The following is a 60,948-nucleotide window of genomic DNA, read 5'->3' as shown; positions in this document are numbered from 1 at the left end:
ATGTGTATGTATGTATGTTCCACGATCACTTAAAAACGCAACCCTTGATTTCAACGAAATTTGATATACTGATCCCTTGCTACCTGGAAAAAATCTTGTAGGGGTTACAGCTCTCTAGGACGTACCATTCCTGAGATATTCCCAAAATATGACCTGCATTAGCAAATACAAGCCTGCAACTCTTCATATCCCAACTGCCATACACATGGTCACATGACCCTTATCAGCCAATAGAAGCTCACAGGCCCTCCACATACACACAGTTTTACTGTAGGTTTCCATAACATCCCAGACATTTTTCTTTACTGCTGTAGGTCAGCTTTAGGCCTCATGCACACGACCGTTGTTGTGTTCCGTTCCGCAAAATGGGGTTCCGTTGCTCCGTGATCCGTTTCCGTTTTTGTTTCCGTGTGTCTTCCTTTATTTTTTGAGGACCACCAGACATAAAGTAAAGTAAAAAAAAGTCTAAGTCAGGTTTGCCATGCAAATGATAGGAAAAAAACGGGCGCGGATGACAATCTTGTGTGCCTCCGCGTTTTTTTGCGGTCCCATTGACTTGAATGGGGCCGTAAACAGTGTTCCGCGAAAATAATAGGACAGGTTATATTTTTTTGACGGACTGGAACCACGGATCACGGACGCAGATGGCAAACAGTGCATTAGCCGAGTTTTCCACGGACCCCTTGAAAATCAATGGGTCCGCAGAAAATCACGAAAAATGACAATAAGTCTCACGACACATAGGGCACAACTACACTGCTACATGTGTCGCGCAACATTGATGTTGCACCTATGTCACGCGACAATTTTTATAATGATAGGGTATGGTCTTGCACTGCGATGTGACATGTTGCGACTGCGACGCGACAGTCGCCGAAAAATCCATCTTGGATGGATTTTATGCAGCTGTCATGTTGCAGTCGCAGCATGTCACATGTCACAGAGCGACACCATAGCCTATCATTATAAAAATTGTTGAGACAAAATGTTGCGCTACACATGTTGTCAGATAGCCCTAGCACTAAAGGGGCAGGCGCTGTGGAGGTCACTGTTAAAGAGGAGTTCACTGTGGATGTTACTGTTAAGAGGGCAGGCCACTGTGGAGGTCACTGTTAAAGGGGCGGACACTGTGGAGTTCACTGTTAAAGGGGCGGGGTGCTGTAGAGTAGACTGTTATGGGGGATACTGTCGATATATTTTAACGACACACACAAACATTAAATAAAATAGATGACATATACCCATGCAAAGCCGAGCCCTTATGCTAGTTGAAGTATAAAATTGCTATGATTATATTCGTTCCCCTCTTACACTGAGCACAGGATGAATTTTTTAAGCGACAAGTCTTTACTTATTATCTTACAGCAAAGTGAAAACTTCCATTTAGTTGATGTGGGTCTTTACACAAAATAACAAATTAACTTTAATACAAAAAAATACAATTTATTGGACAGGAAATCATTCTCAGAGGTCTCCGATTATCATAAATTCTGAATTCAGTCAGTGCGTCATTATATTATTTCGTGAAGGGGGAGAGTCCACATCGTCTCCGTACATAGGCTGCACATTTGGGAAAGGGTACTGGGATGAATAGTAGGGAGATGGAAGGACAAGCTCCTCTGGTTGGAAATATGCTGCTGTCTGTGGAATAAAACAACATTTATGATGTCAATTTTAGAAACAATAAATGAAAGTATATAGTTTATATTTGTCATATTTTTCTCATTTTTAAACTATAAGGCCTCATGCACACGACCGCTTTTCAGGTCCGCATCCAAGCCGCAGTTTTGGAGGCTCGGATGCGGACCCATTCACTTCAACGGGGCCGCAAAAGATGCAGACAGCATGCCATGTGCTGTCCGCATCCGTTGCTCCGTTCCGTGGCCCTACAAAAAAAATATAGCATTTACTATTTTTGTCCGTTTTGCGGACAAGAATAGGCATTTCTACAATGGGCCGCCTGTTCAGTTCCACAAATTGCGGAAGGCACACAGATGGCTTCTGTTTTTTGCAGATCCGTGGTTTGCGGACCACAAAAAACGGCACGGTCGTGTGTTTGAGGCCTAACTCTGAGGGTATGGTCAACTGAAAGATTTTATTTCACTGCTGAAACAGCTGTAGTTTTTCACCCGCAGACCTGCTTTTGGATTAACCCATTGAATGGAGTTAAACCATGGACACCGGCCATGGCGTCCTTCCGGACAGAGACGTATCTTACCTTAGCACAGTTGCAACTTTTAACTGCCAGCACAGTTGCCTCCCATGGAAAATAATGGGAGGCACACACCATGCAGCTGGAATGCATGCCAAAATTCTGGTGGCAAGATCCTCCATGTAAACATATCCTAAATGCATTTTAATTGCCACATACTGATGACAAGATTAGCACATAGGAATCAACTGGGTTTAACATCAATACCAAACTTGATTAAAGGGGTTTTCTGAGATTTTTTTCGTTGATGACTTATCATGTAGCCTAGATGTAGCTCAGCCCTATTGAAGTGAATGGGGCTGAGCTGCGATACCACAATGTACGGCTCTGTGCTTGGTGAGCAGAGAGAAGGTCACAGGGCTACTGCGAGCACTGCTGCCTTCTCAAACAGCTGATCTGCAGGGGTCCCCGGGTGTCGGAGTCTTACCAATCAGATACTGATGACCTAGTCAGGGGATAGGTCATCAGTTAAAAATTCTTGGAAAACCTCTTTAATATATCATGTATTAGTCATCGTTATGCAAGCTATTATATGTTTAACGTCACAGGCAAGCTATTCATTATTACATAGTTTGCAAGAACTCTACACTTATCTTCAATTTTCCCAGAATTTCTAAGCAATCAGTAGAAATGGTTAGGAAGCATCTGGATATTTTTGTATATAGATGATAGATTGATATCATATTTAAGATTGTGGAACAGCATGTATACATTATAGATCATTTTTATACAAGTGTCTTGCACGTTGTCTCGAAAACTTCCTATATCATTGCTTTTAATTTTGTTAGCCATTAAATGGTTTCATACCTGCAAGACTCTTATTTTGTTTTTCGGAATGAGAGCAATAAACCATTTTATACAATGAAAAATAATGGCAGATGTATGCACCTGTAAATAGGACTTACCAAAGGAGGATATTTATAGTACACAGAGTTATTAATGTCAATGGGGTAAGTGCTCTGTGTATCCGCATCCCTCGCATTCACAAGTCGAATGAACAGTTCTGCATTTTCTAACTAAAAAGAGAAAACCAAAGTAAAAAAGCAGTATATAGCTCTGTTGATGTAAATAGAAAATAGATTGAAGAGCTCATTATCATCATTTAAGGGGTTGTGACACTCCAGCAAATGGCATTTATCATGTAGACAAAGTTAATACAAGGCACTTACTAATGTATTGTGATTGTCCATATTGCCTCCTTTGCAGGATTAATTCATTTTTCCCATTACATTATACACTGCTCATATCCAGGGGTTATGGCCACTACTGCAGGGCAGATACCAGGTGGCCAGGATGGGAGCTGTTTCATATGTGTGCCTATGTGCATTCCCATGGTCCTGGCCACCAGAGAGGCCAGCGCTTCTTCCTAGAGTGTTCAAGCACGACCACCACTGCTGTAGGGTGGTCATAACCCCTGGAAACGAGCTGTGTATAATGTGATGGAAAAATGAATCCAGCCAGCAAAGGAGGCAATATGAACAATCACAATACATTGGTAAGTGCCTTCTATTAACTTAGTCTACATGATAAATACCATTTTCTGAAATGAGAGAGTTGCATTAATTCACTGTTTCTCACGATATTATCCATATAGTATATGCATTCCTGCTCTCTGGTTACATTTCAGATTATGACTTTACACATTGAAAGCGTATACATTATAATGGTATGTCATGTTGTATGTACCTGAGGCACTCCATTTAAAGCTCCTGTTGTCAGTGAAGGCTTAACAGGAAGGCTCCGAACAGGAACTTTCCACTGTCCGCTTATGACTCGGTTTTGATAGTCAAAAATGTCCACCTTCACCCATCCTCGAGGAATTAAGCGACTGACTTCATGTCCATACGGATCATATCCACCAGATGCTTGCAATTCAACTATTAGCGATATGTTTGGAGAAGGCCGTACCCTTAAATGAAATATTTAGCTCATCTTACTATTTATTCTGGATCTATGTAATGCACATTTGAAATATTTATGTGGCATAGTATACACTGACCAACAAAAGGTAACAATGTTTCAAACTTTTGACTTTTAGACTCAATATCTCACCAGCCTCGAACGTGAGACTACCATCCTTTTATAGACAATCATCTTGGTTATCTCATACATAAATTGGGCTTGCAACTATTTAGCATATGATTACTTATGCATATTCTTGTCTTGTAACTGCATTATTACTGTGTTGCTCCTAAAATTCAAAATTTTATTATTTTGTAAATCTACCTTTGGCTTTGAACACTACCTGAATCCTTCTGGGCATGCTCTCGATCAGATTCAAGCATGTGTCGACTGAAATCTGTTCCCAGGTCTTTTCTTCTCATTCCCAATGTTGGTGCATACTCTTCAACTCACTTGGGTACGAATAAAGCTTTTTCTTCAACTCTACCCACAAGTGTTTAATTTGGTTGAGGTCTAGGGACTGTGGAGGTCAATTCAGCACCGCTACTTTCTTGTCATTGAACCATTTCTTTGCCAATCCCAACATATATGCTTCGGGTCATAGTCTTGCTGGAACAATATGTCATCCTTTTCATACACATTGTACTCGAGTGTACGAAGTAAGTCGTCTTGTAGGATACTCACATATAGCTCAGCATTCAAAACACCATTGATCTGGTTCAGGTATCCAAAGCCTTTTGCTGTGAAACAACCCCATACCATCAGGCTTCCTCCACCAAACTTGACAGTTCCTTTAATTTCTCGATCCGTTAGCTCCCATTTCCCTTGTTTCTTCCAGACCCATTTACACCAGTTTATTGACTTTTGTTTCATCACTCCAAATCACCCATTTCCAATCTTCTACCGTCCTCTGTTCGTACTTTTTTGCAAAGCTGAGCCAATGCTTCTTATGACGATATTGAAGTCGAGGTTTCTTCGCCTTTTTTTGGGCCACCATTCCAGACTCGTGTGATGCACATCACACTGTGCTTGCATGGACATCTGTGATTTAACTATTAACTGCTATGTTAACTATTAACTGCTATGTTAACTGCTGTGTTTGTTGCGCCAGAACTGATAGACCTTGTGATGAGCCAACTTGTTGACTCTGATATTTTGTCTGGACGTCCACCTCTTAGCTTTGGAATGGATGGATGGACTTCATTTCATATTCTTCCAACTGTCATGGCACTCACATGATATAGTTTGGAAATTTTCTTGGCTGAGATACAGGATGATGCTGTTTCACTTTTCTTAGAAAATCTTTTTCATGGCTGCTCCTGGATTTGAACCAGTGATCTATCGCTTGGGAATCAACCTAAAAACACACTGAACTATAAGGGAACGTGCTCCACCACCAGGAGCAAAAAAGGACCAATGCAGTTACATGACAAGAATATGCATAACTGATCATATGCTAAATAGTTGCAAGTCCAATTTATGTATGAGATAGCCAAGATGATTGTCTATAAAATGATGGTAGTCTCACTTTCGAAGCTGTAGTGGGTGGTGAGATATGGAGTCTGAAAGTCAAATGTTCAAAACATTAAAACCCTTTTGCTTGTCGTCAGTGTAGTTCTTGAGTTAACTGAACTGAGAAATATCTGAAATTAAAGTAATTGTGTCATGGAACAAGAAAGAACATGTATAAGGTTCAGAGTAGGATACTTCCTAGTGGAATCCGTACACCAGTACACAGCAGCCATGTCAGCGGTGTTATGAGTGTACAGATTCCAAAGAGATATATATGCCTGAACTTCAAATGCGAATTTCACAAGAAAATTAAAATAAAAAAATAAATTAAAGTATATTACAAAATTCTTTATCACATTTAGAATTGGTTTTAATAAAGTTTATGTGAAAGTTTAGGCACACTTTATAACTTTAATATATTTGGTCCTTGTACGATCCAAAGAATCTATAGCCTTTCATAGGAGGTTTAACCCTCTGGTTGCCGGAGAGAAGTGTGTGTGTTGGGATACCTATCAGCCTTGAAACTGAGTAGTTGGTGGCAGAAAGTTGTGTATCTGGGGTGTGTGGACTGTGTTGGGGTTTAATTTATGCTTAATTTGCAGCCTGAGTGGAAGGTGAGTTCAAAATTTAGTGTGCAAAAACAGATCAATCCCTTGCAGTCCCCACTCATATAATGTGCTGGGGAAGTGGATACATGACAGGGTCTGTCAGATGACAGATTCTCTTCTAGGTAATTTTGCATGATATATGGCCCATTGTGTTTAAACTCACTTCTTGAAAGTGAAGGGGACAAAAATTGTTTAGTTCCTTTTTTATTCTGTACATTACAGAAAAAATTATATAAAAATAAATACCTTGGAACAGCTTGCTTTGTAGACAGAATTGCTAAATTCAGTTTTTTGCCATCATAGAACTTGGATAGGCCAGCATCACAATACACAGGTGGAAGGGTAGAAGGATTTCCCATCTCCTGCCCCCCGCTGCACAGACTGACAGCTAATCTGCATACTCGGTAAGATGGGTCAAGTCCAAGAAGATAGTCATAAAATATTACAAAGCCAGAACTGGAAGTCAAGGGAAAAAAAAAAAATCAGGCAAGGAACAAAGTAACAGAAATCCTAAAAACACACACAATTTTGAACTAAAACAGCATATGAATATTTGCACATTAGTTCCTTAAGTAAATATGTAATACACATTAAAGGGCACCTGTCAGCAGATTTGCACATATGAAACTGGCTGACCTGTTGCATGTGCGCTTGGCAGATGAAAGCATTTGTGTTGGTCCCATTTTCATATGTGCCCACATTGCTAAGAAAAATGATGTTTTGATACATGCAAATGAGCCCCTAGGATCAACGGGGGCATCTCCATTGCAAAGAGCTGAGCCCATAACTTCTAAAGGCTCGTTTGCATATATTACAACTTCATTTTTCTCAGCAATGTGGGCACATATGAACATGGGACCAACACAGATGCCTTCAGCTGCCAAGCGCACATGCAACAGGTCAGTCATTTTCATAGGTACAAATCTGCTGACAGATGCCCTTTAATACATTTATCAATGCAACTGCAGAAGGAGCTAAACTGAATTCCTCAGACATTGAGGAATTTGACACACTGCATTCAGGTTACATACTGGTGTATTACTTGGCACTGCACTGCCAGTGGTGTAGCTACCATAGAGGCAGACCACATAACTGCTATGGGACCCAGAGGGGAGAGCCCTGCAATGATCTACTTATCCCGTTCCCAACATACTGTTGATTCACTGCACTTTTCACCAGTCACCACCAGTGGTAGCATAGAGATTGCATAGAGATTCTACAGCTTTCTTTCATTTCAATAGTAACTTTATAAATTCCTATTCACTGAGCTCCCCCTAGTGGTGACTGCCAGCAGCCAGTTTTATAATGTATTGTGCATAGGGAAGCAGGAGATTTATCAATATACTTATCTCAGTTGTCTAGTGTACAGACAGTGTATACACTGAGAACTAGTCTGTTCACAATGAACGCTATATTTATGAAGCACCTGTTCCACTTTATTTGACATGGAAGTCGGATAAAGTCGGTGGGGCTGAGTGTGCCTTTTTTTTAAATTACATATTGCTTCATGTTAATAATAAAAATTCTAAAATATAAACATTCTCAATTCATCAGCAATCTGGGAAGTTGTGCTTGATGCTTCATGTTGACTGAGAGTATTTGACCATACTAAGTTTTGCAATGGGGCCCAATGAAATGTGGGTACGTCCATATAAACTGTCATTAGTAAACATGTCCCACTATGTTGAGACTCAATTCTCGAGTGAGGAAGGGACATTGCATATTAACTCATGCATGTCTACATACCACATGCCTTAGAGTGTTTGACGCACATGTCCTGGGAAACTAGTGGTGCAGAATGGCACATACAAAGTTTTGCTATGAGGGTCCTATGAGCTCTGTATACACCCTCTCAGCTAGTTAGATTTAGAATTATTTAACATAGAGATAGGTTTTAGAGACATGACAGGCGTCAGTGTGTCATTGTGTATCTTCGGCTGCATCAGGCACATTGGCAGCAATTTTATTGAGAGCTGCAGAATTTAAAGATACGGGCTGCCTTTAGGGAGTCTGTTACAGCCATGATGTTAGTTAATGTATAAAGCTATACACCTCAATTTAGTATGAATGAGAATCACCCCAATCTTTATCACATAAATCACAATCTTTCATTATATTAATCCTGGAACTCATAGTGTGCCACCTGATGCACCGGTGAGTATTACAGTTACTGATGTAAATTGTAATGGACTCTGTCCAACTGACCATGTCCCACACTTTGCTGCTGCCACTACTACTACCACGATACAGCCGCACATCTTCTGACTTGTCCATCATGTCCCATACAGTGCTGTTGCTACTATTATTAGGAACTAGGGATAATTTTTTTGATGGCTTTTGTAAAAAATGATTGCTTTTCACTTTCCAGAATGATATACTGTATATATTTTTTTAAATAACATCAAACCTGTTGCTACTCCCCAAAAACGGATTATCTTTGGACCGCTTGTTAAAAACAAGCCATTGCTTCTACTAATAGCACTGTGTGTATAAAATCTGGCATCGTTTTTTTATAATCTTTCCCTTTTCAACATGTCCAAGCCCACCGCCCTTCCCGTTTTCTGCTCCTCCCCTAATCTCCCAAGTTAGTGGAGCAGACAGTAGGAAGGGCTGTGGACACTTTATAGGAATAAATATGGGGGATTCAGCCCGCACAACCCTATGCAGGTGCAGATTGCTATGGCGAAATACAGATACAAACGCAAAAACACAAAATGCAATCGCACTCTGCAACCAGCACTCTGCCCTGCCTTTATGCTGGATGTTGAATAAGGCATTGGTGTACATTTTGGCCAAAGCGTAATAAGCCACTCACCACGTCAAGGTCGCCTTAATGAGTGGTCCCTAACACTAGTTCCTACCTTTTATGGGCCATGACAGCCCCACAAAGTCCAGGGAGCGCAGGTACAGCATGCACGCCAAGCACACTCTGCTTTTAACCCGTCCGGTGCCATTACAGCTTTCATCGGATCCAGGGATGCAAGTACCAACATGCATGCTGAGCCCACTATATACTTCTCCTGGAGCCTAATGGCCTGGTAGGTGCTATATAAGCAGACTCAGTTTTATACTGACTTTAAAACCAGCCTCCAGGGCATACTAACTGGTCAGGTGTGCATGACTGCATGGAGATCGCCACGCCTCCAATATATACTACAAAGAAAGAACATGGGGGATTCAGCCCGCACAACCCCTAGCAGGTGCAGATTGCTATGGCGAAATACAAATACAAACGTAAAAACACAAAATGCAATCGCACACTGCAACAAGCACTCTGCCCTGCCTTTATGCTGGATGTTGAATAAGGCATTGGTGTACATTTTGGCCAAGCAGTCATGCACACCTAACCAGTCAGTATAAAACTGAGTCTGCTTACATAGCACCTACCAGTAGCCATTAGGCTCCAAGAGAAGTATATAGTGTGCTCAGCATGCATGTTGGTACTTGCATCCCTGGATCCGATGAAAGCTTTAATGGCACCGGACGGGGTTAAAAGCAGAGTGTGCTTGGCGTGCATGCTGTACCTGCGCTCCCTGGACTTTGTGTGGCTGTCATGGCCCATAACAGGTAGGAACTAGTGTTAGGGACCACTCATAAAGGCGACCTTGACGTGGTGAGTGGCTTATTACGCTTTGGCCAAAATGTACACCAATGCCTTATTCAACATCCAGCATAAAGGCAGGGCAGAGTGCTGGTTGCAGTGTGCGATTGCATTTTGTGTTTTTGCGTTTGTATCTGTATTTCGCCATAGCAATCTGCACCTGCATAGGGTTGTGCGGGCTGAATGCCCCATATTTTTTCTTTGTAGTATATATTGGAGGCGTGGCGATCTCCATGCAGTCATGCACACCTGACCAGTTAGTATGCCCTGGAGGCTGGTTTTAAAGTCAGTATAAAACTGAGTCTGCTTATATAGCACCTACCAGTAGCCATAGGGCTCCAGGAGAAGTATATAGTGGGCTCAGCATGCATGTTGGTACTTGCATCCCTGGATCCGATGAAAGCTGTAATGGCAGCGGACGGGGTTAAAAGCAGAGTGTGCTTGGCATGCATGCTGTACCTGCGCTCCCTGGACTTTGTGTGGCTTTCATGGCCCATAAAAGGTAGGAACTAGTGTTAGGGACCACTCATTAAGGCGACCTTGACGTGGTGAGTTGCTTATTACGCTTTGGCCAAAATGTACACCAATGCCTTATTCAACATCCAGCATAAAGGCAGGGCAGAGTGCTGGTTGCAGTGTGCGATTGCATTTTGTGTTTTTGCGTTTGTATCTGACTTTATTGGAATAAAAGTGCTTTTCCTGGACATGGAATAAACACCCAGATGACATAAAGGTATGGTTATAACGTTTTTACAACGTTCTGACGGCCATTGCTGGTAGTTATATTGGTGAAATTTATGTAATAGACTCAATTTAATGACACAATCATATTTTATGCTCTATTGTGGACTGGCGCATAAGTAGTTTAATCGTAATAACAACATTTGTTTTAGCTTTTTGTCTCAAGTAGAAAGTCACAATGGTTCTCAAATGCTAAGTGCTGGTAATTACGGTACTTGGAATACTTACATTGGATCATATGGAGCAGGCTCTAATCCATGACTGAGATGTAAAAAATTTCGTCCAAGATTTGGAGAGTCGGGTTTGTTTATTTCCTGTAGGGCAGTTTTAATAATTAATTAATTATTGGCTCATGCCTGTTTACAGCTTTCTAATTAAAACTATTTTCAATCAACAAATTTTTAACAAAACAATGAAAATTACCATTGGATGAAGTATATCCAGCTGAGGTTTGGCTCGCTGAGTAACAGACGTTTTAATACGACGTTTTAGTTTTTGAATTTCCAGTTCTTGCTTTAACACTTCCAATTCTGCATTTAGAGTCTTTATATTTTGTTGGGTTTGTTCTTTTGCAAACTTGGGGAAACGGACGGTCCTCTCAATTTCTGTTTTTGGAAAATCATGGTACATCAAAATGTAAAATCAAAACATACTTCCCATATGTACACTGAAATATTTTATCTTGCCTTTTACTCTTTTTTTCCAATATATTTTATTACCTTTCCACTGTTAATACATAAATATCAAAATAAATAATATCCAAATTCATATCAATATCTTCATTAAACAATTATATCCAAACAAAATTATATAACCCCAACTGACACAACAAAAGCGGAGAATAATATAGATGATGAACAATATTAAGTTGTACTAGTCTATCGTTTCCATTTCTAGATACTTTATGTATGTTCTTAAGGACTTTAGACCATGTCACATTGTCTACTCTCTCAATATCTTTATGTAATTTTACTACACTATTAAGCTACCTGCACACGACCGCATGTGTTTTGTGGTTCGCAAATTGCGGATCTGCAAAAAAAAACAAAAAACGGATGTCACATGTACGCCATCAGTTTTTTATTTTTTTTTTGCGGATCCATTGTAACACTGCCTAAAACGGACAAGAAAAGGACATTCAATTTTTTTTTTGCGGGGCTACGGAACGGACATAGTGATGAAGACAGCACTAAAAAGCTACAGTCACTAAACCACCACGTGCAAAAACGTTGCCTGGATATTCAGGCCTTTTTTGAGCACGGTCATGAAAGGGTTATAGGAGTTTTCCAGGGCCTAGCATTGATTACCTACTGTTGGAGGCCCTATCCCTTGTACCACAACTAAACAGCAGAAAGAAGTATTGTAAGCTTGCTGAGGTGTCATGATCTATTTTACTGCTCTCCACAGAGCAACACTATCTGTGTATGGCACTGCAGCTCAGGCCAGTTCAAGTGAAATAGGCTTAAAGGGGTTGTCCCATGAGTAATGTAAAAAATTAAAATCAGGCATCATATAGTACATGACAATCTCTTTCTAACAAAGCTAGAACCAGCCCTGCACCACACATGGATCCAGGGCTCTCCTCATTTATTGCTCTGCTAGATTTATGGTATATCAAGCTGAAAGCTCAAGGGGAGTGTCTTTTTTGCTGCAGCTAAGGAGGCGTGTCCATGTTCTCCCTATCACAGCTCAGGAGGCGTGTCTCAGCTCTCCCTATCACAGCTCAGGAGGCAGTTGAAGGATGACTGAGCATGTGCGACCTTCTCAGTGAGCCGGAAAAAGAAATAAGAAAAAAAAAAAACAGCAGGTGGTGCTATACAGATACATTCTATTGAATAACTATGGTAAATTTTAAATTATATACAATTACAAAAGAATTCAGATCCAAGTGCTGGTTTGAAAACTGTAGAATATTTTTTGTGGGACAACCCCTTTAAGGATAGGCCATGACTGTTAAACCCTTGAAACTCCTTTAACCAGCTCCCGACCGCCTAACGCAGGGATGCGTCCTGCGGGCGGTCGGTTTGTTCCTCCTTGACGCATCTACACGTCATCTCACGAGACGCGAGATTTCCTGTAAACGCGCGCTCAGAGGAAAAAAGAGGAATGACCCCGGATAACCCCTAACGCACACAAAAAGGACAGTGCCTACATATATATCGTATAAATGCTTTGGGATATCCGAAAGAAAATAACTCGGTACAAGCTCCGAGTGTAATGACAGAAAAAAAGAGGAAGGAAGCTCAAAGTACCGAACTAATGATTAGAAAAAATATTTTTTATTAAATACATGATTAAAAACACACATATAATTGATGCCAAGGACAAGGTAAGGGGAACAGGGAGGAGAAAAACGAGCGCCACCCTGGACGAACACACTGGTCACAAAGTGTATGTAGTAGAGATAATACTAAGATCATGAGAGGAAAAACACATCTATGTAAGGTACAATGACCAACTCATGAGTCCAGTATATAAAAGAATTATATATATTGAATAATAAAGGGTGAGTAAAGACCAATAAGAGAACCCACCATGGCTGTGGTGCATAGTATGCTAGAACACTGGCAGTACAGAAATATACAGGCAGTATAACAATAAATAAATAATTAAAGGCCAAGTGAGAGGTCTCAACATCGGCAGCACAAAGGGACCAAGTGTGAAAGAAGACCAGGATGGCGATACCTCTTTTGCACCTTTGTTTTTTTTTTTTTTGTCACTTGGGAGAACCTAAAGTTGAGTTAAACGTGCAACCCATATTCTCTTGTAGCTAGGAGATGCCTCACCCATGTTTGTACGTACTATAACAACCTTTTCACTTATTGCACCACTCGTAATTTACATTCACATTAAAGTGCATTAACCTGCATTACTCACTGTGTGCAAATATTATATTGTGGTAGCAACATTAGAAGTTTTCATAATCTTTTTCATTTACACTACAAATATATTGGTCAATAGCCAAATGTAAATCTAAGCCACTTTGACAGGGACCAACTGTGATGGCTAGATGACAGGGCATCTCCAGAATGGCAGGTCTCGTGGAGTGTTCCCAGAATGGAGTGGCTAGTACTTACCACAAACGCACAGTGCATGACAACTCACTGCATATGGGACATTGTGTAGCAGGAGACAACTTAGAATGCCCATGGTAACCCAGATCCACCATCAAAAGTGTCTGCAGTACAATGACTAAGTGAGCATCAGAAACGGTCCTTGGAGTAATGAAGGAAGGTACATAGCCTGGTCTGATGAATCTAATTTTCTCACATTACGTAGATGGACAGATGTGTGTGTAGCTTACATGGGGAAAAGATGGCAGAAAGATGAATATGAGAGATATAAGTGTAGGACTCCTATAAACGAATGTCTTGACAGAACTGTCGCAAACCAAAGCAAACTGATCACAACTGATGCTTAAAATAAGAGGGGTCGGTTATTTTTCAATAGTGGGACCAAAGAACGGAAAGCTAAATGCAAATGTGAACCAGCTCCTTCACAGGGGGGCGTGGCTGGGATCCAACAAGGTTCATTTACCAGGCTCATTTACATATCTATAAAATCATTTTTTAAACACAATAAAAGGACACCGCTTTATGGGACAGGTATATTGCGGACTTGCTAGCGGCGATCTAGCCGTGCATATCCGCATCTCTATAGGCTAAAACGAGGTGACAGAATCCCTTTAAACAAAGTTGTAAACCAAGTATGCCATTTCATGGCAATGGCAGTAATCTCTTTAACCCCTTAAGTACCTGGCTCATTATTGTTTTTGTATTGAAATTTTTTCCCTCCCCACATTCTAATAGCCATAACTTTTTAGATTTTCTGTTCATGTAGCCATATGAGGGCTTATTTTTTAGGGATGAGTTGTATTTTTAATGGAATGATTTAACTTACCATGTCTTGTATTGGAAAATGGGGGGACCGATACCAGGCTGTCATGGTAACCGATTGGAGCCCCGCAATTTCACTGCTGGGACCCCAATAGGAAGGCAGAGGGAGCCGTATCCCTCTGCCTTACCTCACAGATGCTACGATTGCTGTTGAACATGGCATCTGAGGGGTTAAATGACAGGGTTCGGCGTGATCACTGTTTCCCGTCAACTGGGTGCTTTCTGTATTATACAGCCGGCATCTACAGCATATGAGCAGGCTCACCAGAGCAGCTCGCTCCATACATGCCCTCAGACACTGTGATGTATGGGTACATCACAGTGGTTGAAGGGGTTAAAGAGATTGTTTCATCAGAAAATGGCCTATCTTTAAATCAGGCTTTTATGTTTACATTTTGTAATAATTTTTTTTATTTTTTATTTTCCAATTATATCCCAAAATCCTGCAGTTTTCACACTGGCAATTAAGCCTACTAAAAGGTACCACTTCTTGGTCTGTAAAGATCACCTTTTTGGTTATCTGCCAACATCTTCTCATTACAGGCAGAATTAGAATGACATATACAGTCCTGATCAAAAGTTTAAGACCACTTGAAAAATGGCAAAAAATCATATTTTACATTGTTGGATCTTAACAAGGTTCTAAGTAGAGCTTCAACATGCAACAAGAAGAAATGGGAGTGAGACAAAACATTTTTTGAGCATTCAATTTAATGAAAACAATGAATAAACTGAAACAGGCTGTTTTTCAGCTGATCAAAAGTTTAGGACCACGCCTCCCAAAAAAAACTAAACCCCCCCAAAACAGAAATCCAACTTCCAAACATGAACTCAGTAATGAGTAGCTCCGCCGTTATTGTTTATCACTTCCAAAATTAGTTTCAGCATGCTTGATGCAAGCGTTTCCATGAGGTGAGTGGGAACATTTCTCCAAGTGGTGAAGACGGCCGCACGAAGGCCATCTACTGTCTGGAACTGTTGTCCATTTTTGTAAACTTCCCTTGCCATCCATCCCCAAAGGTTCTGAATTGGATTTAGATCAGGGGAACACGCACAATGGGCCAAAAGAGTGATGTTATTCTCCTGGAAGAAGTCTCTTGTCCTGCGGGCAATGTGTACTGTAGCGTTGTCCTGTTGAAAAACCCAGTCGTTACCACACAGGCGAGGGCCCCTAGTCATGAAGAATGCTCTCTGCAACATCTGGACATAGCCAGTGGCCATTTGACGCCCCTGCACTTCCTGAAGCTCCATTGTTCTACTGAAGGAAAAAGCACCCCAGACCATTATGGCGCCACCTCCACTGTGGCACGTAGAAAACATCTCAGGTGGGATCTGCTTGTCATGCCAGTAACGTTGGAAACCATCAGGATCATCAAGGTAAAAAAAATTCTCATCAGAGAATAAAACTTTCTTCCACCTTTGAATGTCCCATGTTTGGTGCACTCTTGCAAAGTCCAAACGAGCAGTTCTGTGGAGTTCAAGGAGACGAGGTCTTTGAAGACGTTTTTTGTTTTTGAAGCCCTTCAGTCACAGATGCCGTCTGATGGTTATGGGGCTGCAGTCAGCACAGGGTAAGGGCCTTAATTTGGGTCGAGGATCGTCCAGTGTCTTGATGGACAGCCAATTGGATCCTCTGATGAAATTTCTTTGGGTCTTCCACTTGACTTTTTGGTTCCATAACCCTCAGGATCATTTAAAAAATTCAAAATGACTGTCTTACTGCGTCCCACCTCAGCAGCGATGGCGCGCTGTGAGACCCTGCTTATGCAGTTCAACAACCTGACCATGTTCAAAAAGGGAGAGTTTTTTTGCCTTTGCCATCACAACGTGTGACTACCTGACAGAAAATGACAATGAATCCACATCTTTGCACAGATTTGGCCTTTTAAGGGCATGTGGTCCTAAAATTTGGATCAGCTGAAGAACAGCCTGTTTCAGTTTAATCGTTATTTTCAATTAATTGAATGCTCAAAAAAATGTTTTGTCTCACTCTCATTTCTTCTTGTTGCATGTTGAAGCTCTACTTGGAACCTTGTTAAGATCCAACAGTGTAAAATAGGATTTTTTGCCATTTTTCAAGTGGTCTCAAACTTTTGATCAGGACTGTATTACCTATACACATATATCTATAGAACAGTCTGAGGCATAGGCTAGAATATGCAAAGTTAGGCTCAGGCAATATTTACATGTAGTAGTGTAAAATTAACTTTACTGGCGGGTCCTTAGGCAACTCTGTCTAACACTGCCTCCCACATTGTTACAATTGTCTAGACAAGGTTTGAGGACTATGATAAAAAAGAGATCATGGAGTTGGACTCCTAATTTCCCAGATCTACATACAATCAAGCATCTGTGGGATTTGCTGGAAATATAAGTCCAAACTATGGAGATACTACCTCGGGGACTTAAAAGATTTGCTGCCAGTCTCTGATTCCACAGGGCCAGATTCCTTTTGATAGGTCTATTGGAATGTGTGCCTTGACAAGTCAGACCAGTTTTGGAGGCACAATGGGGACCTACAGTATTAGGCAGGTGGATTTCTGACTAAATATTGTAAAACTTATGAATAGCGACTATGAAACCAGTACATTTATCAGGGTTGTGATTTATCAGAGTTGCAAAAAGGAATGATTATTTGCTTTCGGGCCAAGTGTGGCAGTATTTCTGAAACTTAGGGACAGTATTGGAATTGGATTTCCACTGATTGGCAAAGGGTTGCCTTTTCCGATGAATCACATTTCTGCTTCATCAAATGGATAAACACTGGCATGTCAGGCAACAAACATCTGAGAACAAACACCCTGTAACCATTGCTGGAAGAACACAAGTTGGTAGTGGCCGTGTTATGATCTGGGGAATGTTTTCATGGCATTCTCTGGGTCCTCTCATCCATGTGGATGGCACTCTCAACCTATTTGGGCATGAATCCATCCTTGCAGATCACATACACAGATAAATGCTGTTTTTTCTGGGGAGGTTGGGATTTTCCAGCAAGACAGTGTGACATGGCTAAAAATGTCTGATATTGGTTGGAAGAGCATGACCAAGACTTCCAAGCACTTCCCTGGCCCCCTGATTCTCCAGACTTGAACCCAATTCAGCATCTGTGGGATCACCCTGATCATCATTTTTGCTCTATTGCTCTTCCCCTATGCACCCTCCAGTAGGTGTGAGATGCACTGTAGACACTTCTGCGGACTCCCCGTGCTGGTTTGAAAAATGCTAAATATTTTTAGTGGGACAACCCCTTTAAGTGATATTATGGTTAGAACAAAATATGTCAAAATCATCACAATGCTTCTGTATATAGTTCTCAGAATAGTTGTACCTTTTAAATTATAGTAATTTATTGTAACTGTGGAGAGAATCCACACCATACCTCCATTAGTTGTTCTGGGAATCCTGGTGTTTCTTTGCCTTTGAAGCTGAAGTTTGAAGAGTTCATCTTCTAATTGCTGATTTTCAATTTCTAAAGTAACTAATTTCTCATTCATGTCCAATTTTGTAGTTGTGTATCCTACCATGGCAAAAGTAAACACAAAGACAAATTGAATGTCAATTGGCACGTGTCTTGAGAGTAAGGGTCCATTCACACGTCCGCAAGTGTTTTGCGGTCCGCAAATTGCGTATCCGCAAAACACAGACACCGGCCATGTGCGTTCCACATTTTGCGGACCACACATGGCCGACACTATAATAGAAATGCAGACAAGAATAGGGCATGTTCTAATTTTTTGCGGGGCCGAGGAACACAAGTGCGGATGTGCACAGCACACTGAAAATGAATGGGTCCGCACCCGTTCTGCAAAATTGCGGAATGGATGCAGACCCATTTTGCGGACGTGTGACTGGACCCTAAGAACTAACCCACATTACTGTTTTCTTGCGTTCTTCTGTTTTATAAAGGATATTACCTATATTACCTATAGTATCATTCACCTTCAATACTTTAATTGTAAAAATGAGCAAGTTAGTAGTAATAGTACTAACAACCTTTGGGGACTACTGTGATATTAAAGGGAATGTATCATCAGAAAATGGTTAATATGTCACCAGAAAACATCCTGTTGTTTATATTATTTATAATTTTTTTAAAGAATTTTTGTGATGTTTTTTTCAACGTTCCATATCACTAGCTATATTTACAAATACAATAAAATCCTGCAGTTTTCACACTGGCCACAAAGCCTAATAATAGGTTCCACTTCTTGGTATGTACAGATCACTTTTCTACAGTCATCTCCTATAGATACTATTCAACTTTATGATGCCATATACTAAACTTCATAATTGACACAAGGTATTACAGTTGTTACAATATATTGTACAGATTGTTACAGTTGGGAGGCTTTTTATACTATTATGTCTATATTATCTTTTATATATATATGTGTGTGTTTTATTGTAGTGTGTGTTCTTCTTTCAGTCGCTTCCTCTCATTCCTGATTGACAGGGCCATGTTCCTGAGTCATCTCACCTGGCCCTGTTAATTAAGTAGATGAGGGAGGGTCTGGCAGAGAAACAGAAGGAATAAGGGTGCACAGAGTTGCTCGGGCCGACTTATTTACATAACTGCTTATTTTCATATATACAGGGGCATAGCTATAGGGGGTGCAGAGGTTGCAGTCGCTAATGGGCCCAGGAGCCTGAGGGGGCCCAAAGACACCGGTATTATAGAAAGTACATGCTGGTCAAGTTACACCTCTGGCTGGAGGGAAGGGGTTAGGTCAAGAATTTGGCATAGGGGGAGGTGCCGTTTAAATGTTTGCCTCAGGCAGCACGAAGGCTATGTGCTTCCCTGTCCCTGACCACAAAGCACTGAGGGAAGGGGGGCCCAAGCTGAACTCTTGCGGCAGGGCCCACGAGCCTTCAGCTACGCCACTGCATATGGAGCAACAGATCACTAAGTGAAAGGTCTCATTATGTTCAGCTGAGCTAGACCTATGTTATGCAAGCGGGTGTGGACCCACTGCGCCACTGACTGGCTATACCCTGGAGGGGCGTGACTATGCAACTACCTGGTCTTCACTAGAGCCTCTGATGGTAAGGATAGGCTTGAGCCGGTAGGGTAGTTGCCAGGTGCCACTCCAGAGCAGTCCCCGAGTCAGTGGCAGATGACAAGGGGGTCAGAGATACCGATGCAAGCATTGTGGGGAAGGAAATGGTCAGGAAGTCCGAGGTCAGGGCAGGCAGCGATCAAGTGAGGTCTGTAAGCAAAGTCCAAGGTCAGAGGCAGGTGGCAAACAAGCAAAATCCGAAAATTCCAAAGCAGGGTCGGGTACACAGCAAAGCAGAACTACAAAAACACCTTCACACAGGGAACTAGTCAAGCTAGTGACCATGAGTTGCTCAGGCATCTTTCTGGGGCGCCTTTAAAAACTTCCTGCAATCCAGCCACAGGCTGGTGAGACAGAAGGCGTGTACATGCTGCCTCACAAGTGAGGAGAGACACATCCATGCAAGCCCTAGCAAACAGTTCAGGCCTCCAGTAAGAAGTAAGCTCTGGCATGGATCACAGATGCAACAGTTAAGCTACATGCTGCCCGCGCTTGTCAGCATGGCACATGGCAGCAGGAGGGAAAGAGGGAGCCCATGCCTGCGGGTAGGGTCAGCAGCGCCGGCACGGACCGATGGGCTAGCAACCTACAAGACATTGTGCTCTGTTTAGAATATCGTGCAAAGTTCATTTATTTCAGTTAAATGGTGCATGAATTAGATATACCATAAAACTTTGACCATTGGAAGTTCAATTGCTGGAACGTACACTGAGGCAGTGCCTCATGAGGCAAGAGCTATGATCCTTGATTCAAGTCTACTGATATTGTCCTCTAGACCCTAGTAGAGTCTAAAATCTACCTCCTCTCTGATTCCTCATGATCAGTCATTTCTATATAGCACTGAAAGAATGATCATATATTACAAGGGTCTACACCATGAGTAACTTCATATTTTACTTTAAACATTAGTGTACCTATAGGTGATTTCTATGTTTTTGCACCCTTTATTTACTGTAGACTCCAGGATAAAAAGTTTTTACCTGATTTCAGAGGTCAAGCTTCCACCTCCAAAAATTGGAACATATGAGATAGACTCATTACATGCAAAGCAAGATATTTCAAGCATTTATTTGTTATAATTTGTATGATTATGACTTACAACTTATGAAACCCCAAAGTCACAATTTTAAGGTCCCCTGTGCTCAGGGGGTATGGATTAATTAGCTGACTACAGTGTGACACTTTGAGTCTAGAATATTGAACCTTTTCACAAAATTCAAATTTTAAGCTGCATTAATGCAATTCCTTTTAATTTGCATTACTGAAATAAATGGACTTTTGCACGATATAATTTTTTTTTCGAGTTTCAACTGTATGTGTCAATGCTTGCATTGATACAGATCATGACAAGCATACACATCATATACTATCAAGCAGTTAAAAAAGTATTTCAACTATAGACGTTTATTCCTCGCCTATCTTCCCATTGATGAACTGTCTCAATGTAAAATGGTTTTCTTATGGCAGCTGATATACAGTATATGAGGGGATAAAGCAAGTGCGAATGTTCCATATGGTAGCCTTTCAGACGACTGGCCATCCATTGAAATACATGGATGGCTTAAACCCACTAAACCTGTCCGTGCAGTTTTCTGCTCTGGTTCATAAGGAGAGATGCTAAGGTGAGATTACCTCATATGACATCTATAGGCTCTAATAGGTCATATGCACAGGGGCTGCCTTACCGTATATACTCGAGTATAAGCCGACCCGAGTATAAGCCGAGGCCCCTAATTTTACCCCCAAAAATGGGAAAAATTAGTGACTCGAGTATAAGACTAGGGTGGGAAATGCAGCTATAATGCAGAGTGTATGTGTATATAATGCACACACTCTACATTATATACACACATCTGCAAGAGGGTGACTCAGATTGATGGGAGTCTGACTCTGACTCCCTGTATTTAATGCAGAGTGTGTGCATTATATACACACACACTCTGCATTAAATACAGGGAGCCATCCACAGATCTCCCCCCCTAAACAGTGCCATCCACAGATTCCCCCCTAAACAGTGCCATCCACAGATCCCCCCTCCCCTAAACAGTGCCAGGATGGCACTGTTTAGGGGAGGGGGGATCTGTGGATAGCACTGTAGGGGGATCTGTGGATGGCACTGCCATCCACAGATCCCCCTACAGTGCCATCCACAGACCCCCTCCCCGACGCTCACAGCAGTATATTTATAAAGTAGTATTCATCAGTATTCTTTAACTTTGGATATCTTACTTTGTCTTTACTCCGGTAATAGCAGCCGCAGGCAGTGCGGGGAGCGGTGCTCACTCACTGACGTCACGCGCCTGCTCCCACTAGGCGGCGCAGGCGCGTGACATCAGTGAGTGAGCGCCGCCCCCCGCACTGCCTGCATTACCGGAGCAAAGACAAAGTAAGATAGTAGACTCGAGTATAAGACGAGGAGGCTTTTTGAGCACAAAAATTTGTGCCCAAAAACTCGTCTTATACTCGAGTATATACGGTAATTTGTTTTCAAGTTAGCAACACTTATGGTTTATTCTAGGGATAGGCCATGAATTTGTGATGTGGGAGGCCTCAAACCAATGTCTCCTATCAATCAGAACAAAATAGTAAAAGAGCTTGATGGAGCCCCAAAACCCTTCTTTAGGTGTTTTGCCTCCAAACGTATTGTATTTAACAAATCTGTCCGAACCGCACACAATAGGTAACGAATAGAGTTGAGCGGACACCTGGATGTTCGGGTTCGAGAAGTTCGGCCGAACTTTTCGGCACTAAAAAGGCTGTAAAACAGCCCAGGAAAGAGCTAGAAGGCTGCAAAAGGCAGCAACATGTAGGTAAATCCCCTGCAAACAAATGTGGATAGGGAAATGAATAAAAATAAAAATAAAATAAATAAAAATTAACCAATATCAATTGGAGAGAGGTCCCATAGCAGAGAATCAGGCTTCACGTCAGCCACCACTGCAACAGTCCATTGGCATATATTTAGGCCCAGGCACCCAGGCAGAGGAGAGAGGTCCCGTAACAGAGAATCTGGCTTCATGTCAGCAGAGAATCAGTCTGCATGTCATAGCAGAGAACCAGGCTTCACGTCAGCCACCACTGCAACAGTCCATTGGCATATATTTAGGCCCAGCACCCAGGCAGAGGAGAGAGGTCCCGTAACAGAGAATCTGGCTTCATGTCAGCAGAGAATCAGTCTGCATGTCATAGCAGAGAATCAGGCTTCACGTCAGCCACCACTGCAACAGTCCATTGTCATATATTTAGGCCCAGCACCCAGGCAGAGGAGAGAGGTCCCGTAACAGAGAATCTGGCTTCATGTGTAGTGTCCCACTAGGTATGGGTGGGCACTACACAAGGGTCAATTGGTGTGCGCATTACTCTTACTTACAAGGAACAGAAATGTCATATTTTATTCTGCATTTAATGTATGTTTTACTGTGTTGTTAGATGCAATGTACCCCTGTCTAATGCAGCAGCAGGCCTAGTTGGGTGTAGTTAGACATCCCAGACACTAGAGGGAGATAGGGAGCCCCTAGTATAAATGTCCAGGCCCAGACAGGGAGAGGGAGTGCAGAGTCAGGAGTCTGAGAAGACAGAGGCCAGTAAGCCTGCTCCTGACATGCAGCTGGATAGCCCTGGCTGCTAGTGATGTCCAGGAGGCTGTTGAGAAGCTCCAGCCTGCCTGAAGAACAAGAGAGCCTAAGTTAGCTCTGAAGAGATACCCCAGTTGCAGGATTCAACCTCCTGGGAGAAACCGACAGTTATCCACCTGATAGGAGGAGGCGTCCCAGGGTAAGCCAAGTGCCCCTGATAGGCAGAGGAACCTAGGAACCATTGCAAGCAGTATAATACCTGAGGAAGGTAGTAACCAAGGATATAAGCCACCCTTTTAGGCATCCGGGCCTTGGGAATTATCAAGCCAGAGTAGGAGTTCTAGAAAGGACAGTGTAAAAGTGCAACCTGCTGCTGAGTGCTTGTGGAATTTACCCTCAGTGTAACTTGCATGTCTATTGCCTGCCATACTTGTGAATAAGCCCCTTTTTGTGAAACTGTAATACTGAAGACTATACTACTCCCTGCTGTACAAAGTTGGATTGTCCAGTAAAGTTTACGCTTGGTTCACCGCATACTTGTGTACCGTTATCTTTCCAACCATCACCCGGCGTGCCACCGGCCAAAGGCACTGGCGTCACGAATACCACAGGGACCTTGCCCCAGGCACACAAAATACCTGTAACATCCAGGGCACCTCAACTACCATCCGGCCTGGTCCCTATCTACAGAGCGTGCCCCAGAGGAACTGTGTCCACCTCTCCTTCACTGCCACGCGCCTGCCCAGGGCTCTTCAAATATAGTGAGTACCCTCGATTGCCCATAACTGTGACCTCACTTCGTCATACCCTGCAGGTCTGGCGTGTTGCACATGTCAGCAGAGAATCAGTCTGCATGTCATAGCAGAGAATCAGGCTTCACGTCAGCCACCACTGCAACAGTCCATTGTCATATATTAAGGCCCAGCACCCAGGCAGAGGAGAGAGGTCCCGTAACAGAGAATGTGAACGCCGGATGTGAACGCCGGAAGCGCGAACAGACGGCCCGCACTTTATGCAGCAGCTCTGACATGTCGGGGTGGTTGTGAATGAACTTCTGCACCACCAAATTCAGCACATGCGCCAAGCAAGGGATGTGCGTCAAACCGGCTAGTCCCAGAGCTGCAACGAGATTTTGCCCATTATCGCACACCACCAGGCCGGGCTTGAGGCTCACCGGCAGCAACTACTCGTCGGTCTGTTGTTCTATACCCCGCCACAACTCCTGTGCGGTGTGGGGCCTGTCCCCCAAACATATGAGTTTCAGAATGGCCTGCTGACGTTTACCCCGGGCTGTGGTGAAGTTGGTGGTGAAGGTGTGTGGCTGACTGGATGAGCAGGTGGAAGAAGAGGAGGAGGAAGCCGAGAAGGACGAGGTGGCAACTGGAGGCAAAGAATGTTGCCCTGCAATCCTTGGCGGCGGAAGGACGTGCGCCAAACAGCTCTCCGCCTGGGGCCCAGCTGCCACTACATTTACCCAGTGTGCAGTTAGGGAGATATAGCGTCCCTGGCCGTGCTTACTGGTCCACGTATCTGTGGTTAGGTGGACCTTGCCACAGATGGCGTTGCGCAGTGCACACTTGATTTTATCAGATACTTGGTTGTGCAGGGAAGGCACGGCTCTCTTGGAGAAGTAGTGCCGGCTAGGAACAACATACTGTGGGACAGCAAGCGACATGAGCTGTTTGAAGCTGTCTGTGTCCACCAGCCTAAATGACAGCATTTCATAGGCCAGTAGTTTAGAAATGCTGGCATTCAGGGCCAGGGATCGAGGGTGGCTAGGTGGGAATTTACGCTTTCTCTCAAATGTTTGTGAGATGGAGAGCTGAACGCTGCCGTGTGACATGGTTGAGATGCTTGGTGACGGAGGTGGTGGTGTTGGTGGTACATCCCCTGTTTGCTGGGCGGCAGGTGCCAACGTTCCTCCAGAGGCGGAGGAAGAGGCCGAGGCGGCAGCAGCAGAAGAGGCCGAGGCGGCAGCAGAAGAGGTAGCAGGGGGAGCCTGAGTGACTTCCTTGTTTTTAAGGTGTTTACTCCACTGCAGTTCATGCTTTGCATGCAGGTGCCTGGTCATGCAGGTTGTGCTAAGGTTCAGAACGTTAATGCCTCGCTTCAGGCTCTGATGGCACAGCGTGCAAACCACTCGGGTCTTGTCGTCAGCACATTGTTTGAAGAAGTGCCATGCCAGGGAACTCCTTGAAGCTGCCTTTGGGGTGCTCGGTCCCAGATGGCGGTGGTCAGTAGCAGGCGGATTCTCTTGGCAGCGGGTGTTCTGCTTTTGCCCACTGCTCCCTCTTTTGCTACGCTGTTGGCTCGGTCTCACCACTGCCTCTTCCTCCGAACTGTGAAAGTCAGTGGCACGACCTTCATTCCATGTGGGGTCTAGGACCTCATCGTCCCCTGCATCGTCTTCCACCCAGTCTTGATCCCTGACCTCCTGTTCAGTCTGCACACTGCAGAAAGACGCAGCAGTTGGCACCTGTGTTTCGTCATCATCAGAGACATGCTGAGGTGGTATTCCCATGTCCTCATCATCAGGAAACATAAGTGGTTGTGCGTCAGTGCATTCTATGTCTTCCACCGCTGGGGAAGGGCTAGGTGGATGCCCTTGGGAAACCCTGCCAGCGGAGTCTTCAAACAGCATAAGAGACTGCTGCATAACTTGCGGCTCAGACAGTTTCCCTGGTATGCATGGGGGTGATGTGACAGACTGATGGGCTTGGTTTTCAGGCGCCATCTGTGCGCTTTCTCCAGAAGACTGGGTGGGAGATAACGTGAACGTGCTGGATCCACTGTCGGCCACCCAGTTGACTAATGCCTGTACCTGCTCAGGCCTTACCATCCTTAGAACGGCATTGGGCCCCACCAAATATCGCTGTAAATTATGGCGGCTACTGGGATCTGAGGTAGTTGGTACACTAGGACGTGTGGCTGTGGCAGAACGGCCACGTCCTCTCCCAGCACCAGAGGGTCCACTAACACCACCACGACCATGTCCGCGTCCCTTACTAGATGTTTTCCTCATTGCTACCGTTCACCACAATAAGAAAAATATTATTTGGCCCAATGTATTGAATTCAAATTTAGGCCTTTTTTTTTTTACAGACACCTAACACTATCTGGCTATCTATTTAGGTACCGTATTACACTAATACAGGCACAGCAGTAACAACAGATTTAGCTGGATATAAATTTGAGGCCTATTATTTAGGCGCTGGGTGACAGGTATAGGTTTACTGACAGAATTAGACTTGGAAATGCACAGTAGCGTGTGTGTGAAGTTATTCAGAATGACCCTATGTGCACCTTGAATCTTATATACCCTTTTAGGGATAGATTTAAAATAGCTCTGATACAGCAGAAACCACTAAATTAGGAAATTGCAAAATTGGGAATTGTATTTCAACCCAGAACAAAAACTGTGCTTTGACGGACACTAAATAACTTGACCAGCCACAGCAGTAACGACAGATTTAGCTGGATATAAATTTGAGGCCTATTATTTAGAAGCTGGGTGACAGATATACGTTTACTGACAGAATTAGACTGGGATATGGCCAAAAAATAACCACACTATTGCTGGTTAAATGCACTTGGTGTGACAGCTTGACCAACCACACTATTGAGGGTTAAATGCACTTGGTGACAGGCTCAGCTTGCCCCTGATGTAGTATATGGCCAAAAAATAACCAGACTATTGATGGTTAAATGCACTTGGTGTTACAGCTTGACCCTGATGTAGGATTTAGCCAAAAAACAACCACACCATTGAGGGTTAAATGCACTTGGTGACAGGCTCAGCTTGCCCCTGATGTAGTATATGGCCAAAAATAACCACACTATTGCTGGTTAAATGCACTTGGTGTGACAGCTTGACCCTGATGTAGGATTTAGCCAAAAAACAACCACACCATTGAGCGTTAAATGCACTTGGTGACAGGCTCAGCTTGCCCCTGATGTAGTATATGGCCAAAAATAACCACACTATTGCTGGTTAAATGCACTTGGTGTGACAGCTTGACCCTGATGTAGGATTTAGCCAAAAAACAACCACACCATTGAGGGTTAAATGCACTTGGTGACAGGCTCAGCTTGCCCCTGATGTAGTATATGGCCAAAAAATAACCACACTATTGCTGGTTAAATGCACTTGGTGTGACAGCTTGACCCTGATGTAGGATTTAGCCAAAAAACAACCACACCATTGAGGGTTAAATGCACTTGGTGACAGGCTCAGCTTTCCCCTGATGTAGTATATGGCCAAAAAATAACCACACTATTGCTGGTTAAATGCACTTGGTGTGACAGCTTGACCCTGATGTAGGATTTAGCCAAAAAACAACCACACCATTGAGGGTTAAATGCACTTGGTGGCAGCTTGTGCTGGCACACCACAAGACACAAAATGGCCGCCGATCACCCCAGAAAAAAGTGACTGAAAAACGCTCAGCCTAAAAACAGTGAGCAATTCAATAGCAGCAGTTCAATCATCCACAGCTGCAGATCGATCTCTGAATGAAGTCTTTTGGAGGAGTTAATCACTGCCTAATCTCGCCCTAACGTCGCAGCTGCAACCTCTCCCTATGCTGATCAGAGCAGAGTGACGGGCGGCGCTATGTGACTCCAGCTTAAATAGAGGCTGGGTCACATGGTGCTCTGGCCATTCACAGCCATGCCAATAGTAGGCATGGCTGTGACGGCCTCTTGGGGCAAGTAGTATGACGCTTGTTGATTGGCTGCTTTGCAGCCTTTCAAAAAGCGCCAAGAAAGCGACGAACATCGAACCCGAACCCGGACTTTTACGAAAATGTCCGGGTTCGGGTCCGTGTCACGGACACCCCAAAATTCGGTACGAACCCGAACTATACAGTTCGGGTTCGCTCATCCCTAGTAACGAATCTATCTGAAATATAAAATAATCAGAACTATCACATGCCCATTAATTGGGAATGAATTGTATACACAGATAATTATAGCAGAACAAAGGAAGGTTTATCCACAAAGCTGTCTAGTAGGTTATGGAAACTACAGTAATGGGTGCTGACCTGACTCATGCCATGGATAGTTAATCATCAAAAGCGTGCTACCCAAAGAATGAGTCTTAAGTTCATACATAATACCTTATTTAAAAGATATTGTAAAAGCTAGGGATGTCCTGATACCATTTTTTTAAGACTGAGTACGAGTACCGATACTTTTATTTAAGTACTCACCGATACCAATTTTAACAATAAAATACACACACATGTATTTTGTGACCACTGACCAACCAAAAGGCCCAATGTGATGTTATACTGTATGGGGGCAGCCACAAGGAGACATTATACTGTATGGGGGCAGCCACAAGGAGACGTTATACTGTATGGGGGCAGCCACAAGGGGACGTTATACTATATGGGGGCAGCCACAAGCAGACATTATACTGTATGGGGGCAGCCACAAGGAGACGTTATACTGTATGGGGGCAGCCACAAGGGGACGTTATACTGTATGGGGGCAGCCACAAGGAAACGTTATACTGTATGGGGGCCACAAGGAGATATTTTACTGTATGGGGGCCACAAGGAGATGTTATACTGTATGGGGGCAGCCACAAGGAGACGTTATACTGTATGGGGGCAGCCACGAGGAGACGTTATACTGTATGGGGGCAGCCACAAGGAGATGTTATACTGTATGGGCGAAGCCACAAGGAGATGCTATTCTGTATGGGGGCAGCCACAAGGAGACGTTAGACTGTATGGGGGCAGCCACAAGGAGACTGTATGGGGGCCACAAGGAGACATACTGTAAGGAGTCAGGACAACAATTTTTGAAGCCCCTCCCTTCTTAGTATAATAGTCTTGTGGCCATCATACAGTAATTTATATTTCTAATTGCCCTAACGCCTGCTTTTAGAGATCAATGTGCAGCTTGCAGGCAGGAAGGGAAGGACCAGGGCCATAGAAGACAGACACAACACCTTTATTTCTTTCTGTCTGTGACCACTTGGGCTGGTTATAATCTTCTAACTAAGCTTTATACACTTACTAGGGTCGGTTCCTATAACTTTTAAAACTACTGGCAGGCGAACTCTGTTTGAGGAGGCTGGAGGGTGTCTGGACTCTGGAGAGGCTTTTTGCGCGGCTGGCTTGCTCCTGTGCTCCGATTCGGAGATCAGATGTCTGTGGGTGGAGTCATCGGGAACATGGGGGGAGGAGCCGGTGGCGGCCGCTGCGGAAAGTGTGAATCAGAGCAGCCGCGGGAAAAGTCTCTTTCCAGAAAACCTCCTAACACCACAGAACTGGTCACGTCGGATGGCTGTGGACGGAGTCTTAAACATGCGAGGAGCCGGGGACAGCGGAGGACGCTGGTAATCAGGGCGAGGGGCGGAGACTGGGAGCAAGAAGAAGCTGTTTTTGCTGTGCGAGATGCAGGGGCAGGCTGCGGACGGACACAGACACATTTAGAAGCGGCGGACAGGTATCGGCAGTGGTATCGGGGACATTTGCACGAGTACAAGTACTCGTGCAAATGTCCGGTATCGGGACATCCCTAGTAAAAGCTGTCATGAATAAAAGATTAAGTGTGCAACTTACTTTTGCTTTTCTTCTTCCGAATGAAGTGTGCACGTTTCTCTCTTTGTTCCATGAGCTGTGCCTCAGTAAGAAGATCCTGTAAATTCGCCAATATAATTTGATCATTTCCACCATTCTGTAGATAGGCCATGCGTAAAGCACTATGCAAAGGAGTAAATGAGAGATGGTTCAAGGTTTTCTAAAACAAAAATTGCTCCCTAAACGTTGCGATGAAGCTAGGGACTCTCGCTTCATGCTTCCTTGATGGGGTATCACACTTTAAGCTTTTTTTAATTGTATTCTTTAGCAGCAAAAATGTCCACAGCAGTGCACAGATAGGCATCACTCACATGGGTCCCTGTCCCCATTAGGCCTGACAATCTAAATTCCAAATTAACTTATCAGTATGTTTTTGCTGTGTGGGAGGAAAGTGGTGAAAACTGACGCAAACACGGGGAGAACATACAAACTCCATGTAAATGTGTCCCATGGTTGGACTCAAACTCTAGACCCTGAAGTTGCAAGACAACAGTACCATTATGCTGCCGATGGTGCATGAATTAGATATACCATAAAACTTTGACCATTGGAAGTTCAATTGCTGGAACGTACACTGAGGCAGTGCCTCATGAGGCAAGAGCTATGATCCTTGATTCAAGTCTACTGATATTGTCCTCTGGACCCTAGTAGAGTCTAAAATCTACCTCCTCTCTGATTCCTCATGATCAGTCATTTCTATATAGCACTGAAAGAATGATCATATATTACAAGGGTCTACACCATGAGTAACTTCATACTTTACGTATAAACATTAGTGTACCTACAGGTGATTTGTATGTTTTTGCACCCTTTATTTACTGTAGACTCCAGGATAAAAAATGTTTACCTGATTTCAGAGGTCAAGCATCCACCTCCAAAAATTGGAACAAATGGTTGTTGAATTGGAGCTCTTTCTATTTTCCGAGAGAATGGGTATTCACTGTGTTTTGTTGCAATTCCTTTTTTTCTAGAATATAAAGCTCAAATAATAAAGAAAATCCAAATCCTTTTAGAAGTTTTTTATGCTTTCAAATGTTTTGATGCTGTTTTTTTATTTAGTTTTTGAAGCCAATTCCAGAGTGGATACTAAACGGAAAGGAAAGATCCTACTTCTCTGTTTTTAAATCTACTGCTAGGTTTGGCTTCAAAAATTGCATCAAAATGGCTTGTGAGAACCACTCTAAATTTGACACTTAAAATATTAGGAGATCAAATTCATAGTCATGACCTAAGAGGTTCTCTTTTACAATATTTTAGAGCTCACAGGCAACTCTTTATAATAAGAATAATAATCTTTATTTATATAGTGTCAACATATTCCTCAGTGCTTTACAGTTCAGACTCTTTTAACCTGATGCTATTACCATCAGTGAAGGCACAAAATTAGATACCATCCCAGTCTATAACCATATTCCTAAATAATATTCAAACGCTAATGAAAGTTTGTCTTAAAGAGGACCCATCACTGTTCCTGACATGACTGTTTTAGTAGCTGTTGTATTCCCCATGTAATAACAGTGTTGGGACATGACTATGTTGTGCCATTCTTCTTGGTAGAAGTTCATGGATAAAGGTACAGATGAGAGTTACCAGTTTGGGGGGGGGGGGGGGGGGGGGCTCTGCACAGTCTGACACTATCCAATCAGTGCTACCAGTGTCAGACTGGTAACTGGTAACTCCCATCTGTACCTTTAGCCATAAAAGTCTAGCAGGAATAGCAAAAGAACAGCACAAGATAGAATCATAAGAAAACAAGCTCCAGAATTGTTGTTACTAACTACAACTGACATGTCAGAAGAGGTCAGTGGCATAGCGCTCATCCCTGTAGTCATCTGTATCACAGTCCTCAGGACAGCAATACAGATGCATGTGCTGCGGGGCAGGGGAGGGAGAGGCTGTACAGAGCGGAACACAGGTCGGAGGGGAGGGGAAGTATAAGTGTTTATTTTTCTATATGGTACAATAATGGCTACTGGCACATAATTGGGGGGCCATCTATGAGGGGCACTTCTAACTGGCACATGATTGGGGGGCCATCTATGTCTATGGGAAGCACTTCTCACTGGCACATGATTAGGGGGCATCTATGGGGGCACATCTTACTAGTACATTATTGGGGGGCACTGTTCTGGCATCTATGGGGGCACATCTTACTGGCACATTATTGGGGGCCCTGTGGGGGCATCTATGGGGGCACTTCTTACTGGCACATTATTGGGGGCACTTTTTACTGGCACATTATTGAGGACATCTACTGAGGCCACAAAGAAGAAGTATTTTATATGGGGGGCAATGTATAGGGGCATTTTATACTGGGGCACATTATGGTGGGTACTATGGGGAATGGGAGAGAGGAGTACTATGGGCTCATCTATGGGGGCACTAAGAAGGGGTATTTTATACTTGCAAATTATGGGGAACACTGAGGGCATATACTGGGGCATTTTATAATGGTACATTATGGGGGGCTCTAGGAGGAAGGGGGAGAGGAGCACTATGGGGGTATTTTATACTGGCACATCATGGGGGCACTATGGGGAAATTAGCTCAACTGGGGGCATTAAAAAGGAGTTTTGCACATTATAAGGAGAATTATTACTACTGGGGGGCATTATGGTAGGCTTTATTACTACTAGGGGTCTAGGGGGAACATGATTACTAGTATGAGCACTATGGGAGCATTATTACCTCTGGGGTACAGTGGGGACATGTTGGGGGCACTGTAGGAGCACTATTACTACCATGTATGCTCTAGCAGAGAATTATTCCTATTGGTGGGACTTTTGGGAGCACTATTACTGTGGGGGCACCTTGGCACAGTATCAGCCTACCACAATTATATTAGTGTCAGGGGCACTATTTGTTGGGCGCACTATCTGCATGGTACTACTATTATCGGGGGGTTTATCTGTTTCTGCAGTATAGTATTGGGGAGCACAGCAGCACAATATTGGGGGTGGTAGGATGATTTGTCCAGAAGATGGGAGGATGATGGAAAAGTAGTAAACAAAGATTTCTTTTTGTCAAACTGGCCCAATTCGTGTTCTGGTCTGAAGGTCTGAAAGGAGAAGATGAGGAAAGAGAACATCTACATCAAAGGAGACATCACTGGATGTAAGAGGTATGTGGCGCTGTGTTACCCTGTATGTTCTTGTAGTGATGGGAGGGTGGATATAGAATTTGGCGCACCCTGCCACATCTTGACCCCAGACTTCAGGTCACACTGTGTGTGTTCTGAATTCTGGGGGCTCACACCCATCTACTACATTATCCGTACACAGAGAGTTATGGCCGTGTTATCTGTGGTGTTACATAGGACTGCAGGTGACATCTACTACATTATCTGTACACAGAGTTATCACCGTGTTATCTGTGGTGTTACATAGGACTGCAAGTGACATCTACTACATTATCTGTAAAAAAAGGGGGCGTGGCCACAGGTTGGAGGGGGGGGGGGGGCGCAATACTTGGCTAGCCCCGGGTGCTGGCAACCCACGCTACACCACTGGGAGAGGTTACAGGTCCTCTTTAAAGTTTTCATGACAACAATGTATTCTTTCTGCATGCTGTTTAACGTTGAAAGAAAATACTGCATACTTAAAAGACATGGACTAAAAACTGTCAAGTAAAAAGATAACTTAGCTCACATATAAGCCATTCAAACTAACAGAAACTAAAGAAAATTTTCAGTAAAAAAATAAGAAAAAATTCTACCACATGAGTTATACAGTATTCTATCCACATTTTAGCGCCAAATGGATTCTATTTCATTGGTAGAAATGTTTCCAAGCTTAGAAATACAAACATCAGACACCAACAGGGCCTCATTTTCCCCACTTATAGATGCAATAAATATAATCCAATCTTGGACTCACATACAGTGATGGCTCTCCTGAAAGCTGGTGAAAGTCTTTGGTGCCAAAAACTAAGGTTTTTGAAGATGACCAGTAAGGCAGTAATCTCTCATGGCCTGCCTGTTTCAATAGCTTCATTCTGGAGCATCTATTCTTATGACTGTGTTGTGTCATTCCTTTATTATTCCTGCTACACATTATGAATGAATTACTAGCAATCTGCAATGATGGTCCAGATGGGGGTTACCAGTTGAGGGTGTGTCCCTGCACAGTCTGACACATAGTTACTAAAACAGACATGTCAAGAGAGGAGCTTCTCTTTCATGCATGCTCGATCAGATAAGATCAACAGTAGACAATGATCATGTCATATATCGTTGATCTTTTTTTGTAAATAGGCCTTAGGCTACTTTCACACTTGTGGTAGCTTTTCCCGGCAAGCTGTTCCGGAAAAACCTGCCAGATCCGTGCTATCGCAAGTCCACCGTGCCGCTGGAGGTCCGCTCTGGCCCAATTAACTATAATGGGGGCAGGCAGGAGCAAACATGTCGAGAGGCGGCCAGACCAAAACTACGGCACGCTGCCGTTTTTGTCTGGCCGTCTCACAGCATGTTTACCGTGCTGCAGCCAGACATCCAGCGGCATGGAGGACTTGCGGTAGCATGGATCCGGCAGGTTGTCCCCTCACCGGAACAGCCTGCCGGAAAGGCGTTATGCTGTAGGAGAAGAGGGGTATCTCTAATTTTACAAAATTTATCATTTGTTTCTTACAGTAATCAATGCAGTCATTCATCTGAAACTTAGAAGTACCTGATCAAAAAGACTATAAACGTAAAGTATAGTTAGGCATTATGGGTTGTCCTTTGTAAAAATACAATAAATAAATAAAAATAAGCAATACTAAAAAACATTGGTCTTACATGGCTTCAGTCTGCAGCAGGTCTATTTGTTGCTTCATAGTAGCTAAAAGCTGTTCATTCTTTTGCTCTTGAGCAGTCAAATGTCTTATCATGTTTTCCAAGTAGTCGGTATTACGGGTTCGAGCTGTTATCTCGTTCAGTCTTTGCACGATATCTGTGATTGTGTTAGATGAGATTACATGCATGATTCAGCAACACAGGATCTAGTCTATGGCACTCTAGCACTTACAGAGAACAGGCAAAAATGTTGACTACTAATTATATTAAAAGTAATGAAAAATAATAGTGGAAAACACATTTCAAAGGGATCTGCTCCCATCGGGTTCTTCCAAATTGGGGTATGTCAGATTATCTAATGTAAGTGGACACATGAATATCAATACATCTAACAAAAGGTCTCCACACACCGGTCTGTACCACCATTAGGGCTCATATTCTAAATGTCAAATTAACATAACAGTGCTTTTTTTTATGGGAAAAAGCCCCGGGCGTACCCATGCATACAAACTCCATGCAGATGTTCAAACCTAAGACCTCAGAGCTGCAAGGCAACAGCGCTAACCACAGGGGGGTAGCTAAAGGATCATGGGTCCCTCAGTGCTTTGTAGCCAGGGGCAGGGAAGCACATAGCCTTCGTGCTGCCTGAGTAAAAAATTGAAACAGCACCCCCTCCTTACCAAATTCTTGACCTAACCCCTTCCCTACCGCCAGAGGTGTAACTGGACCAGAATTAACTTTCTATAATACTGGTGTATTTTTATGCGGCCCAAGGGTCTTTGGGTCCCCTTAGGCTCCCGGGCCCAGTAGCGACTGCTACCTTTGCACCCGCTATATAGCTACGCCCCTGGCTAAACATATACCACTATACAGTATATTATTTCATTTAATGTGATCAATACATATCACAGAAAAAAGGCAAATGATGTCAGTTGCAAGATTGCATATTTTGGCCAAAATATCGACTAACTTTTTGGCAGGATGCAGCCAGTTTTTGTAATATCGGGAGACAATGGGGTGTCAGTATATGTGCAGTTTACTTACATTGTTGATGGAATCTGCAGCTGAATCAAATAGTATGGACGTGACCAATAGGCTGTTAGGGTGCTGATGCACATTTAGGTTTTTTAATGCAGTTTTTGAAGCTAAAACCAGGAGTGGATTGAAAAATGTGGAGAAGTAGTATTTACCCTAATACTTTGTCTCCTGTTATGATCCACACCTGATTTTGGCCTCAAAAGCTCCATAAAAAATCTTGAACATGTGTCAGCACCCTTAGCTGGCACGATATACTACACATAACCATAAAAACCCTATCTATGTGCACATAGAGTACTAAGCATCCCCTTCTTTCACAGATGGGAGGTATGTAAATGGATGTTCTTTAGTGTTTTTCACTTGTGCTTCCTTTATCATGTACCATTGGGCCTGGCTGTGTCTTGCAGTGATCTAGTGTTTCAATGTTATATAAGTATGACTATTTTCCAGTAAATTTTTGTACTTTTCAGTGAATTGCTGATGCTTATTGAAAAGTAGTTACATTTTCGGCCGTGCCATCACAGGAAAAGTACACCATTAAAGGGGTTCTCCAGGAATGCTTGGAAAATGGCTGCCAGCAATCTGTCCAAGAATGTGAGCAAGGCTGGTTGCCACCACTTGTAGAGCTGCCTAGCGGAATAAGGACGGGGCCTCACTACACTGGATGGTAATGTTGTGATCCTGCCTATGATATGCCATCATGGCTGAGCAGCCTGACAGGAACACTCACCGATGTGTAGTACAGTCCTGATCAAAAGTTTAAGACCACTTAAAAAATGGCAAAAATCATATTTTACATTGTTGGATCTTAACAAGGATCCAAGTAGAGCTTCAACATGCAACAAGAAGAAATGAGAGTGAGACAAAACATTTTTTGAGCATTAAATTAATTGAAAATAACGATTAAACTAAAACAGGCTGTTTTTCAGCTGATCAAAATTTTAGGACCACATGCCTTTAAAAGGCCAAATCTGTGCAAAGATGTGGATTCATTGTCATTTTCTGTCAGGTAGTCACACGTTGTGATGGCAAAGGCAAAAAAACTCTCCCTTTTTGAACGTGGTCGGGTTGTTGAACTGCATAAGCAGGGTCTCTCACAGTGCGCCATCGCTGCTGAGGTGGGATGCAGTAAGAATTTCTTAAATGATCCTGAGGGTTATGGAACAAAAAAGTCAAGTGGAAGACCCAAACAAATGTCATCAGCACTGAGCCGGAGGATCCAATTGGCTGTCCGTCAAGACACTGGACGATCCTCGACCCAAATTAAGGCTCTTACTGGTGATGACTGCAGCCCCATAACCATCAGACGGCATCTGAGACTGAAGGGCTTCAAAAACAAAAAACGTCTTCAAAGACCTAGTCTCCTTGAACGTCACAGAACTGCTTGTTTGGACTTTGCAAGAGAGCACCAAACATGGGACATTCAAAGGTGGAAGAAAGTTTTATTCTCTGATGAGAATTTTTTTTACCTTGATGGTCCTGATGGTTTCCAACGTTACTGACATGACAAGCAGATCCCACCTGAGATGTTTTCTATGCATCACAGCGGAGGGGGCGCCATAATGGTCTGGGGTGCTTTTTCCTTCAGTGGAACAATGAAGCTTCAGGAAGTGCAGGGGCGTCAAACGGCCGCTGGCTATGTCCAGATGTTGCAGAGAGCATTCCTCATGACTGAGGGCCCTCGTCTGTGTGGTAACGACTGGGGTTTTCAACAGGACAACGCTACAGTACACAATGCCCGCAGGACAAGGGACTTCTTCCAGGAGAATAACATCACTCTTTTGGCCCATACTGCCTGTTCCCCTGATCTAAATTCAATTGAGAACCTTTGGGGATGGATAGCAAGGGAAGTTTACAAAAATGGACAACAGTTCCAGACAGTAGATGGCCTTCGTGCGGCCGTCTTCACCACTTGGAGAAATGTTCCTACTCACCTCATGGAAACGTTTGCATCAACCATGCCGAAACTAATTTTTGAAGTGATCAACAATAACGGCGGAGCTACTCATTACTGAGTTCATGTTTGGAAGTTGGATTTCTGTTTTGGGGGAGTTTAGTTTTTTTTTGGAGGTGTGGTCCTAAACTTTTAATCAGCTGAAAAACAGCCTGTTTCAGTTTATTCGTTGTTTTCATTATATTGAATGCTCAAAAAATGTTTTGTCTCACTCCCATTTCTTCTTGTTGCATGTTGAAGCTCTACTTGGAACCTTGTTAAGATCCAGCCATGCTAAATATGATTTTTTGCCATTTTTCAAGTGGTCTTAAACTTTTGATCAGGACTGTATATGCTAGAGCATAGTGTGTAGGGAGGGCAAGTCCTCTAACCCTCGTAGACAGCCATACAAGTGGAGGAAATCAGTCCTCTCATTCTAAGACTGGTGACCATTTTAAACTCATTCCTGGAGAACCCCTTTAAGGCGTTCCCACTGCAATCAATGTGCATCTATGCTACACAATGTACATATTAGTAAGGCCACTCAATTTTTATTTCCTATTAAAAGACCTTTTAATCACCAGATTACTTTTTAACAGGTATGTTTCTAAGTATGCCTTGGACAACCCTTTTAAATTGGATGTACAGTGACTTTACCATCTCTTTGTTTTTCCAATAGTCTGTTCTGAGACATAATTTCACTGATTTGCTTGCTGTGAGCCTCAGCGAGGTAGCGCAGTTGTGTTTCATTATTCTTTGTCCTGGATTCTGGTGTGGCAATTCCATTCATCTAAAAATAGTAGATTTTGAAAACTATCATTAAAAAACGAGGCCAATTATTAAATACAGAGAAAAGGTATACTGGCTCACCCGTCTCAATTTCTGGTATTACGTGCACTGTTATAGGCCCACCCCTCGGCCTTTTAGTATCAATGGTCTATATTACAAAGTATTAACAGGCACTATGCCACCTAGGGCTGCATTGAAGATTCATTCTTTAATACATCAATTATATCAGACATAAATAATTAAATGAAATATACACTACAAAATACAAAGAATATTCAACAAAAAAAAAAAAATAGAAATGTCAAAAAATGCAATAAACATGTTTGTATCAGAAGCTCATAAGGTGGTTAGTCACTTATTAGTTGTATATATGATCCTTAATCAGGTAAGTAAAAACATGATTCCTATTTTATGAAATATGTACATAAGTAAAGTATTTTATTAAAAAAAATAAAAATAAAAATATCCAGAAAGTGATGAATAATATTGCTTGTTCCAAAAAATTATCAAATTAATCAAAATGTTCTTAATTCATCCAATAAATGTTTCAAATGTCTTTGGTATATCCAATGATTAATGTGTATAACTTAGGCTACTTTCACACTTGCGGCAGAATGATCCGGCAAGCAGTTCTGTCGCCAGAACTGCCTGCCGGATCCGGCAAAACGTATGCCAACTGATGGCATTAGTAAGACTGATCAGGATCCTGATCAGTCTTAAAAATGCCTGATCAGTCCAAAAAAAAAAAATGCATTGAAATGCCGGATCCGTCTTTCCGGTGTCATCCGGCAAAACGGATCTGGCATTTATTTTTTTCACCTTTTTTTTGGTCTGCGCATTTTTTTTCAGAATGCATGGGGGTATGCTTGATTAGTTCTTTTCCGGCATTGAGCCCTTTTGACGGAACTCAGTGCCGGAAAAGAAAAATGGTAGTGTGAAAGTAGCCTTAGGGCTCTTTCACATGAGTGGATGCCGTGCGTGGAATCCGCTGCACGAAAGAATGCCAAGCCGCGCTCCGGACAGCAGAGACACGGAGCATTAACATGACTGATAATGCTCCGTGCCTCTTTACTGCAAAATCACAGTGAGATAAAGTTGACACCGTGATTTTGTAGCAAAAAGATCACAGAAAGGCACGGAGCATTATCAGTCATGTTAATTTTTTGGCATTCTTTCACACAGCAGATTTTACGCACGGCATCCGCTCGTATGAAAGAACCCTTAAAATAGCTATAAATAATCAATAATGTCGCTTAATCCTGATTCAATTTCATTTGCAAATCAGTGTTTTAGGATTGCAGGCAGTTAGTAATGTTACTTAGTCCAAATAGTATACATAATTTCATTTAAGGATCAATGTTCATGATTATTTGTTGTCTTTCATCTCCTTTTCAAGATACAGATATACCTTTTATTTGTTACCTATATACCATTATATAACTAGAGTAGATACTATCGGTATAGTGTGGATACATATATATAGAAAATATAACTTTCACTTTTGTTGATTTGATTGACTTTATCGCCTTGATGTCTTCCCAGAATTTATTATCTGTGGTGGCACTGTGTATTGCTCTCGGCCTGGCTCCCCATGTATCAGCTTATGCAATGGCTTTGTATTGGCGTCCCACGTGTTGAAGCTTGTAGCTTACCCTCCGATGCAGCTTGCTGTTTATTGATAATACCGGGGTCTGTAGCTAGTGATTTTGTTCTGCTCTCATATATTGCAGCTGTAATAATGCCGGGGATGTCTTTTTGGATAAGTAGTTACACCACACGTGTTTCGGAGCTGCTGGCTCCTTCTTCAGTGGCTCATACATGTAATCCATTTTCCTCTACTATTTATACCAAGTTCTTGGGTGGGACAAAACTTCTCTATAAGATCCAGCTAAAAAGTTTCTATTCACAATACGTCTTATTGATGGCTATTGTGGGTGCACGTCCCCTCTGACTCCTTCCACCCAAGGTGTCTGTAAATAACTTGTATCAATAATGTGGAGACAGCACACCAAAGACGGCATATAGCTTAAATTCAATATTTATTTCACCAGTGGTACAATCTCAGAGTGCATTTATGGCGCGCCATGGAATTCTGACACCCGGTCTTTCCAGCTTGATAAAGGGCACCAAACTGGGCTCGAAACGTCGCAATAAGCCATAAATGCACTCTGAGATTGTACCACTGGTGAAAAAAATATTGAATTGAAGCTATATGCCGTCTTTGGTGTGCTGTCTCCACATTATTGATCCAGCTAAAAGGTGGCATGGATCTTGCTAACTTATATCAAGTGTCAACATAGCGAGCAACAAGGCATTAAGACATACCATTAATCTTGATATATCAAGATATGTTGTTTATGGAGACATATTTTTTGATAAACCCATATTTAAATAACATAGAACAAAAATATGCTACAAAAAATGCACTTGCATTTTCAATGCGTTTTCTATGTATTTTTTTCAAAAATACACAGATTCTTTGTTTTTTGACCTTGGAGACCTATAATAATTTATTTTTGATCTCAGGGACATGTGGGTAGATGTTTTTTATTCACACATTGTTCTTAAGAGTATACACTCACCTAAAGAATTATTAGGAATACCTGTTCTATTTCTCATTAATGCGACTATCTAGTCAACCAATCACATGGCAGTTGCTTCAATGCATGTAGGGTTGTGGTCCTGGTCAAGACAATCTCCTGAACTCCAAACTGAATGTCAGAATGGGAAAGAAAGGTGGGCTACAACAGCAGAAGACCCTACCAGGTACCACTCATCTCCACTACAAATAGGAAAAAGAGGCTACAATTTGCACAAGCTCACCAAAATTGGACTGTTGAAAACTGGAAAAATGTTGCCTGGTCTGATGAGTCTCGATTTCTGTTGAGACATTCAAATGGTAGAGTCCAAATTTGGCGTAAACAGAATGATAACATGTATCCATCATGCCTTGTTACCACCGTGCAGGCTGGTGGTGGTGGTGTAATGGTGTGGGGGATGTTTATTGGGCACACTTTAGGCCCCTTAGTGCCAATTGGCCATCGTTTAAATGCCACGGGCTACCTGAGCATTGTTTCTGACCATGTCCATCCCTTCATGACCACCATGTACCCATCCTCTGATGGCTACTTCCAGCAGGATAATGCACCATGTCACAAAGCTCGAATCATTTCAAATTGGTTTCTTGAACATGACAATGAGTTCACTGTACTAAAATTGCCTCCACAGTCACCAGATCTCAACCCAATAGAGCATCTTTGGGATGTGGTGGAACGGGAGCTTCGTGCCCTGGATGTGCATCCCTCAAATCTCCATCAACTGCAAGATGCTATCCTATCAATATGGGCCAACATTTCTAAAGAATGCTATCAGCACCTTGTTGAATCAATGCCACGTAGAATTAAGGCAGTTCTGAAGGCAAAAGGGGGTCCAACCCCGCATTAGTATGGTGTTCCTAATAATTCTTTAGGTGAGTGTATATCTTAGTTTTTATTTAATTTTTTCTTACATGCTTTTCTTTCTTACTATAATAGAACACATATAACTCCTTGTTTGAGATCGCAGTTCTTTTTTTTGTTTCCATAGCATTTATGGAAACAAAAAAAGAACAGCAATATCGAACAAGTTAAGGTTGCAATGAAAACGCAAATTAAGGTCAAGTCTATAGCAATACAGCATATGATTCTGAAAAGAAGAAAGTTTGAAAATATTGTCTTTGGATTTTATTGGGTTTAGTACTGGGTTCGTCTGTCCATACCTTTACTAAATCAGTCTTCTCCTCAGTAGAGTACATGTCATTATGATCATTTATCTTCTTCGCTTGATGATGCGCCAAATGGTCATCTTTATTTCGCCTAGAGTTTTTCAGACGGGCAACCTAATTTACAGAAACATAAACATGTGAAAATATAACATTTTAACAGCATTAATCACACCTGCCATGAAAATGTGATAGGTGAAGGATGCTTAAAGAACAGGTAAATCCCATTCACAGGTATCACTCAGATTCAAATAGAGAATGATAGTACATGCATAGGTACAGCTGTTCAACCCTTTTACATGGGCCGAAGATTGGAAAAAAAAATTGGGGATTTGTATAAATGTTCATTCACAATGGTTGTCTTGTGTGAAGTTGTCACCAATCTCTCGACAAACGAGCAAATGCTCATTGGACATATAAAATCATGAGGCACTTTGCGCCGTGTAGACAGTGATGTGCTGCCCAGGAACAATGAATATGTATGGGGATGAATAATCGCAGTAACAATTGCTCATCCCCATACAGAGAGTATACTTGCTGTATATAAATGCAGTTGGATTGCGTCTCAACAATTGGGCAATGATTAGTTTGTTCCCAATCATTGTCCTGTGCATCAGAACATGAAAAAATGCCCTAAATTCTTTCTGCTTTAGCAGCAAATTGTCACATAGTGTCACATATGGAAAAGGGATAGCTCCAACCTCTACAATCAGCAGTGCCAAGCGGCAAATCCAAACAGGTAATTTACTTGGTAGATAATTGTTAATGCATCTACTTTGAGTTCACTATTAAAATGTTGCCTCTGTAGGACTTCTGCAGAAATAACACACTGTCATTACAAAATTCTGGGCATACATGTATTAAGGAAAAGCTTTTTTCAAGGCTTACAGGTGTTCTCTACCAGACATGAGAAAAGGATTAGACCACTGGGGTGATGTTGCCAGCTCCTCGCTAACAGGAATTGGAATACCCTCATTCTCAACGGGGTTTACAAATGTCATTATTCCGATGTTGAGAACTCATTATGTACCCAACCAGTGGCAGAGAGGAGGACTTGGGTGGCCCCCTGGGGCATCGCCCAATGGGAAACTTCACTGTAGAGTCTATGGCCAATCCACCCCTGACCGCTGCTATTACATGCATGGGGGGAAGCGATTGTTAATGCCATCGCTGGTCCCCATACTGACTTGTTGTTTGCTGGCAGCAGATCGTGATTACACAGCAAGTGATGATTTTTAAGCCTGCTCAAAAATCTGGATTGCCCAATGAACGAGCGTTTGCTTGTTTATCGGGTAATCAGTGGCAGTATTACTTTTCCAGATCATCCCTAACGAAAGTTTCCTACGAATGCTTGTTAGCGATGATCTGGCTGACTATCGGTCAGTCTAATACAGCCTTTTGTTGTATTTCAAATGTCATTTGCAAGAAGTAGTGTTTTACAAAGAATGCTATATTTGCTTTAATATGGTGCCATGTTTTTCTTAGCGTAAGGCCAAATTCAAATTTGTCTATTGAAACATTTTCCAGGTTTTTCATATTCATGGTCATCAATATGAGAATGAGGGACAGGTCATCAATATGAGAATGATGGGGGTTTGACTCCTGACACCCCTGCCAATTATTGTATCAAGAGACCACTACACTCTGTGTGTCAGTTATACAGATAGTTTTGTCTGCATATACCTCAGTAGATATGTTAATATTGTGTTAAGCTTTTTACCAGAATCCATATTAAGGACCTATATTTTTTAGGCTCTATTGACATCTATGGGTTGAATACGGCATCTGTAGGAGCATGCTGGATATAGAAATGGAATATGGAGAAATGTCACCATATAGAGAAATGTGTGAAAGATGGGTAAATACACTGAATAACTCCTGAGCATTTCATTGGCTCTGTATTCAGGATACACTCCATATAACCAGAATACGGTATGACAGGCCTAAAGGACATTATTGATGCTAAGAATATTACCTACAACCTAATTTGCACCTAGCAGTCTACTTGTGGGTGTTATTTAATAACTATAAATCTTGCTATTTTATGACTATTGATAGGGCAGTTATTAATAAGCACCAGTAAGCAGTATAGAGTAAGGACCAGTAAGAAGTATAGAGTAAGGACCAGTAAGAAGTATAGAGTAAGCACCAGTAAGACGTATACAGTAAGCACCAATGAAAAGTATACAGTATGCAGAATAGAGTAAGGACCAGTGAAAAAGTATAGAGTAAGCACCAGCAAGAAATATAGAGTAAGCACCAGAAAGAAGTATAGAGTAAGCACCAGAAAGAAGTATAGAGTAAGCACCAGAAAGAAGTACTGTATAGAGTAAGCACCAGAAAGAAGTATAGAGTAAGCACCAGAAAGAAGTACTGTATAGAGTAAGCACCAGAAAGAAGTATAGAGTAAGCACCAGCAAGAAATATAGAGTAAGCACCAGAAAGAAGTACAGAGTAAGCACCAGAAAGAAGTATAGAGTAAGCACCAGAAAGAAGTACTGTATAGAGTAAGCACCTGAAAGAAGTATAGAGTAAGCACCAGAAAGAAATATAGAGTAAGCACCAGAAAGAAGTATAGAGTAAGCACCAGAAAGAAGTACTGTATAGAGTAAGCACCAGAAAGAAGTATACCATCTGTAACACCAGTAAAAAGTTTACAGTAACAACATTAAGAAGTATATAGTAACACCAGTAAGAAGTATATAGTAACACCAGTAAGAAGTATATAGTAAGCACCAATAGAAAGTATAGAGTATATAAGCAACAGTAAGAAGTATAAAGTAAGCACCAGTGAAAGGTATAGACTAATTAGGCTATTTTCACACTTGCGGCAGTGTGATCCGGCAGGCAGTTCCGTTGTCGGAACTGCCCGCCGGATCCGCCGATCTGCCGCTGACTGAAAGCATTAGTGAGACAGATACGGATCCGTCTCACAAATGAATTGCAAGGACGGATCCGTCTCTCCGCTTGTCATGCGGACAGATGAATCCGTCTTGTATATTTTTTCACATTTTTACCAGTCTGCGCATGCGCAGGCCGGAAGGACGGATCCAGCATTAGCATTCAGTATTTTTCGCCGGAGATTAAACCGTAGCATGCTACGGTTTTATCTTTTGCCTGATCAGTCAAAACTACTGAACTGAAGACATCCTGATGCAAACTGAACGGATTGCTCTCCATTCAGAATGCATGGGGATATGCCTGATCAGTTCTTTTCCGGTATAGAGCCCCTGTGACGGAACTCTATGCCGGAAAAGAAAAAACGCTACTGTGATAGTACCCTAACCATTAGTAAGAAGTATAAAGTAAGCACCAGTAAAAAGTACAAAATAATCACCAGTAAGAATTATAGAGTAAGCCCAGTAAGAAGTATACAGTAACACCAATAATTTGAAGAAAACAGAAGTATTGAGCAGCTCTCACCTGCCAGGGATTCCACTGGTATAGCACGGAACAGCTCCTTCACCCGAATCAGGAGAAATACGGAAGTATAGAAGAAAAGAGATTTTGTCCAGCTTGTAGTTGTGGTAATCCAAGGCTTCTTTATTGAAAATTCTGTATAAAATCCAGGTACAGAAAGCAGAGTCTACATGTTTCGGACACAATGCAATCTTAGCCCTTACTCATGATGAGTAAGGGCTAAGATTGCATTGTGCCCGAAACATGTAGACTCTGCTTTCTGTACCTGGATTTTATACAGAATTTTCAATAAAGAAGCCTTGGATTACCACAACTACAAGCTGGACAAAATCTCTTTTCTTCTAGTAACACCAATAAGTATACAGTAAAACAGGTAAGAAGTAAAATAATCACCGGTAAGAAGTACAGTATACAATAACACCATAAAGAAGTATACAATAACACCATGAAGAAGTATACAGTAATACCGGTAAGAGTTATACAGTAACATTAGTAAGAAGTATACAGTAACACCAGTAAGAAGTGTACAGTAATACCAGTAAGAAGTATACAGTAATACCAGTAAGAAGTGTACAGTAATACCAGTAGGTAGCATAGTATACAGTAATACCAGTAAGAAGTATACAGTAACACCAGTAAGAAGTATACAGTAACACCAGTAAGAAGTATACAGTGCTGTTGTCTTAGTTTCCTTGATGAACATGTACTTCACCAGACTAGTAACAAGCGCAGGTACTTAGGAGGATTTTCTACAGTATGTATTCTAAAGATCTATCACTAATAGAAGGAACACAAAGTGCAGGATGAACACTTACCATGTCCTGCGGTGTCCGTGTTTCTCTCACTCTGCCAACGTCTCCGCCAATACAGAACTTTTCTCTGTGCTTTTGTTGCAATAACAAAGACTTGAAAGTCATTTTGCAACTTGGGCACCGAAACATGTCTGTCATCTTGGCAATTCAGTTAAAAGTATTTTTTAAGGTTAAATATGGCATTCCCCTTACGCTCTCATATGTTGAAGTACTGCATGTTTGTATTAAATAATATCAAGTGAAAAGACTTGAAATATATCCCTATAGAAATTAGGACTCAATTAGATCATATCGTTTGCTTGCTGTGGTTCCCCAGCTCCTGGGCTTTGCTGACCCCTCCCCACTGTTGTAACAATGAGAGCTGGATGGCAACCTGTGTTTGTGTATAACCTCTCTCATCTTATCACCACACCACAGCTACAGATATGAAAGGCTTGAGAGCAGCACCTAGAGGCAGGATTAGAAATTGCATAGTGGAACACCTTAGGAGGAACAGATAACTTGAGAGGTCTCAGCTCTTGATACCTTCTAATGGCTAACTGAAAAGATTATAACATATAGCAAGCTCTCAAACTACTGAGGTCTCTTCATCAGGCATGGCATAAAACAATATCAGATGTCATATATTTATACACCGAAGGACATAGGAACAGGGTGGTAAACGAGACTAGTGATGTAAAACAGAACTGCCAATATGAGGAGATGAGGACTGTTGTATTAGTAAATATTAGAGCAGTTCATAGAGAAGAACTGTGAAAGTTTACATGTTAACCAACTTTTCACACAACTTTGCATAAATCAATAGTACAAGCAACCATAAAAAACTTTGTAATATATCTTATCGGAGAGAAATGCCGAGTTCTCCGGTTATCAGCTGTTTGCTCCCCCCATCCTTCCCCTAAATGCTTTTCTCTATGAAAATTCTCTTGAAGCCAACCATCTTGCCTGGCCTTGTCTCATCACTCATGCACCATAGCTTCGCCTATAGGCACATACACAGTGCTCCCCTGATTCTCAACAGGGCTGAAACTGCTTGTACTCCACGTGCGTGATGATGCTAAATTCCACGTGGAATGAAAGGGCCTCATCACTGCATCATCGATATATGTGCAGTACAGGCAACTTTGCATGTTCTGCATCAGGAATGGGTTAAACATTCACTATTTATGGAGAAATGCCAGTGAGGTTCATGGCCACTTCAGGCAGCACTCAGCACTCTCACAGGACTAGAGGAGGCACACCTAAATTCTTAGACAAAATCAGCTGTATGAACTAGGCCTAACTGTTCTCTGATTAAGGGCGCATTCACACGAACGTGTTTTGGTTCCACTTCCGAGCCGAATGTTTTGCGGCCCGGATGCAGACCCATTCACTTTAATGAGGCTGCATCCGTTGCTCCATTCCATGGCCCCGCAAAAATCATGTCCTATTCTTGTCCGTCTTACAGACAACAATAGGCATTTCTATAATGGGCCGCCTGTTCTGTTCCGAAAATTGCAGAAGGCATACGGGTTTTATCTGTTTTGCGGATCCGCAATTTGCAATGTTTAAGGCTGTCTGTAAATGTTGCGTACTGGCAGTAATATCCGCATTATGGATCACCGCTAATTGCTAGGCCGGATCTGTACTTTTTGGGCTGCATTTGTACATGCTGTTTAAGTACGGCACAGGGCCACTTATCTTCTACAGTATACAGTACAGACCAAAAGTTTGGACACACCTTCTCATTCAAAGAGTTTTCTTTATTTTCATGACTATTAAAATTGTAGATTCACACTGAAGGCATCAAAACTATGAATTAACACATGTGGAATTATATACATAACAAAAAAGTGTGAAACAACAGAAAATATGTCAGTCATATTCTAGGTTCTTCAAAGTAGCCACCTTTTGCTTTGATTACTGCTTTGCACACTCTTGGCATTCTCTTGATGAGCTTCAACAGGTAGTCACCTGAAATGGTCTTCCAACAGTCTTGAAGGAGTTCCCAGAGATGCTTAGCACTTGTTGGAACTTTTGCCTTCACTCTGCGGTCCAGCTCACCCCAAACCATCTCGATTGGGTTCAGGTCGGTGACTGTGGAGGCCAGGTCATCTGGCGCAGCACCCCATCACTCTCCTTCATGGTCAAATAGCCCTTACACAGCCTGGAGGTGTGTTTGGGATCATTGTCCTGTTGAAAAATAAATGATGGTCCAACTAAACGCAAACCGGATGGAATAGCATGCCGCTGCAAGATGCTGTGGTAGCCATGCTGGTTCAGTATGCCTTCAATTTTGAATAAATCCCCAACAGTGTCACCAGCAAAGCACCCCCACACCATCACACCTCCTCCTCCATGTCTCACGGTGGGAACTAGGCATGTAGAGTCCATCCGTTCACCTTTTCTGCGTCGCACAAAGACACGGTGGTTAGAAACAAAGATCTCAAATTTGGACTCATCAGACCAAAGCACAGATTTCCACTGGTCTAATGTCCATTCCTTGTGTTCTTTAGCCCAAACAAGTCTCTTCTGTTTGTTGCCTGTCCTTAGCAGTGGTTTCCTAGCAGATATTTTACCATGAAGGCCTGATTCACACAGTCTCCTCTTAACAGTTGTTCTAGAGATGTGTCTGCTGCTAGAACTCTGTGTGGCATTGACCTGGTCTCTAATCTGAGCTGCTGTTAACCTGCGATTTCTGAGGCTGGTGACTCGGATGAACTTATCCTCCGCAGCAGAGGTGACTCTTGGTCTTCCTTTCCTGGGGCGGTCCGCATGTGAGCCAGTTTCTTTGTAGCGCTTGATGGTTTTTGTGACTGCACTTGAGGACACTTTCAAAGTTTTCCCAATTTTTTCGGACTGACTGACCTTCATTTCTTAAAGTAATGATGGCCACTCGTTTTTCTTTACTTAGCTGCTTTTTTCTTGCCATAATACAAATTCTAACAGTTTATTCAGTAGGACTATCAACTATGTATCCACCTGACTTCTCCACAATGCAACTGATGGTCCCAACCCCATTTATAAGGCAAGAAATCCCACTTATTAAACCTGACAGGGCACACCTGTGAAGTGAAAACCATTTCAGGTGACTACCTCTTGAAGCTCATCAAGGGAATGCCAAGAGTGTGCAAAGCAGTAATCAAAGCAAAAGGTGGCTACTTTGAAGAACCTAGAATATGACATATTTTCAGTTGTTTCACACTTTTTTGTTATGTATATAATTCCACATGTGTTAATTCATAGTTTTGATGCCTTCAGTGTGAATCTACAATTTTCATAGTCATGAAAATAAAGAAAACTGTGTGTCCAAACTTTTGGTCTGTACTGTATACACTGAGCAAAAATATAAACGCAACACTTTTGGTTTTGCTCCCATTTTGCATGAGCTGAACTCAAAGATCTGAAACATTTATTACATACACAAAAGACCCATTAGTCTCAAATATTGTTCACTCACAAATCTAAATCTGTGTTAGTGAGCACTTCTCCTTTTGCTGAGATAATCAATCCCACCTCACAGGTGTGGCATATCAAGGTGCTGATTAGACAGCATGAATATTGCACAGGTGTTCCTTAGACTTCCCACAATAAAAGGCCACGCTGAAATGTGCAGTTTGATCACACAGCACAATGCCTCAGATGTCGCCACATTTCAGGGAGAGTGCAATTGGCATGCTGACTGCAGGAATGTCTACCAGAGCTGTTGCCCGTGCAATGAATGTTCATTTCTCTACAATAAGCCATCTCCAAAGGCGTTTCAGAGAATTTGGCAGTACATCTAACTGGCCTCACAACCGCAGACCATGTGTAACCACACCAGCCCAGGACCTCCAATTCCAGCATGTTCACCACCATTATCGTCTGAGACCAACCACCCGGACAGCTGCAGCAACAATCGGTTTGTATAACCAAAGAATTTTGCACAAACTGTCAGAAAGCATCTCAGGGAAACTCATCTGCATGCTCGTCGTCCTCATCGGGGTCTGGACCTGACTGCAGTTTATCATCGTAACCGACTTGAGTGGGCAAATGCTCACATTCAATGGAATCTGGCACGTTGGAGAGGCGTTCTGTACACGGACGAACACGGCGAAAAAGTGGTCCATGCTGGTTGTCCTCAGCAGGATCTGGACATACAGCAGCAGGTAAATGGTAACACTGGAGTATAAGGCCTAAGCATAGCTCAACCAAACTCAGCAGGATCAGGACATACAGCAGCAGGTAAATGGTAACACTAGAGTATAAGGCCTACCAGGGGCGGACTGACAACTCATGGGCATTAGAGTATGGGGTGACAGGAGGAGGGGGAAGCAGGGTCACTAGTGAGGTGACAGGAGGAGGGAGCAGGGTCTCTAGTGGGGTGACAGGAGGAGGGGGAGCAGAGTCACTAGTGGGATGACAGGAGGAGAAGAGAGCAGGGTAACTAGTGGGGTGACAGGAGGAGGGGGGAGCAAAGAACTGTGAGACTGGACAGAACCATGATTGGGGGAGGGGGGAATCATTTACTTGGAAGACTGACAGGCCGGGATTTTCACTGCTACAACAACACGGCCGGGGAGGGGGTTCATAGGCCCAGGGTCAGCTTTTCTCTCAGACCAGTCCAGTCACATGAGTCCGCGGCTCCCCCTTAATACAGCCACTTCCGGGAGCCGGCCCTTCCTCTTTCCATCTCTAGAAAGCTTTACCTGCCTGACCTGTATCGCCAATACCCAACCAATAACAAAGTTCCTTGCTGTAAGGAGCTTTGTTATTGGTTATTTCAGGCACAGGCAGCATCGCTGTGCTGCCCGTGCCATTCATAGCGCTCACTGCGCTGATGAATGTGAGGGACTTTTTCCAGGGAGTAAAATTTATTATTTAGTAAAAGCAGTGGCATGCCTAGCTTTTTTGGCATCTGGGGCGGGTCCTTTCTCTGCCCCCCCCCCCCCCCCAATACTTAGAAATAAATCGTACCCCTATTCACAGTAGTATTGCCCTCATTGTACAACCTTCACAGTAGTTTTGCACAGATGTGTTCCCCCTAACAGTCATTATGCCCACATTGTGTCCCCTTAAAGTACTTATCCCTTCATTGTGCCCCATTCATAGTAGTTATGCCCTCGTTGTGCCACTCTCACAGTAGTTATGCCCTCTCTGTGGCCCTTTCACAGTAGTAATGCCCTATCTGTACCCCTTCACAGTTGTAATGCCCTCTTTGTGCCCCCCTCACAGTAATAATCCCCGTTGTGCCTCCTTCACAGTAATAATGCCCATTGTGCCCCTTTAACAGTAATAATGCCCATTGTGCCCCTTTAAGAGTACTGCCCATTGTGCCCCCTTCATAGTAATAATGCCCATTGTGCCCCCTTCACAGTAATAATGGCCATTGTGCCCCTTTACAGTAATAATGCCATCTGTGTCCTCTCTATAGTAGAAATCCCCATTGTGCCCCCATAATAGTAGTAATACCCTCTGTGCTAGTAATGCCCATTGTGCCCCCTTTACAGTAATAATGTCCTCTGTGCCCCCTCCATAGTAGAAATGCCCATTGTGTCCCCTTCACATTAGCAATGCCCTCTGTGCCCCCCCAGAGTAGAAATGCCTATTGTGCCCTCTCCATAGTAGAAATGCCCATTGTGCCCCTTTACATTAGCAATGCCATTGTGCCCCCTCCAAAGAAGAAATGCCCATTGTGCCCCCTCCAGAGTAAAAATGCCCATTGTACCCCCTTCACATTAGCACTGCCCATTGTGCCCCCTCCAGAGTAGAAATGCCCATTGTGTCCCCTTCACATTAGCAATGACCAGTGTGCCCCCTCTTTGTTAAAAAACAAACATAGTAACTACTGACCTTGTCCAGTTCCTGAAGCTCACATCCTCTCTCCCCTGCAGGCACAGATCGCTCTGCAGCACTGTGTGGGCGGAGCTTATGCAGACTCCTGGGCTTCAAGCTTCGTCCACACAGGCTGGCAGCACAATCTGTGCCTGCAGGCTGAATGGTGGAGGGGGGAGAAAAGGTTTCCTGGTCTACCATTCAGAGCACCGGCCTGAAGGAGGGGAGGAGCACGGGGAGCTGAGCGGTGAGTAACAGGACCCAGCTACCCGCGCTCCAGCAATCAGCGCTTCCATCTGTATTCATGGAAGCGCTCATTGCTTCTGGCACCACCATGAGAGCCGGCACCCGGGGCAGACTCACCCCCATGCCCCCCCTTAGTATGCCATTGAGTAATAGTTATTGCGGCCTCTGGCTGCAGGAGTGAGTGGGCCCCCTAGTGGCCGCGGGCCCTCGGTGCATGCCTGAGTTCCCGAATGGTCAGTCCGCCCCTGAGGCCTACACATAGCTCGACCAAACTCAGCAGGACCAGGACATACAGCAGCAGGTAAATGGTTACATTGGAGTATAAGGCCTACACATAGCTCGACCAAACTCAGCAGGATCAGAACATACAGCAGCTGGTAAATGGTAACGCTGGAGTATAAGGCCTACATATAGCTCGATCAAACTTAGCAGGATCAGGACATACAGCAGCAGGTAAATGGTAATGCTGGAGTATAAAGCCTATACATAGCTCGACCAAACTCAGCAGGATCAGGACATACAGCAACAGGTAAATGGTAATGCTGTAGTATAAGGCCGACACATAACTCAGCAGGATCAGGACAGACAGCAGCAGCATGTAAAGCTAACAGTGGAGTATAAGGCCTACACATTACTCAGCATGATCAGGAAAGACAGCAGCACCAGCAGCAGCAGGTACATGGTAACTGTCGACTATAAGGCCTACACATAGCTCGGCCTAACTCAGCAGTAACAGATAGCAGTAGGTTCTATGTTTGCAGCAGTAATGTGTTCCCACCAATGGGCCCCCACTAGACCGGGTCAACACCAAAAATAAACTTAGACACCCCTGACAGCTGTAGGTTCTATGTTTGCAGCAGGAATGGGCCCCCACCAGACCGGGGCAGCACAAAAAAAAACTTAGACACTCTTGACAGCAGCAGGTTCTTAGTCTAGAGCAGGAATGTGCTCCCATGCATACAAAATTTTTCCTTTGACAATTTTTTTTTCAAAGTTATTTTAAGTTTGTAAAGCCCACAATAAATTTATATAAAATTAGCTCCACACGCCGCCCACACTGGTCTGCTCTCAGTTTCCATATCAGCCACATTGAGTCTGGAAAAGAACACTGCGGTAACGCAGCCTGCCGCTCTGTGTGCTGATTCCTCCAAGCCAGAGGGCAGCAGGACTGGTGGGGTTTAGCAGCCGCTCGCTTATCCTCCTTTTGTATGTGAGGAGGCATGGGTACCGCCGCTCGTCCCACCCAAATATGATCAGCGCCGCACAGACGCTGTGCTCCGGCCATCGGCAGCACCCAGCCGTCCTCTGCCTGTCTGAGCACAGAAGCTAGTGAGGAGCCAGCTTGCCTCGGCCCGGGTCTGGAAGTGTCCCCGGCTCTGCTGCCGGGATCAATTCCCTCCCCTCGGTGATGACGGCTGCTAGCAGGGTGCTCGGTGGCTGCCTCCAGTGCGCAGCCTGGATCATTGATCGCAGGTCAGGCTGCTGAATAAGCCTTTAGCTGCAATGCTTGGCTACACACGGGGACCCCTGAACCAAGAAGTCACCGCCGGTCCAGGACGCATTCATTTTGATAAATGTCAGTCTGTTGTCCTGCTGCAGTTTGGACAGGGAGGCGGTGGCTGTTGGGGAGCGTCGGAAGTGGCTGTCAATGCTCCGTACCCTTTGCACGATGTCGCTTAACCTTAGGTATGTGCGTAGGAACCTCTGTACCACAAGGTTGAGGACATGTGCCATGCAGGGCACGTGTGTTAGACTGCCAGCATGGAGGTTCTTGTGGAGGCGAGACAGGCACTGGAGAGAGTTTAGTGCTGTGGCCAGAAACATCACTGCCCTTTGGAGATCCTGAATCCCTCATGTTGCGTTGCATGCAGCAAGAGAGGCAAAAAAAGCGGGAATAGACTGTGAAAGAACTTACAAAATTATAGCTCTAAAGATCAGCATAAGTAAGTGGTAGGCACTGACCTCACCCTGCACATATCCTTTCAGGTGTACAGCGCACATGCGCCCTACTTACATCTTGCCTTCTTTATCTTCCTATAAACATTACACAATCATAGTATTACATAGAATTAATGCTAGTATTTCACCTTTCAAAAATTATAGTAATTCTACATTTTTAGGTGTTATGCAAAATAGTGCATTTATAAATGTTATGTGTAACTGGTGTAACTGTATAAGGCTCTGTTCACATCTGTGTCATTACTTCTGTTAAGGCCCCATTCACACGTCCGCAAAAGGGTCCGCACCTGTTCCGCAATTTTGCGGAACAGATGTGGACCCATTCATTCTCTATGGGCCCAGACGTGAAGCGGAGAGCACACTATGTGCTCTCTGCTTCCGCATTTACGGAGCGCGGCCCCGAACTTCTGGGTTTCGGCCCCGAACTTCCGGTCCGCAGCTCCGCAAAAGATAGAACATGTCCTATTCTTGACCGCAGCTGCGGACAAGAATAGGCATTTCTATAGCGGGTGCCGGCCAGGTGTGTTGCAGGTCCGCAACACACCACGGACGTGTGAATGGACACTTAAGGCGTAAACCACAATGAAGTGCCAGATCCATCTCACGATGAACTCCATTGACTTGTAATACGGTCCATTGGGGAATCTCTCATTTTAATTGGAACACCATGTTTATTTAGGAGGAAATAAGCTTTTATGTGAAACTAGGACCTTATAGCCCCCTTGTAAATATAAACTGTGCAACTGTCCCCCAACATGGGGAATGAAACATGTCCATCTAAGGCTACTTTCACACTGGCGTTTTGGCTTTCCATTTGTGAGATCCGTTCAGGGCTCTCACAAGCGGTCCAAAACGAATCAGTTTTGCCCTAATGCATTCTGAATGGAAAAGGATCCGCTCAGAATGCATCTGTTTGCCTCCGATTAGTCTCCATTCCGCTTTGGAGGCGGACATGTCCGTCTGACGAAACTGAACCAAACAAATCCGTTCTGACACACAATGTAAGTCAATGGGGACAAATCCGTTTTCTATGGCACAATAGAAAACAGATCTATCCTCCATTGACTTTTAATGGTGTTCAAGACGGATCCGTCTTGGCTATGTTAAAGATAATACAAACGCGAGTGTGAAAGTAGCCTTAAATGTCCCATCCTTCATTCCTCAGGAGATAAGCAGTAGCGGAGGTTTCTGATATCCACTTATACACTGTCCATATAGCAATAAAGATTCAGTAAACTCTAGGTGGGGATTCAACATTTTTCTAAAGTGACTTTTTCTAAAGCGTAATATAGCATTTTATTTATTTTTATATTATAATGTAATGTGCAATTGTTTATAGTAAATCTGCTTATTAATATGCATTCTGCCTTGCAGGTACATTACATTCTCACACTTCTGGTAGCCGTTATCTTGGGGGAAACAATAGAATCTTGTGGTCCTCAAGGGAAAGACTATACGGGAAGTCTGAAAAAGATGGCAATACGCAACATGGCTCACCTGAAATTGCTAATTTTACAGTGCTTTGAAAAAGTATTACCTGTGGTTCAGCATGTTCTCGAAGACTGGATTAAAGGTTTAAACATGGCCATCAGGTGGAATGGCGGACACTTCAAACACGTCATGTAAAGTTTAGGAAACTTTGACCTTGCTTAACTTCTAAACAGGTACAGATAGGTCAAAACTGACACTTCCAGTGTATTTCTAGTTAGTCAATTCTAGTCAAGACTGATATATCACATGACCCGCTTCCCAATGGAAAAAGCTGAGCTGAATTCAATACAGCAGATTTCAAAATGTTGTCCGAAAAAACGTTTCCACCACCAAATAATGCAATTAATAACCACACATTAAAAGTCAATTTTCTAGAAATTGTACCAGTTTAAAGGATGTGTCCAGACTTTTGCTTCACCCTGTAAATATATCCATTGACACAAAAAAAAAAGAATGCACCTAGATAGAAATGTCAGATTGCTTGAAAACTTGGCATACAGTTATGTCTCAAGCAGTCATGTAAAACGATTAGACATTGGGTTTTGCCACAAAAGGGCATAAAAGTGCTACCCCTGCTGCCAAAAAAATGTTCCTGGAGGCTACTTTTGGATAGTGTACCTGCTGATGAGAGACTGCTAGACATTCCTCTACGACACACTCAAAGACATTCTACCGGTTGACAGACTTTAGGAGGGGGCACATCATTGTACTGAGAGAAGCAGTATGGTCGTTTCAACTATATCTAGTCCGTTCTGACCTGATGGCTCAGACAGACCACCAGTAGAGAGGGCCGTTTCATCTGCTGACAAGCCCGAGCAGCTTCCAGTTTTATTGTTCACCATCCAGACATAGGTGGCATCTTCATTACACACCCATGTCACTGCCCATACAATTTCCAGGAGCTTAGTAGAAGGAAATTTGGTGTCACAGTGCACATTACTTGTGCTTCCTTTAAAAGCCTTTGTTTGCAGTGGTGTCATGAAGAAATAACCTGGACTGCTACACACTGCAACAGTATGGTCTGTAGTGACAAATCCAGGTTCTGTTTGGAATCAGACAATAGTATGGTTTAAATATGGAGGCCTTGTGGTGAGCACTTCCTTTTCTGTGTATTGACACACTGCCCCAACTGCTGGTGTGATGATCTGGGGAGCCATCTCATACGACATTTGGTCGCCCCTAGTAGTGATATGAGGAACACTAACAGCTCAGCGATATGTGCAGGACATCCTGCTGAGACAAGTGTTGCCTCTCATGGCAGGACTCCCCACTGGCATTTTTCAGAAGGGTAATGCTCATCCACATACAGCAAGGTTTCCCTGGAATGTCTCCGGCAGCTTGCGAGGCTTCCTTGACCTGCCTATTCACAAGATTTATCTCCAATTGAGCATTTATGGGACCAGCTGTGAATGGGTGGACTGGCCATAGCCCAATTTCCCAATGGTCCGATGCACAGAGGGCCGCCAGCTGGGTACATATAGATCTGATGCTCTCAGCATTATTAAATGTAGGAGCATTAGGCACTTATGCACCTGGCCAGTGGCTGCACGTGTCCTCCTGAATTCAACTATATTGCCATCCTCAGGACGTTTATACAGTTTCATACTGTGGTGCTAACAGCCGTATTTGGTGCTGCACTATGGTATCTGGTTCTGCTGATGCAGTATATTGTGCTGCACTGTGGTATCTGGTTCTGCTGAGGGAGTATATTATGCTGCACTGTGGAATTTGGTTCTGCAGCTGGGACGCCAGCTTTGACAACCTACAGATGTGTAGGATCTACAGCCTTAGGGCTTATGCACACGACCATATGTACTTTGCGGTCCGCAAAAAATACATATGACATCCATATGCAGTCCGTATTTTGCGGAACGGAACAGCTGGCCCCTAATAGAACAGTACTATGTAATGCGGACAATATAATTGGACACGTCCTATTTTTTGGAGGAACAGACATGCGGAAACGGAATGCACACGGAGTAACTTCCATTTTTTTTGCGGACCCATTGAAACAAATGGTTCCACATACGGTTCGCAAAAAAATACAAAAAACGAACGGACATGGAAAAGAAAATATGTTTGTGTGCGTGAGTTCTTAGCTGCAACATCTGTGGGAAAATGTGCCAGAGGATACGATACGGGCCCTGTGTGCCTCCATGCCCAAATTTTTATCTCATTTTGTATCCAGGCAAGAGGTGGTCCAACAGGGTCCTAGAGCCTCCTTTCAATTGTACAGTTTTCGCCAATAAACTTATCCTTTTGCTATAATACTGTAATCACTTACATATTTCATCATTGCATTCACACACAGAAAGTTTCATTCCATCCCAAGAACGCCTTCTTGGGGGCATATAAATGTGCAACATGCCATAAACTTGACATTTTCTATCTCCTTACCTTACAGATACTCTTATTCTTTCCTTTCTACACATAATATCCTTGGACTGCTTGACAGGTCACATAAGTTATCTGGTAGCTTTCCATGCACTGTGAATTTTATTATTTATATATTATCATCTATCCAACTGCAAAGTTGGTGACAACGCATAGATGTCCTCACATCTCCTGTGAGTCATACATTTCCTTGCCACTTGAGCTAGGCTGAATCCATGTAACCAAGAAAAGCTAGCAATTTGCATCACCGTCTGCTTGTCTCCAGGCATCTTACGTGACTTACGGTAATTGATACAGAAATCAAGATTTGCATGCCTCACAATAATCATGAGGCATAGCATGTTTTGGCATATGGGCTCTGATTTATCAAGACCAGCCTCTGCTAAGCTGGTCTTGATGGCTCTTCTAGCAGTCTGCTATTTAGTAAATTGTTGAGGGCAGCGCAAAAGTCACAAATCATGTGGATTTGTGACTTTTGTACGTTAAAACAGGAGTAGGGAGAATAATGAATTTCCCTAAGGAGGTTCCGTAAAATGAATTCCCCAAAAATACAGCTCCACCAAGCCTATACTTCAATAGAATATAATGGATGTTACTGACCAGGATGAATCCCTCCCAGCATCTCATTCCAGCAAAGAAGTAAAGGCAACAGCACACAAACTTCAGTTTGCACAAAAAAAATATATATATATATATATTATTTACCACGTGTTCACACAATGTTTCAGCGCTGGGCCTTTGTGAAGCTTAGAGAAGGTTCTTTGTTGAGCAGAAGTGTCACATGGACACATGGAGTGAATAAGGCCTTGTTCACACTTCTGTCATTTGGTCTGTGATTTCCATCAGTGATTGTGAGTAGGGATGAGCGAACTTATGGTTTCAAGTTCGGCGTACAAGGTTCGGGTTATCTAAGAATTCCGTTATGGATTCCGCTACCACGGACCATAAAACCTTTTGGTCCGTGGTAGCGGAATCCATAACGGAATTCTTAGATATCCCGAACTTTGTACGCCGAACTTGAAACCATAAGTTCGCTCAACACAAATTTTGAACTAAAACCAGAAGCGGAGCCTAAACAATGATAACGTATAATGAAATGATGTGCATCTGCTCCGTGTTGTGGACCAGCACCTGGTTTTGCCTCACAATCACTAAAGTTTGAACTAGGCCTAAACCAAGATTTTGTTGAAAACTGAGGTCTGTGTCCCTTTGGCCTTTACAATTTGGCTGGGTTTGGTAAAACAGCATCTCACTAGACCTCCCAGAATTTCTGATTATAGCTAGAGGAGTCTGTACCTCCTTCAGGGTCGTCAGTATGTTGGTGGCCTCTCAGGTTGACACAGCTCAGAAAATATTCGCTTTTACTTCGAAAACGTACCAGCATACTTTTATTTTTATTTTTTATATACGGTATTGCAAAGAGTAACAGAATAGACTTTCCACTACAAGGTCATTCCCACCCACATCTGGGTCAGGTAATTTTCCAGAAATTGCAAGAAGCATGGTGTGAACAGAGCCTAACTGCATGTATCGTCACTCAGGGAAGGTATTAAAAATATTGCAAGGGAAAAGCAGAAGAGCCAATTGGGTTGCTTTCCATGCAGATTTGTACATGAAATGTCCACGGCAGATTACAGAACCAGCCATATGGAGGAGATCCGAGTATTATTTTTCCATACACACAGGGGAGCACCCAGGAATTTTGTCTAGGGGGGGTCCGAAAGGCAAAAAAATGTGGCATGTGTAGTGTGCTGTGCTAATTCAATTTTTCAAAGCCCCCTTTATGTTTAAAACTGCAGGGACGGGGGACGGGGGACGGGGGACGGGGGGGGGGGGGGGGGGGGGTGTAGCGTGTTGCGCTGATTTTTTTACTTGGCGATTCTAAAAGCTCTGCAGGAAAAGAACAATGCGGCGCGCAAATTTTTGGGCCTCGGCCATTATTAAAAGCCCCTCCTACATATAATAGGCCACTCCCAACAAACACTGTACAGCTGACATGCTATAGTTGCGACCTGTCTCTACACATCATACGGAGAGAGGGGAGGCTCCTCCGCTCTCCTCCCTCCCCCGATCCTGCTCAAGGCCTGTGGTTCCCCCACCATCTGCCTGCTGCCCCCTTTGGCTGTCCTCACCCAGCTCTGAATCCTCCTTCTGCAAATGGCAGGGGAAGGAGCCGGGGCATCTCCTCTCCTACATAGCGCCCCCTACCTCTTACATCCAGTGATGTCAACCTTTGTTGTAGACGTTCTCTTTCCTCATCTTCTCCATTCAGACCAGACCGCCATGATGATTTTTCAGCGATCTCCATCTCTGCAGAGATTAACAAACAGACATTAGTTTCCCACATTTCCATCATCTTCACATCTTCTGAACCCCCTTTCCTGCCACCCCCAATACTGTGCCCGCTGTGCCCCCAATACTATACTGCTGAAACAGTCCCCCTGGAAATACTACTACCACACAGATAGTGCTCGCTGTGCCCCCAATACTCTACTGCAGAAACAGTCCCCCTGGAAATACTGCTACCACACAGATAGTGCCCCAATACTGTGCCCGCTGTGCCCCCAATACTATACTGCAGAAACAGTCACCCTGGAAATACTACTACCACACAGATAGTGCCCCCTTCAACAATTATTGGCACACAGTGCTCTAAAAAAAATAACTGCGCCCAGACACTAATAGTATAAAGATAATGTCCCCCAAAAATGATTGTACCCCCGCTTAGTACCCGCTGTTGAGCTTATGTCCCCATAATGTATGCCAGTATAAAATACCCCTATATAGTGCCCCAGTAAATGCCCTCATAGTGCTCCTCTCCCCTTCCCCAGTGTTGCCCATAATA

At 43.1% G+C, this 60,948-nt stretch overlaps 1 protein-coding gene across 1 annotated transcript; it reads right to left on the bottom strand.

The window, feature by feature from the left end:
* Positions 1-1,442: 1,442 nt before the first annotated feature.
* LOC122931611 (coiled-coil domain-containing protein 17-like) lies at positions 1,443-46,532 on the bottom strand. Its single transcript, XM_044285689.1, has 13 exons — positions 46,224-46,532; positions 41,986-42,105; positions 38,097-38,229; positions 34,472-34,625; positions 30,545-30,664; positions 29,680-29,819; positions 17,852-17,989; positions 11,000-11,181; positions 10,805-10,890; positions 6,481-6,690; positions 3,899-4,121; positions 3,118-3,228; positions 1,443-1,641 (listed from the first exon to the last, which is right to left on the bottom strand). Exons 1-13 carry the CDS (start codon positions 46,356-46,358, stop codon positions 1,501-1,503), a joined length of 1,893 nt encoding a protein of 630 aa, XP_044141624.1. The 5' UTR covers positions 46,359-46,532; the 3' UTR covers positions 1,443-1,500.
* Positions 46,533-60,948: the final 14,416 nt, after the last annotated feature.

The sequence above is a fragment of the Bufo gargarizans genome, chromosome 1 (assembly GCF_014858855.1).
Source record: "Bufo gargarizans isolate SCDJY-AF-19 chromosome 1, ASM1485885v1, whole genome shotgun sequence".
NCBI lineage: Eukaryota > Metazoa > Chordata > Amphibia > Anura > Bufonidae > Bufo > Bufo gargarizans.
Note: the sequence above shows the minus strand (reverse complement) of the source record. Positions and strands in the feature narration are given on the sequence as shown.

Coding starts and splice junctions, on each gene's coding strand:
- LOC122931611 (XM_044285689.1), bottom strand. CDS start 46,358: ATGACAGACATGTTTCGGTGCCCAAGTTGCAAAATGACTTTCAAGTCT. Junction 42,106..46,223: donor CACGGACACCGCAGGACATG/GTAAGTGTTCAT, acceptor TCTGTAAATTAG/GTTGCCCGTCTGAAAAACTC. Junction 34,626..38,096: donor ATTGGAAAAACAAAGAGATG/GTAAAGTCACTG, acceptor ACACAATCACAG/ATATCGTGCAAAGACTGAAC.